General features: G+C 35.5%; 4 protein-coding genes, 4 long non-coding RNA genes and 2 pseudogenes across 9 annotated transcripts; 4 read left to right on the plus strand and 6 right to left on the minus strand.

Moving 5' to 3' along the window:
* Positions 1-4,101: 4,101 nt before the first annotated feature.
* Positions 4,102-6,483, minus strand: LOC141701396 (transmembrane E3 ubiquitin-protein ligase FLY1-like; annotated as a pseudogene).
* Positions 6,484-9,135: 2,652 nt separating this feature from the next.
* LOC141701397 (uncharacterized) lies at positions 9,136-9,597 on the minus strand. The gene has a single exon (XM_074505057.1). It carries the CDS (start codon positions 9,595-9,597, stop codon positions 9,136-9,138), a length of 462 nt encoding a protein of 153 aa, XP_074361158.1.
* A 6,330-nt stretch (positions 9,598-15,927) lies between these two features.
* Positions 15,928-17,598, minus strand: LOC141701408 (uncharacterized). Its single transcript, XR_012566777.1, has 3 exons — positions 16,959-17,598; positions 16,334-16,770; positions 15,928-16,219 (listed from the first exon to the last, which is right to left on the minus strand). It is a non-coding gene; the product is annotated as an uncharacterized LOC141701408 (long non-coding RNA).
* A 1,502-nt stretch (positions 17,599-19,100) lies between these two features.
* Positions 19,101-19,562, minus strand: LOC141701398 (uncharacterized). The gene has a single exon (XM_074505059.1). The coding sequence runs from the start codon at positions 19,560-19,562 to the stop codon at positions 19,101-19,103; it is 462 nt and encodes a 153-aa protein (XP_074361160.1).
* A 14,110-nt stretch (positions 19,563-33,672) lies between these two features.
* LOC141701406 (uncharacterized) lies at positions 33,673-34,582 on the plus strand. Its single transcript, XR_012566775.1, has 3 exons — positions 33,673-33,850; positions 33,949-34,026; positions 34,332-34,582. It is a non-coding gene; the product is annotated as an uncharacterized LOC141701406 (long non-coding RNA).
* Positions 34,583-39,448: 4,866 nt separating this feature from the next.
* LOC141701405 (uncharacterized) lies at positions 39,449-41,605 on the plus strand. Of its 2 annotated transcripts, none has more exons than XR_012566773.1 (4): positions 39,449-39,657; positions 39,743-40,459; positions 40,700-40,899; positions 41,093-41,605. It is a non-coding gene; the product is annotated as an uncharacterized LOC141701405 (long non-coding RNA). The 2 variants fall into 2 exon arrangements; XR_012566774.1 differs by having other exon boundaries at positions 40,715-40,899.
* Positions 41,606-58,525: 16,920 nt separating this feature from the next.
* LOC141701404 (uncharacterized) lies at positions 58,526-60,246 on the plus strand. The gene is made up of 7 exons (XM_074505063.1): positions 58,526-58,844; positions 58,912-58,993; positions 59,072-59,180; positions 59,270-59,424; positions 59,511-59,622; positions 59,713-59,919; positions 59,996-60,246. Exons 1-7 carry the CDS (start codon positions 58,679-58,681, stop codon positions 60,116-60,118), a joined length of 954 nt encoding a protein of 317 aa, XP_074361164.1. The 5' UTR covers positions 58,526-58,678; the 3' UTR covers positions 60,119-60,246.
* Positions 60,247-62,203: 1,957 nt separating this feature from the next.
* Positions 62,204-63,406, plus strand: LOC141701399 (uncharacterized). The gene is made up of 5 exons (XM_074505060.1): positions 62,204-62,347; positions 62,442-62,721; positions 62,812-62,875; positions 63,007-63,216; positions 63,265-63,406. The coding sequence occupies exons 1-5, from the start codon at positions 62,204-62,206 to the stop codon at positions 63,404-63,406; spliced, it is 840 nt and encodes a 279-aa protein (XP_074361161.1).
* A 1,097-nt stretch (positions 63,407-64,503) lies between these two features.
* LOC141701407 (uncharacterized) lies at positions 64,504-65,747 on the minus strand. Its single transcript, XR_012566776.1, has 5 exons — positions 65,626-65,747; positions 65,121-65,192; positions 64,983-65,041; positions 64,833-64,906; positions 64,504-64,761 (listed from the first exon to the last, which is right to left on the minus strand). It is a non-coding gene; the product is annotated as an uncharacterized LOC141701407 (long non-coding RNA).
* Positions 65,748-65,752: 5 nt separating this feature from the next.
* Positions 65,753-71,422, minus strand: LOC141701400 (transmembrane E3 ubiquitin-protein ligase FLY1-like; annotated as a pseudogene).
* Positions 71,423-72,089: the final 667 nt, after the last annotated feature.

Here is a 72,089-nt window from a genome sequence, read left to right on the forward strand (position 1 = left end):
CAAGTTACACATGGACGGATTTAAGGTGGGCATGGGTGGCCATAGTCCCCTCAAAACCTCTTCATGAGCTTACAATGTTCCAAATTATGTATAAAAATTGATTAGATAGTGTATTTCGTCCTCCCATAAATTTATGATCCCCATATAAATTCACAAATCTTGGAGCATCTCCAACAATGGATTGCCAAAATAGTTGTTAACCTTGTCAAATCATCATGGATATTAATATTTTATTTTCACTCAATTTCATATTAACTTGGCAACATTGTACTCCAATAGTTAGTAACATTTGTAGTCCCTAAATTAAATTATAAATAACTCAAAAACTAAAAAAAGTATTATTAATATACACATTTTATACTTATATATATAGGATCTTACTCCACTGAGAACCTGTTTTATTGTGAAATATGAGATTCAATCATAACCACTGATTCTTATATATTATTTAATACTTTACCACACATTAATTTTTTAATATTTAAATATTTTATCACCCTATTCTTTCAAATTCCACCACCTGCCGCCTCCAACCACCGCCGACCTCCATTTTAGGCGACCAACATTTCCGGCGACCACCAATAATCATCACCGTCAAATATAATATCACTTACGACCAGAGAATGAAAAATCACCAAAATAAGAAATCACCATCATAATAGCAGAAATCACTCTATCTGACCACCGGTAAACAGAAAATTACCGTCGGAGAAAAAAATCACCACAATTGATCACTTCCTCTACCCACCAGATCCGGCCACTAACTCCATCATTAACTCCAATTACCAATATCATTACCAAAACCACCAAATTTAATTAAAGAACACCACATTTAAAAAAAAAATTTTCACAATATCACTACCACGAGCATATATACAAACCACCAATTACATAAGAATCACCAAATACAAGCCAAAATCACCACAATTAAATTAAAATGACTAATACACAACAAAGAAAATGCAATTTTGTGATAAATTATATCCGTACATGATAAAAGGCTAGTGGAATTTTTGTGATCAAAAATATAAATCGGAGGCTATGTATATCTTTGTAGTCGTTAATTTTTAAGTGAAAGACGTCGGCGGCGATGAGGATGGAGCTGGAGGTAGGGGATGAAGATGGAGAGAGAGAGAGGGGGGAGGGGGAAGGTGAGAGAGAGAGATGAAAGTCCGAAAATGAGTGATGGAGCGGCGACGGCATCGGGTGGAGGAGGTGGAGAGAGAGAGAGAGCAAAGGTTGGGGTTGTGTTGATGAGAGGGACTGATAAAGAAATTTTTGGGTTGGAACAATAATTGTGTGGTGGGGATTAAAAGAAATTTATAAAAAATTTAAAATAGAGGGCTGAGATAGTTCTCATATCTCACGTTTCTCATTTGACCAACTCCCTATATATATATATATAGGGAATTGCTCAAATGAGAACCTCTATTTTGGTGAGATATGAGATCTAATCTCGGCCCTTAATTTTTATTAATTTTTTATAATCTAAACCACACATTTCTTATCCCTTCTTCCTTCCTGCCAATTTCATCTCCTCCGTTTCTCTCACCTCTCACCTGCCACAAATCATTCACACACACTTATATACATACATAATATATCCACCTTCTACACTCTCCTCTCTCCACCGCCCCCACCCTCCGCCACCCGCCGTCGCAGCCGCCTCATCAAACTTCCACCATTTCTTTTCACCTCCGCCACCACCATCCACCATTGCCGCCTGACCTCCTCTACATCTTTTACAATACACATCACATACCTCTTTTTAAACTCCAACTCATCAACTCTCTACACTGCTTGTTTTCTTTCCCACCGGAACATTCACCGTCGATGCCGGAATCTCAATCCTTAACAACCACTTCAGTTTCAAAATCACTGATGACGGAGATTTACATGGCATCCTCTATACCCCCATTGTAAAAAATTCGTTCAACCTGTACATATTTAATTTATCACAACTTTTGTTTTTGTGTTATGCAACATCTCTGTAGTTTTAATTAGTTAATTAGAGTTTATGATGATTGTTGGGAATGATTGAGGTCGTCTAATGATTTTTCGGTTGTGTGATTCGATTTTGGTGCTTATAGTTTATTCGTTGGTGATTTAAATTTAAATATGGTGGTCGGAGTTTATGAAAGGAGCTGGTAGCCGGATCTGGTGGACATAAATAGTTGTCAGATGTGGTAATTTTAGGTTGTCGAAGGCGATTTTTTATATTCTGGATTTGATTTTTCAATTTTTAGGTGGTGATTTTTTATTTTCCGGAGGTGATTTTTGATTTGACAGTGGTGATTTTGTATTTGACGATGGTGATTTTCCGGTGGCTGCCGGTGGTGGTGGTGGCGGTGGCGGTCGGCGACGTTGGTGGCCGAAAATGGTGGTTGGAGGTAGTGGTAAGCAGAAAGAAGATATGGAAGAGGTGATAGTTAGAGATGATGAAATATAAAAGGAGGTGATAATTAGATCTAGTAATTTTTGTGATGATATTGGTGATCATAGTCGATGAACGGAGTTGGTGGCCGGATCTGGTGGATAAAAGTGGTGACCAGTTGTGATGATTTTTTTTCTCCGATGTTGATTTGTTGTTTACAGGTGCCCGGAGGGGTGATTTTTATGTTTCCGACGGTGATCTCTTATTTTGACAGCGGTGATTATATGTTTGACAGTGGTGATTTTCTGGAGGTCGCCGGAGGTAGTAATTGCCGGAAATGGTGATGTCCGACGATTGGAGGCGGCGGTGGTTGGCTGGTTTAGAAAGAAGATGGGGGAGGTGATAGTTGGTGAAGATGATGTTGAGATTTAAAATGAGTGGTGTAGATTAAAAGTAGTTTTAAATTTTGTGTGGTGTAAATTAGATCTCATATCTCATTTTAAAATGAGTTCTCATTTGAGTAAGACCCTATATATATATATATATAATTGGAACAATGTAAGCTCGTGGGGAGGTTTTGAGGGGACCATGGCCACCCCATTCCCCCCTAAAATCCGTCCCTGTGTAGTTTGATACAATAGAGACAATGATCAATTCGGGAACTGTGAAGGATGCTGAGTACAGCCTAGCTGAGCTAACTTGCCCATGTTTATATAATTGAATGGATGTAAAAAAATGTTTGTATTGGATACTTAAAATACAGAAGAACTGAAGATGTAGAATGTTAAAAAATAGTAAAATTACAAGTAAAATTTGAACTCAAGTAATTTTATACATTGGAGGGCTTTTTGATGGATAACTCACCCAAATGCATGTAAACTTTTTATATTTTTACGGTTAAGAATTTTCACTTGGTAAACGCAATTGAGCTAAAGTATACTGTACTCATCAATCAAAATTTTCAAAACGACCAACTTAAAAAAAATATTTCGTCAAATATTAATAAAGTATTTAGTATTTACTGATCAGAAGTCCATGTCAGCTACATTCTCCACATCATCCACTCACCATTCTCCTGGATCACTCCTCCATCCTCTTGTCTTGCCTTTGGACCGATTAGGACCACCTTCATTTCTGGTATCCTTATAATTTTTGTTTTATCCTTGTTGTTGGAAAATTTCTGTCTTGGTGCTTATCGTAAACTTTGTTCAACCTATTGAGACATGAATGAAATGTTAATAGAGATGTGCTTGTTTTTGTTCAACACTTGTGGTCTTGTCCGCATTTCTTAGATTTTGTCTATTAATCATCATGGTAAAAGAGCTACTAATGCAGCACATTTCCTAAGTTTCTTTTGAGTTTTTTTAGTGCACTTTTTGCTTCTTTTTCATTCCTTGAAAGTATGAAGATGGAGAGAGAGAGGAGGGGGAAGGAGAGAGATATAAAAGTCCGGCGATGAGTGATGGAGCGGCAGCGGCGTCAGGTGGTGGTGGTGGTGGAGGTGGAGGTGGAGAGAGAGTGCACGGGTTGGTGTGGTGTCGATGAGAGGGAGGGATAAAAAACTGTTGGATTGGAGCAATAATTGTGTGGTAAGGATTAAAAAAAATTATAAAAAAATTAAAATAAAGGACTGAGATTAGATCTCATATCTCAATATAATTAGGCATCTCATTTGAGTAACTATATATATATATATAGATTAGATAATTTGATGTGCCTCGGATATATTCACAAACCTTACACATTTTGAGGTTTTATACACATAAATTCACAGTATGGTTCTTGCGAATCCATAATGTCTCAAAAAATTTTGGCTTCAAAAGTCATGTTCTATATTTTGGCCTTCCAAAAAAAATTTCTGGTTCCGGCCCTTAGCTACACTGGTGGAAGTCGCCGCCTGCAGGTTGGGCAATCCATCTTTATATCCATCCACTTAAGTAAGCAATGTGAATGGAAGACATGTTCACATGGCGTTACCTGCACATATAGGTTCGGACAACGTTAGTTACATAGCCTTAAACTTCAAGCTGAAAGCTGTCCAAAAGTACCATGCAAAAATCTGGATGTTGAGTGAAATCAATGGGCGTCATGCAAATGACACAGTCACTGGCATGATTTACATCCTGATCCGGCCGTTATGGTAATTATATTTTAGTGGAAACATCTGCATGAGGATCTATGAAAGAAAAAGATCAAAGTTAGGATATGATTTTCATAATTTGATGAAAAAAATTGTGAAGCCAAGGTTTACAGAAGACAAAAGTTGCAAGCAACAATGAAAAAAAGCATTATACAGATAGGACTCATGAATAAAGCAATTGATCTTTTCTGGAAACTGCTATTTATAATGATCAAGTGAACCAGCAACTAAATTGACACAATACTACACTCTAAAAAACATATCACGATTCCCTGCCTAAATGTTGGACAACATATTACGATTTACATCAAGGTTTTTTGAAAAACACAAGCGATTTAGAGTGATATTTGATCACATCTATGTGAGAAATCCTAAGTATGAAACTGATTGTGCGGTTCCTCATTTATTTAAGAATCCTTTAAGCATTACAATTATTGCAGCTCCTCAGAATATTGGTTGGCACTCTCTTTACAACAATATACAGGGATTAGGCATTCTCTACCTTGATTTTATATAAAAATAACAGGGAAGAGTTACATAAACTAATTAACAAAATAGAGAAGGGTTGCATGAACTAATATATTGTGAAAAGTTACATCAAACATGCCAAAAAATGAAGAATCGACATCCAAGATAGTGCTGCAGTAAAAGAATATTTGCTTGCAACCCAGCAAAACCCACCAAATAGAGGCACCAACTCCTTTCAGGCTTAATGTGCATGAAGTTGCGGGGACATCCAAAGATATATAAAGGAATTGCAAGCCGAGTTACACTCATTCCAATAATTTAACTAGGCTGTAGTGGCTTTCTTGGGTCACGAAAAACATTTGTGGCAATCTGAGGTATCCAGTAGGAGTGCACAACCAGAGTAATAACTGGAAGGAATTTAGGGAACTCGTACGTGATCAGAATACCTCCCAGAAGGATACCACCTGAAAATGTAAACCATAAAGATGTGTGAGTGTGAAGTAGCACTACTTCCCTACTAAGAATAAATATCCATAACTTTTAGGTTAATATAATTGATACTAATGCTAATAAGTTGAAACATTTATTCCATAAAAAAGTTATACGCCATCAAATGTTTTTATCAGAAATCTTATTTTACAAGTACACAAATGCTTTTCTTTCAAATACAGAAGAAGAGGATAGCTTAGGATTGCAACTGTTCTGGAGCAGAACTGGCAACTGTATATATCCTCTCAAAAGATTCATGATTATGTTTTCTGGTATACTATTATCTTCTGTTACTAGAATGAACCTTACATATACTGCCAAACACTACAACAGCACAACGTTGCACAAGCTCATGCAATAAAATGATCATAATCTTAGCATTTCATGTAGGAATGTCAGAACAGGTAATCCAAGTAACAAAGATACATGTTAAATTGGGGAAGCAATTCAAAATTTAAAATTAAAAAAAGGTATCATCCTATACAGAGTGGCCCGAGATTCAGGTATAAGTGCATTCATAGTGATAAATGTTCAATGTGAATCTCAAGTTATGAATTTCAAAGGTATGCATACAGGACAGAAATTCATTACAAACAGCTAAGCAAAAGTTTTACTCACAGAAATAAATACAAAGAACTGAAAGTTCACGCCTCGCTTCCACACTCTGTATGTAATTTGTAGGCCTATTTGCCTTCCATATATGGAGAAAAAATCTCAACTCACAAAAAGAGAAGACAACAAACTTGAAGAATGCGGCAGTGGCAAATGCGTTATACAATTGTTCTGCATACATGAAGAAGTGACAATTATGGAGAACACAAGTAGTGAGAAATAGTTTTTTAAAATAATAAAATTTGGTCAATGCCAAAGACAGAGAATAAGTTTTATTCTAATTACCAACTGTGATTCCTGCAGTCAGATGTAAAAGACAAAGGTATGCATCCATGATAGGCTGTTGTCCAATTGTGAAACTTGAAACTTTGACAGCTCCCTGACAGTAGGATGGAATATCCGTCAGCTAGTATATAACAAAACTGCAGATATCCATAAAATAAGAACGGTACAAGTGTCTCAAAACAACAAAACTGTAGTAGCTGATCACTGGCACAAATTGAGAATCCTGCAGAAGCAATAAATAGGATCAAGATGGAACCCTTACAGATTGCGTGTTGCTATGTTTCCTTTGGTGAATTAACAGGAGAACTTGAAGGAGAGAGATCTAATATATGGCAGACGGTTAAGGAAAATCAACCATTCTCAATCTATCAATACATAATGTTTTCCAGATCTCATTGATATAGTCCCAAGTTCTACAGCTTATCACGGTCCTGCTGCTGCATATGATATGCCAGTGTGCCACAAGTAACAGGGTAAATTACGTGAGAAGGAACCATACAATGGCAAATAACATTACTATTAATTTGTGATAACAATTACTGATATGAGATACTTTAATCAACAATTTACTATCAAGTATCATATGGCCAAAACAACATTCAATTTAAATTGTTATGATAATTACCGAGTAATATGGATTGGAGATATTGTAATCATCTTTGTATCCAGATTCTCCAGATTTTTCTCTGCAGTATAATTATACATATATCAGTACTGAACACACTATAAGATTTAAAACTGGAGTCACGGGTGCAAATCATATCAGTACGGGTAGGCTACTGCTCGAAGTAATCATAAGGGCCATATATAATCCCCTTCTATTTTGATTGTTGCACCGCACACTTTATGTTCATCTTCAAACACCTTATAGAATATAACCATCCCCTACCAATCAAAAAATGGAAACTAAATATGAGTTCTTTTTAAGGAGAAAAATGACAAAAACGAGCCACATCAAGATTAAATCAACAATAGCATAATACAAACATCCTAATTAGGCTAAACATGCAAGATGATAATGTAAACTGAAGTAAACAAGTATGTTGCCTACCCCATAGAAGAACACTATAAAACATTAAACAATTACAGATGAAATCACTAGGAAAAAACTTCAGCCACAAAAATCAAGCGAGGGAATAAGGACGAAAATCATAACAAGAAAAGCTTGACATCTAATCCAGTAAACAAAACACACAAAGTTTGTCAAACTGAATCACAAGGTATAGGAGTTGATGCAGGCTTTTACGGAAACTCAACATAAAGAGCCAAACAGCAGAGCAGTAATTAATAGTGATCAGAACACAAGAAGAAAAAAGGAAAGGCTCTTATATTTTCACTTAACAGGTGAGGCCCAAGTAAGGATCTAAATATTCTAACTTAAAGAACCTAAAGTTTTGTGCAATATATTCAAATCATAGTAGTCCTCGGTTCTGCCTTCCAATCAGCAGAAACCAATCCACTAGGCGATCTAGCCAATCATATTCAAAGCAACGTAGATTTGTTGAAGGTTTTCAGAAGTAACAATCCTTGTTGAAAGTGGTAGCTTGGTTTGCAAAGGTCAATAAGTCTGCTTCTCTATGGCAGATTCCTCCTAAAGGTTAAGAATGGAGTCATGGACGTTGAAATGCAAAACCATCTCTATCTTATAACACCATAAACCTGGCTTGATCTTGTAAAGAGAAACAGCAGGCTATTAACCGGGATCTCATATCAACCCCTTTTCGTTAAGAATAATTTTTATAGTCTGAAAGTTGACATTTTTCATTCTCACAATTCAAATAACTTAACTATTGATAATACTTCTTCAAGTGAATAGCATTCCAAGCATTTTTGATGGGTGTACCATCGAGCATAGACAGTCGGTAGGTTCCTGGCGTGACGAGCCCTGTTACTTGATAAGGTCCTTCCCATGGGGCTTTGAACTTTCTCGTGATGGTGGGTTGTGAAGCCGCCGACTCTCGAAGGACTAGATCCCCAACCAAAAACTGTTTAACTTTTACTTTCTTGTTGAAATAAGCTATTGTGCGCGCTTGCTATTGGAGTACTGTCTTCGATGCCTCATCCCTAACTTCTTCCATAAGAACATTGTGAAGTTGGATTCCTTCTGGTGAGGCTTCAACATCAAAATACTCGACCCTTGATGAGTTAAGAAACATTTCGACGGGTAAAATTGCTTCCAAGCCAAAAGCCATCTTAAAAGGGGATATGTCCGTCGCACTTCTAGGGGTCATTTTGTAAGACCAGGGCACATTCGGCAACTCATAGACCCACGGTCTTGGTAATTCATCGACCCTTTTCTTAAGTCCTTGTAAGATTATGCGTTAGACACTTCAACTTGTCTGTTAGCCTGGGGTTATGCCACCGAGGATTTGATGTGTTTAATCTTGATTTGTGAAAGTGTTTTGGTGAACTTTTCTCCTACAAATTGAGTTCCATTGTCAGTTACCACAATTCTTGAGACCCCAAAACTGAATATAATGAACTCCATTAGAAACTCGATCATCTCCTTCTCTCGGATTTTGGCTAATGGTCTTGCCTCGATCCATTTTGTTACGAAGTCAACAGCCACTAAGATGTATTGTGCCTGGTTTTTGGACTTCGGGAAGGGACCCACGATGTCTATACCTCATTGGTAGAAGAGATATGGGTTGACAACCTGGATCATTTCCACCGAGGGCTGATGAGATACCGCTCCATATATTTGACATGATTTACATTTTCGCAAGAAATCATTACAGTCACTTCGCATTGTGGGCCAAAACAAACCTTACCTCATTATTTTAAGGGCTAAATTCTTTCCACCCAAATGATCCCCGCAAATTCCTGTATGGACTTCGATTATCGAGGTGTGAGACTCTTCTGGTCCCAAGCATCGGAGTAGTGGCTCCACGAGCCCTCGTCGATATAATTTGTTTTCTAGCACATAATAGTTTCTTGCCATGTATGAAATGGCTCTGGCTTCACCCTTATCTTGTGGCAATTTGTTCTGCAAGATGTACTTCAAAATAGGTTGACGCCAATCTGCAATAGAGGAGATTTCATTAACCTTCAGCATGTCGACGGATGGAGTATCCATATCAATAGAGGAAGCATTTCTTTCTTCGACATAAATTCCCTCTGATGTTGCAGCGACGGATGATGCTAATTTAGACAAGGCGTCAGCCCATTGGTTGTCTTCCCTGCAAATGTTCTTGATTGTCCATGACGAAACTTTCCCCAGCAAGGACATGACTAGATTCAAATATGTCGATATTCGAACATCATGTGCCTTAAACTCGCCTTACAGTTGTTTGGTAACAAGCTGGGAATCACCAAATATTTCTAAAACTTTCACTTCCAGCTCAATCGCTAGGCGTATTCCTGTTAACAATGCTTCGTATTCGGCTACATCGTTTGTTACCGGGAATGAGCATTTTTATGTTAAGATTTTAGCGACACCAATGATTTAACCAATGTAAAAGTTTTACTTAATTCATTTCAGTTAATACTTTTTTCAGTTGGTAGTTCTACTCAAAATTTTGTTGTAATACAACCTCTATTTTTTTATATAACGCTTTAATTTTTGCACATATTTCAATCCGCTTATTTAGAAATATAATTTTTTAAATTGTTTTTGTGAATTAAAATACTTATCTATTTTTATTCACAGAAAGAAAATTGTGCAAATAAACTTTATCTGCCTAGTTAAAAAACATTGAAATGTGTGTAAAAGTTAAAGCGTCATATAAAAAGGGCGTAATGATTTAGCTCAATGCCAGTTATCATGTGAAAATTCCTTAGTATAAAAAACTAATAAGTTTACATAAGTTCATAAAGAGTTTTTTACAGTTAAGCATCGTGCGTGCATGAGTTCGTCACTATGTGAGTTATCATCAAGAAGCACTTAAATTTTACTTTATTGTATTTGACTGGTTAACTACATATCACAACCGGCGTTTCTTCAACACTTTACATCCTCCGCTCTTCTATTTTTTAAGTATGCAATACAACATTTTACATTCATTCAATCAATTATACAAACATGAGCAAGTTAGCTAGGCTACAGCTAATTTGTAATCCGCATCCTTCAGAGTTTCTGGATTGATTGTTTTCTCTATTGTATCAAGTTACACATGGACGGATTTAAGGTGGGCATGGGTGGCCATAGTCCCCTCAAAACCTCTTCATGAGCTTACAATGTTCCAAATTATGTATAAAAATTGATTAGATAGTGTATTTCGTCCTCCCATAAATTTATGATCCCCATATAAATTCACAAATCTTGGAGCATCTCCAACAATGGATTGCCAAAATAGTTGTTAACCTTGTCAAATCATCATGGATATTAATATTTTATTTTCACTCAATTTCATATTAACTTGGCAACATTGTACTCCAATAGTTAGTAACATTTGTAGTCCCTAAATTAAATTATAAATAACTCAAAAACTAAAAAAAGTATTATTAATATACACATTTTATACTTATATATATAGGATCTTACTCCACTGAGAACCTGTTTTATTGTGAAATATGAGATTCAATCATAACCACTGATTCTTATATATTATTTAATACTTTACCACACATTAATTTTTTAATATTTAAATATTTTATCACCCTATTCTTTCAAATTCCACCACCTGCCGCCTCCAACCACCGCCGACCTCCATTTTAGGCGACCAACATTTCCGGCGACCACCAATAATCATCACCGTCAAATATAATATCACTTACGACCAGAGAATGAAAAATCACCAAAATAAGAAATCACCATCATAATAGCAGAAATCACTCTATCTGACCACCGGTAAACAGAAAATTACCGTCGGAGAAAAAAATCACCACAATTGATCACTTCCTCTACCCACCAGATCCGGCCACTAACTCCATCATTAACTCCAATCACCAATATCATTACCAAAACCACCAAATTTAATTAAAGAACACCACATTTAAAAAAAAAATTATCACAATATCAGTACCACGAGCATATATACAAACCACCAATTACATAAGAATCGCCAAATACAAGCCAAAATCACCACAATTAAATTAAAATGACTAATACACAACAAAGAAAATGCAATTTTGTGATAAATTATATCCGTACATGATAAAAGGCTAGTGGAATTTTTGTGATCAAAAATATAAATCGGAGGCTATGTATATCTTTGTAGTCGTTAATTTTTAAGTGAAAGACGTCGGCGGCGATGAGGATGGAGCTGGAGGTAGGGGATGAAGATGGAGAGAGAGAGAGGGGGGAGGGGGAAGGTGAGAGAGAGAGATGAAAGTCCGAAAATGAGTGATGGAGCGGCGACGGCATCGGGTGGTGGAGGTGGAGAGAGAGAGAGAGCAAAGGTTGGGGTTGTGTTAATGAGAGGGACTGATAAAGAAATTTTTGGGTTGGAACAATAATTGTGTGGTGGGGATTAAAAGAAATTTATAAAAAATTTAAAATAGAGGGCTGAGATAGTTCTCATATCTCACGTTTCTCATTTGACCAACTCCCTATATATATATATATAGGGAATTGCTCAAATGAGAACCTCTATTTTGGTGAGATATGAGATCTAATCTCGGCCCTTAATTTTTATTAATTTTTTATAATCTAAACCACACATTTCTTATCCCTTCTTCCTTCCTGCCAATTTCATCTCCTCCGTTTCTCTCACCTCTCACCTGCCACAAATCATTCACACACACTTATATACATACATAATATATCCACCTTCTACACTCTCCTCTCTCCACCGCCCCCACCCTTCGCCACCCGCCGTCGCAGCCGCCTCATCAAACTTCCACCATTTCTTTTCACCTCCGCCACCACCATCCACCATTTCCGCCTGACCTCCTCTACATCTTTTACAATACACATCACATACCTCTTTTTAAACTCCAACTCATCAACTCTCTACACTGCTTGTTTTCTTTCCCACCGGAACATTCACCGTCGATGCCGGAATCTCAATCCTTAACAACCACTTCAGTTTCAAAATCACTGATGACGGAGATTTACATGGCATCCTCTATACCCCCATTGTAAAAAATTCGTTCAACCTGTACATATTTAATTTATCACAACTTTTGTTTTTGTGTTATGCAACATCTCTGTAGTTTTAATTAGTTAATTAGAGTTTGTGATGATTGTTGGGATTGATTGAGGTCGTCTAATGATTTTTCGGTTGTGTGATTCGATTTTGGTGCTTATAGTTTATTCGTTGGTGATTTAAATTTAAATATGGTGGTCGGAGTTTATGAAAGGAGCTGGTAGCCGGATCTGGTGGACATAAATAGTTGTCAGATGTGGTAATTTTAGGTTGTCGAAGGCGATTTTTTATATTCTGGATTTGATTTTTCAATTTTTAGGTGGTGATTTTTTATTTTCCGGAGGTGATTTTTGATTTGACAGTGGTGATTTTGTATTTGACGATGGTGATTTTCCGGTGGCTGCCGGTGGTGGTGGTGGCGGTGGCGGTCGGCGACGGTGGTGGCCGAAAATGGTGGTTGGAGGTAGTGGTAAGCAGAAAGAAGATATGGAAGAGGTGATAGTTAGAGATGATGAAATATAAAAGGAGGTGATAATTAGATCTAGTAATTTTTGTGATGATATTGGTGATCATAGTCGATGAACGGAGTTGGTGGCCGGATCTGGTGGATAAAAGTGGTGACCAGTTGTGATGATTTTTTTTCTCCAATGTTGATTTGTTGTTTACAGGTGCCCGGAGGGGTGATTTTTATGTTTCCGACGGTGATCTCTTATTTTGACAGCGGTGATTATATGTTTGACAGTGGTGATTTTCTGGAGGTCGCCGGAGGTAGTGGTTGCCGGAAATGGTGATGTCCGACGATTGGAGGCGGCGGTGGTTGGCTGGTTTAGAAAGAAGATGGGGGAGGTGATAGTTGGTGAAGATGATGTTGAGATTTAAAATGAGTGGTGTAGATTAAAAGTAGTTTTAAATTTTGTGTGGTGTAAATTAGATCTCATATCTCATTTTAAAATGAGTTCTCATTTGAGTAAGACCCTATATATATATATATAATTGGAACAATGTAAGCTCGTGGGGAGGTTTTGAGGGGACCATGGCCACCCCATTCCCCCCTAAAATCCGTCCCTGTGTAGTTTGATACAATAGAGACAATGATCAATTCGGGAACTGTGAAGGATGCTGAGTACAGCCTAGCTGAGCTAACTTGCCCATGTTTATATAATTGAATGGATGTAAAAAAATGTTTGTATTGGATACTTAAAATGCAGAAGAACTGAAGATGTAGAATGTTAAAAAATAGTAAAATTGCAAGTAAAATTTGAACTCAAGTAATTTTATACATTGGAGGGCTTTTTGATGGATAACTCACCCAAATGCATGTAAACTTTTTATATTTTTACGGTTAAGAATTTTCACTTGGTAAACGCAATTGAGCTAAAGTATACTGTACTCATCAATCAAAATTTTCAAAACGACCAACTTAAAAAAAATATTTCATCAAATATTAATAAAGTATTTAGTATTTACTGATCAGAAGTCCATGTCAGCTACATTCTCCACATCATCCACTCACCATTCTCCTGGATCACTCCTCCATCCTCTTGTCTTGCCTTTGGACCGATTAGGACCACCTTCATTTCTGGTATCCTTATAATTTTTGTTTTATCCTTGTTGTTGGAAAATTTCTGTCTTGGTGCTTATCATAAACTTTGTTCAACCTATTGAGACATGAATGAAATGTTAATAGAGATGTGCTTATTTTTGTTCAACACTTGTGGTCTTGTCCGCATTTCTTAGATTTTGTCTATTAATCATCATGGTAAAAGAGCTACTAATGCAGCACATTTCCTAAGTTTCTTTTGAGTTTTTTTAGTGCACTTTTTGCTTCTTTTTCATTCCTTGAAAGTATGAAGATGGAGAGAGAGAGGAGGGGGAAGGAGAGAGATATAAAAGTCCGGCGATGAGTGATGGAGCGGCAGCGGCGTCAGGTGGTGGTGGTGGTGGAGGTGGAGGTGGAGAGAGAGTGCACGGGTTGGGGTGGTGTCGATGAGAGGGAGGGATAAAAAACTGTTGGATTGGAGCAATAATTGTGTGGTAAGGATTAAAAAAAATTATAAAAAAATTAAAATAAAGGACTGAGATTAGATCTCATATCTCAATATAATTAGGCATCTCATTTGAGTAACTATATATATATAGATTAGATAATTTGATGTGCCCCGGATATATTCACAAACCTTACACATTTTGAGGTTTTATACACATAAATTCACAGTATGGTTCTTGCGAATCCATAATGTCTCAAAAAATTTTGGCTTCAAAAGTCATGTTCTATATTTTGGCCTTCCAAAAAAAATTTCTGGTTCCGTCCCTTAGCTACACTGGTGGAAGTCGCCACCTGCAGGTTGGGCAATCCATCTTTATATCCATCCACTTAAGTAAGCAATGTGAATGGAAGACATGGTCACATGGCGTTACCTGCACATATAGGTTCGGACAACGTTAGTTACATAGCCTTAAACTTCAAGCTGAAAGCTGTCCAAAAGTACCATGCAAAAATCTGGATGTTGAGTGAAATCAATGGGCGTCATGCAAATGACACAGTCACTGGCATGATTTACATCCTGATCCGGCCGTTATGGTAGTTATATTTTAGTGGAAACATCTGCATGAGGATCTATGAAAGAAAAAGATCAAAGTTAGGATATGATTTTCATAATTTGATGAAAAAAATTGTGAAGCCAAGGTTTACAGAAGACAAAAGTTGCAAGCAACAATGAAAAAAAGCATTATACAGACAGGACTCATGAATAAAGCAATTGATCTTTTCTGGAAACTGGTATTTATAATGATCAAGTGAACCAGCAACTAAATTGACACAATACTACACTCTAAAAAACATATCACCATTCCCTGCCTAAATGTTGGACAACATATTACGATTTACATCAAGGTTTTTTGAAAAACACAAGCGATTTAGAGTGATGTTTGATCACATCTATGTGAGAAATCCTAAGTATGAAATTGATTGTGCGGTTCCTCATTTATTTAAGAATCCTTTAAGCATTACAATTATTGCAGCTCCTCAGAATATTGGTTGGCACTCTCTTTACAACAATATACAGGGATTAGGCATTCTCTACCTTGATTTTATATAAAAATAACAGGGAAGAGTTACATAAACTAATTAACAAAATAGAGAAGGGTTGCATGAACTAATATATTGTGAAAAGTTACATCAAACATGCCAAAAAATGAAGAATCGACATCCAAGATAGTGTTGCAGTAAAAGAATATTTGCTTGCAACCCAGCAAAACCCACCAAATAGAGGCACCAACTCCTCTCAAAAGATTCATGATTATGTTTTCTGGTATACTATTATCTTCTGTTACTAGAATGAACCTTACATATACTGCCAAACACTACAACAGCACAACGTTGCACAAGCTCATGCAATAAAATGATCATAATCTTAGCATTTCATGTAGGAATGTCAGAACAGGTAATCCAAGTAACAAAGATACATGTTAAATTGGGGAAGCAATTCAAAATTTAAAATTAAAAAAAGGTATCATCCTATACAGAGTGGCCCGAGATTCAGGTATAAGTGCATTCATAGTGATAAATGTTCAATGTGAATCTCAAGTTATGAATTTCAAAGGTATGCATACAGGACAGAAATTCATTACAAACAGCTAAGCAAAAGTTTTACTCACAGAAATAAATACAAAGAACTGAAAGTTCACGCCTCGCTTCCACACTCTGTATGTAATTTGTAGGCCTATTTGCCTTCCATATATGGAGAAAAAATCTCAACTCACAAAAAGAGAAGACAACAAACTTGAAGAATGCGGCAGTGGCAAATGCGTTATACAATTGTTCTGCATACATGAAGAAGTGACAATTATGGAGAACACAAGTAGTGAGAAATAGTTTTTTAAAATAATAAAATTTGGTCAATGCCAAAGACAGAGAATAAGTTTTATTCTAATTACCAACTGTGATTCCTGCAGTCAGATGTAAAAGACAAAGGTATGCATCCATGATAGGCTGTTGTCCGATTGTGAAACTTGAAACTTTGACAGCTCCCTGACAGTAGGATGGAATATCCGTCAGCTAGTATATAACAAAACTGCAGATATCCATAAAATAAGAACGGTACAAGTGTCTCAAAACAACAAAACTGTAGTAGCTGATCACTGGCACAAATTGAGAATCCTGCAGAAGCAATAAATAGGATCAAGATGGAACCCTTATAGATTGCGTGTTGCTATGTTTCCTTTGCTGAATTAACAGGAGAACTTGAAGGAGAGAGATCTAATATATGGCAGACGGTTAAGGAAAATCAACCATTCTCAATCTATCAATACATAATGTTTTCCAGATCTCATTGATATAGTCCCAAGTTCTACAGCTTATCACGGTCCTGCTGCTGCATATGATATGCCAGTGTGCCACAAGTAACAGGGTAAATTACGTGAGAAGGAACCATACAATGGCAAATAACATTACTATTAATTTGTGATAACAATTACTGATATGAGATACTTTAATCAACAATTTACTATCAAGTATCATATGGCCAAAACAACATTCAATTCAAATTGTTATGATAATTACCGAGTAATATGGATTGGAGATATTGTAATCATCTTTGTATCCAGATTCTCCAGATTTTTCTCTGCAGTATAATTATACATATATCAGTACTGAACACACTATAAGATTTAAAACTGGAGTCACGGGTGCAAATCATATCAGTACGGGTAGGCTACTGCTCGAAGTAATCATAAGGGCCATATATAATCCCCTTCTATTTTGATTGTTGCACCCCACACTTTATGTTCATCTTCAAACACCTTATAGAATATAACCATCCCCTACCGATCGAAAAATGGAAACTAAATATGAGTTCTTTTTAAGGAGAAAAATGACAAAAACGAGCCACATCAAGATTAAATCAACAATAGCATAATACAAACATCCTAATTAGGCTAAACATGCAAGATGATAATGTAAACTGAAGTAAACAAGTATGTTGCCTACCCCATAGAAGAACACTATAAAACATTAAACAATTACAGATGAAATCACTAGGCAAAAACTTCAGCCACAAAAATCAAGCGAGGGAATAAGGACGAAAATCATAACAAGAAAAGCTTGACATCTAATCCAGTAAACAAAACACACAAAGTTTGTCAAACTGAATCACAAGGTATAGGAGTTGATGCAGGCTTTTACGGAAACTCAACATAAAGAGCCAAACAGCAGAGCAGTAATTAATAGTGATCAGAACACAAGAAGAAAAAATGAAAGGCTCTTATATTTTCACTTAACAGGTGAGGCCCAAGTAAGGATCTAAATATTCTAACTTAAAGAACCTAAAGTTTTGTGCAATATATTCAAATCATAGTAGTCCTCGGTTCTGCCTTCCAATCAGCAGAAACCAATCCACTAGGCGATCTAGCCAATCATATTCAAAGCAACGTAGATTTGTTGAAGGTTTTCAGAAGTAACAATCCTTGTTGAAAGTGGTAGCTTGGTTTGCAAAGGTCAATAAGTCTGCTTCTCTATGGCAGATTCCTCCTAAAGGTTAAGAATGGAGTCATGGACGTTGAAATGCAAAACCATCTCTATCTTATAACACCATAAACCTGGCTTGATCTTGTAAAGAGAAACAGCAGGCTATTAACCGGGATCTCATATCAACCCCTTTTCGTTAAGAATAATTTTTATAGTCTGAAAGTTGACATTTTTCATTCTCACAATTCAAATAACTTAACTATTGATAATACTTCTTCAAGTGAATAGCATTCCGAGCATTTTTGATGGGTGTACCATCGAGCATAGACAGTCGGTAGGTTCCTGGCGCGATGAGCCCTGTTACTTGATAAGGTCCTTCCCATGGGGCTTTGAACTTTCTCGTGATGGTGGGTTGTGAAGCCGCCGACTCTCGAAGGACTAGATCCCCAACCAAAAACTGTTTAACTTTTACTTTCTTGTTGAAATAAGCTATTGTGCGCGCTTGCTATTGGAGTACTGTCTTCGATGCCTCATCCCTAACTTCTTCCATAAGAACATTGTGAAGTTGGATTCCTTCTGGTGAGGCTTCAACATCAAAATACTCGACCCTTGATGAGTTAAGAAACATTTCGACGGGTAAAATTGCTTCCAAGCCAAAAGCCATCTTAAAAGGGGATATGTCCGTCGCACTTCTAGGGGTCATTTTGTAAGACCAGGGCACATTCGGCAACTCATAGACCCACGGTCTTGGTAATTCATCGACCCTTTTCTTAAGTCCTTGTAAGATTATGCGTTAGACACTTCAACTTGTCTGTTAGCCTGGGGTTATGCCACCGAGGATTTGATGTGTTTAATCTTGATTTGTGAAAGTGTTTTGGTGAACTTTTCTCCTACAAATTGAGTTCCATTGTCAGTTACCACAATTCTTGAGACCCCAAACCTGAATATAATGAACTCCATTAGAAACTCGATCATCTCCTTCTCTCGGATTTTGGCTAATGGTCTTGCCTCGATCCATTTTGTTATGTAGTCAACAGCCACTAAGATGTATTGTGCCTGGTTTTTGGACTTCGGGAAGGGACCCACGATGTCTATACCTCATTGGTAGAAGAGATATGGGTTGACAACCTGGATCATTTCCACCGAGGGCTGATGAGATACCGCTCCATATATTTGACATGATTTACATTTTCGCAAGAAATCTTCACAGTCACTTCGCATTGTGGGCCAAAACAAACCTTACCTCATTATTTTAAGGGCTAAATTCTTTCCACCCAAATGATCCCCGCAAATTCCTGTATGGACTTCGATTATCGAGGTGTGAGACTCTTCTGGTCCCAAGCATCGGAGTAGTGGCTCCACGAGCCCTCGTCGATATAATTTGTTTTCTAGCACATAATAGTTTCTTGCCATGTATGAAATGGCTCTGGCTTCACCCTTATCTTGTGGCAATTTGTTCTGCAAGATGTACTTCAAAATAGGTTGACGCCAATCTGCAATAGAGGAGATTTCATTAACCTTCAGCATGTCGACGGATGGAGTATCCATATCAATAGAGGAAGCATTTCTTTCTTCGACATAAATTCCCTCTGATGTTGCAGCGACGGATGATGCTAATTTAGACAAGGCGTCAGCCCATTGGTTGTCTTCCCTGCAAATGTTCTTGATTGTCCATGACGAAACTTTCCCCAGCAAGGACATGACTAGATTCAAATATGTCGATATTCGAACATCATGTGCCTTAAACTCGCCTTACAGTTGTTTGGTAACAAGCTGGGAATCACCAAATATTTCTAAAACTTTCACTTCCAGCTCAATCGCTAGGCGTATTCCTGTTAACAATGCTTCGTATTCGGCTACATCGTTTGTTACCGGGAATGAGAATTTCAAAGTTTGTTATATTTTGAAGCCCTCTGGACTGATCAAGATCACACCTGCACCCCCTGATGATGTTGTTAAGGATCCGTCGACATAAAGAGTACAGGCCTTCTGTGGGAACAGCGTTTTTTCAGTTGTAGATGTGTCAAAATTGCATTCTACAACAAAGACTGATAGGATTTGGGATTTTATTGCACTATGGGATAGGTACTCGATGTGAAATTGGCTAAGTTTGACCGTCCAAGCAGCTAGACGCCCTGTCATATCCGGTCTGTGCAAGATGCGCTTCAGGGGTTGATTAGTCATGACTTTTATAGGACGCCCTTGAAAGCAGTGACGGAGATTTCTGCTTGTTATGGCGAGAGCATAAACTAGTTTCTCCACATGTGGGTAGCGAGTTTCTGCATCTTTTAGAGTATGGCTAACATAGTAAACTGGGGCTTCACGTCCCTCCACGTCTTTGACTAGAACGGAGGCTACCGACCCATTAGAGGCTGAGATGTACACTTCCAAAGCTTCACGAGACAATGCTCTTGCTAAAATTGGTGGGCTTGTCAGGAAAGTTTTCAATACTTCAAAGCTTTCTTTACATTGATCATCCCACATCAACTTATTGTTCTTTGAAGCCTCTTTGATAACCTTGAAAAAAAGGACAGCATTGTTTAGAGGCTTGTGGTATGAAACGACGAAGGGCCGCTATCCATCTAGTGAGGCGTTGAACCTCTTTTATGGTCGAAGGGTCCTTCATTTCAAATATAGCTATTATTTGGGAGGGGTCAGCCTCAATCCCTCATTGGGAGAAAAGAAATCCCAACAATTTTCCAGATTTTAGATCAAAAGAACATTTTAACGGATTTAATCACATTATTACGACGAACATTCTCAAAGGTTTCTCGAAGGTCTAGGGTATGACCGCTTGAAAATTTTGACTTTGTTATCATATCGTCGACATACACCTCGAGGTTTCGACCCAACTGATTTTTAAATATTTCATCCATCATACGCTGAAATGTCGCACCGGCATTGATCAACCCAAAAAGCATGTTTTGATATGCGAAGATACCTCGATGTGTGATAAATGCCGTTTGTTCCCAATCTTGATCATCCATCCTGATTTGATTATAGCCTGAGAAAGCGTCCATGAAAGATAGCATTTCATGACCCGCCATTGTGTTGATAAGTTAATCTATATTTGGCAAAGGATAATAATCCTTAGGGCATGCTCTGTTGAGGTCAGAGTAATCAACACACATTCTCCATTTTCCATTAGTTTTCTTAACCAGGATAGCATTAGCAATTCATGTAGGAAATTTCACCGGTTCGATAAATCGAGCCTCTAAAAGTCGATCAAGCTCTTCGTCGATAGCTCGACGCTTTTCATCTGAGAAAGTCCGCCTCTTTTGTCTGACAGGATTCTTTTGACGGTCGACATGCAGAGAGTGTCTTGCAACGTCAGTTGGAATTCCAGACATGTCAGATGGTGGCCATGCAAATATGTCCGAGAACTCCCGAAGCAACCTCGTTAATTCATCTTTTATTTGAGGATTTAAATCTTTTCCAATTTTAACCGATTTGCTGGGGGAATTTTTATCAATCGCAATCTCGATCGTTTCACCGACAGGTGAGAACGAGGGATCCCTTGGAATGTCGAAAATTCTACCGGCATCTATCTAAATGACTTCATTAATAGATTGAGTGTCATTATCTTGCTTCTTATGCACAACAGTAGTGAAGTAGCATTGTCTTGACACGGCTGGGTCGCCACACATCTCTCCCACTCCAAACTCAGTCGGGAATTTCATTTTTAAGTGAGGGATCGACGTAATGGCTTCTAATACCGAGATTGTCGTTCTCCCTAGTATGGCATTGTGACTTGAGGTTGCACTTATTACGTGGAACTTAGCTATCTTCCATACTTGGCAAGGCATCGTGCCGAAAAGCACTGGCAGGTCAATTATCCCGACCACTTTCACCTCATTACCTGTGAAGCCATAAAGAGGTGAATGGGTATTTTCTAGCTTTCTATCTCCTGTATTCATTCACGCTAAAGCATGATGATAAAGGATGTCGACAGAACTACCGTTATCGACAAGGATCTTTTTTACTATGTTAGTGCTGATTTTGGCGGTGATAACCAGCGCATCTTGATGGCCTCGTATGATATTTAGGGCATAGCTCTAATCCAGAAGGATATGACGAGAGATGGAGAAGGCTTGTTTCTTTTGGGACACTGAGGATTAACATTATACACTTCTCGAGCGTACGACTTACGAGAGTTGTTTGACATGCCTCCGGCGGCGTAACCCCCGAAAATTACGTCGACTATTATGTCATCTTGTCTCTGATGAGTTTGGCCTTGTCCTTAGATATAATGGATGAAATGGCCTTTTCTAATTTTGGATTCAATGTGATTGCTTAATTGGTAGCACTGTTCTATAATGTGTCCAATATGTTCATGATAGTCGTAAACTGTGAGTTTGGTAAACTCTTTATCTTTTCTGTCACAGGCCTGTTCGCGGTTCGATATTCTTCCATTCTATTATCTCTTCTTGCTGCTGAACGTCGAGGGTATTTGGAATTATATCCTCATGATCTCGGAGTCCGGGGACTATGAGCTCTTGACCTGTCATATTTGTAACTAGAGCCTCTCAAAGATCTTATACTACCCACTGCCTCTTCGAGTGTCATAAGGTGTTTAACAATTTGGAATGTTGCATGAAGGTGTTGAGGATGTTTTTCTATGAGTTCTTCTAGTAAAATACCATATCGGTTTCCATCAATGCCTGCTGCTAAATAATTCACCGCCAAAGGCTCCTCTAGGTCTGTTATCTCAGATATAGCTTGACGAAAGCGACCTAAATAGCTTCTCAGAGATTCGCTAGGCCGTTGTCTCATCATAATCAAAGATTCCGTAATTTTGCCCCCTTTCAAGTTGCTTGAAAATCTTGTTTGAAATTTAATCTTCAACATAGTCCAAGAGTCGATTGACCTAGATGGGAGATTGTTATACCAACGTAGGGTTGTGCCTTATAAGCATGTAGAGAAGAATTTGCAACGGGTGACTTTTGAGTGTTCGTAAAACACCATTCGACCGTCAAAGGTGTTATGGAAACCCGATGGGTCAGAGGATCCATCAAATTGATCAAGTGCCAGAGTTTTTAAAGTCCTGTCTATTTTTGCTTTCTCGATGCTTCGAGAGAGAGGGCTTTCCACCGGGGCTTCGAACCTCGATTGAGTGCGAACTAGATCTCGCAACTGGTCCATATCTTCCTATATTTCTAAGAACTCCTCCTGTAAGATTGAGTCTGTTGACACTGACCCTTGCGAAGTTCCCCCTGAAGACACTGTCTTAGGATGTCGGGGTCTTGAATATATAGACTCAGTAGAAACCTCATCTTCATCATAATAGTAATCATCATCATCCTCTGAAAGCTTTACATAATCAAGTTCCTCATCACCACCTTCCTTAATCAACGCTTATTTCAACTCTTGCTGCAAACGATGAATCTCTCTTATTTTTTCCAATTTCGCCTCTAGTCTTTGAGTTTCAGCTTCTAACATCTTGAGCTCTTCATCTGAGCCTTCTACACCGTCTATCTCTTGTTCTCGTAAGAGTTTCTTCTACTACAACTTTTGTAAATGCAACCTAGCATCACTGGAGAGCACCTGCTTCCCCTTTTCTGTTAAAATACGAGAGTGAGTATCCTTAATCATTTTCCTCTTGCGTTTGACTGGTTGTCTCTGCGCCTGAGATCCTTCAGGTGGGGGGTTTTCCTCCACCGGAAACAACCGTCTTGGTTTAAGGGTCGACGATATTTTATCATTTTCTGCATGAGCAACATGTTCTGATTTTTGAATAGTTTAGATCTCTGTCGTGTTCCCACATTTCTTTGGATCTGTTTCTTCAATGATCATGTTGGAGTATCAAATTTAAGAGCTCCTTCTAGCGTCAAATGATGACCCTAAGTTTGAGCCATGTTTATATGAGGAACTATACTCTTTATTGATACTTATTTTTCCAACTTTTTACAAGTAGGGCAATTAGAGCGGGGCCGTATCTTGCTGGGTAAGTGAAATCAATGGCTGTCATGTAGATGACAGATTCACTGGCTCGGTTTATATCCTGATCCAACTTTTATCGTAATTATACTTTATTGGAAACATCTACATGAGGATCTATGAAAGAAAAAGATCAAAGTTAGGATATGATTTTCATAATTTGATGAAAAAAATTACGAAGCCAAGGGTTACGGAGGACAAAAGTTGCAACCAACAAAGAAAAAAAGCATTATACAGACAGGACTCATGAATAAAGCAACTGATCTTTCCTGGAAACTGTTGTTTATAATGATCAAGTGAACCAGCAACTAAATTGACACAATACTACACTCTAAAAAATATATCACGATTCCCGGCCTAAATGTTGGACAACATATTATAATTTACATTAAGGTTTTTTGAAAAACACAAGCAATTTAGAGTGATGTTTGATCACATCTATGTGAGAAATCCTAAGTATGAAATTGATTACAAATTTTAGATTTTCTTTCCTCATTTGTGCTATGTGATTTGTATATTTAGTATATAATTATTTGATAACTACTTGGATTAAAAATATGAATAGTGTGTAGCCTTACTTGTAGACTGCAAATTTGTTGTATGGATGCATTAGAGGACATTTTACACATTAAATTATAGGTAGGTAGCTAACTAATAGATGTGATGGAAGTTCATATACAATGCCGACCTTTTTATAAATAATTTTAATTCAAATAAAAAATTAAAATTTTACCTCCTAATAAATGTAGACCTCACTTCTTTTGGGAGCACTTTCTTCATTGTTTCCTGTAATATAAATATTGAATATTTTAAAATTAAAAAATGAAAATGATTCATGACTTCTGTTAAACCTTGTATATGGATCAATTTTTTTCTTAAGGAAAAAAATTCATGTTAACAATTTTAGGCTATATCTTAATAAAAAAATCTAAAATCGAACTTAATGTAATTTGATTTACCGTAATATAATAAATAAACATAGATGTGTACATATAAGCATGTAACACTTAATCATGGTTTGAATCAAGTTCTTCTTCTGGTATGGTTACACTAAATATAAAATAATTTTTTTTTTGTTTAAGAAAATCTGAACACAAAAAATCAAGATGATTTAAAATGTAATCATAATAAAGTATACATTCATTACTTTATAAAATGACCCATTTCCGAGCACAAATACACACACACATATATATATATATATATTAAAAATTGATTCAGATGACGGGGTAAGTCGATTCATATTAAAATTAAGATGGTTAGCATTTTATAATTATAACTGGTTATAATTGGGAAAAGTTGGAAAAATTTACCAATATAGGAAAAATTTTAATTGTATTATTCTTGTTTTTGATGATTTTATTGAGTTATAACTCAAAAATAGTATACTACTAGAACAATTAATTCAATTTTGGTATAATAGGAATGATAGGATAGCAAATATATTTTAAAATTTTGAGATTATATTGTTCAATGATTTTATTGAGTTACAGTTCAAAAATAGTTAGAGTATTAGAACCGTGATTTAAATTTTTTAAAATTTATTTGGAAAGAGACATAGATCAGAAGGATGGATGATGTGTAAAGTGTCAAGGCTAGATATAGATAAGGGATGGATGTAAGGGTAGATATAGATATGCGATGGATGATGTAAAGTAAGGGTAGATATAGATAAAGGATGGATGGATGATGCACAAGGTAGATATAGATAAAGGATGGATGGATGATGCAAAGTGGTCACACGAGGACGTGGGAGTGACTTTCAGCACATAAACATAATCGAAAAAAAATTAACACAAAAATACTAAAATTCATGAAAAATACTTAATTCAAACGCTCATATTAATCTTAATAATTGATTAGAGTGGGTAATGAAAGATGCATGAATCCCAATACAATCTACTCGCACAATTTTTCTCTCTTGCTATGTCCAATTAAGGTACCGATGAATGATGAAAAATGGTTTGATGAGGAAGATGTGGGATTTGAGCATATAAACACAAACAAAATATTAAAAAACCTAAAATCTTAACTTCAAGGATTCATGAAAAAATTGTTAATTCAGAGGCTCGGAATCTTACGAGTTGATTGAAGTAGATACCGAAAGATCTACGGATCTGAACATATTCCACTTGCACAATTTATGTTTCTTTCTATATCCAAGCAATTGGTTGAGAATCGTCCAACAATCTACAACAAGAACGATTGACCGTGAATTGTCCAACGATATGGAACAAGAACGATTATACAAATGTGTGCTCTCTCAGTGTTTCTCTCACTTGTGGGCGGCTAAGTATTTCACTGTATATGATATGAGTAATATTATTTTGAGAAGGAAATACATTTTGTGTGTATATAAAGGCAAGAGGAAAATCATATTTCCCTAAAGTGTTCAATAAAATTACTATTCCAACCCTCTATATCATATTTACAATTTTGTAATTAATTTATATAATTTTATCTAGTTAAATGTGAAATAATGTTATATTCGTAACTAGTATTTTTACAAGCCATTTAGTACAATATATTTAACCAACTTGAAAGGCATGAAGAAATTTAGAAAATGTAATATTTACTTTCTACTCTTTTTTGGATAACAACCTTGTAACTAATTTTTTGACATTAACTTAAACACGGTATATTAATATACATATTAAAAAAATTACGATGAGTAATGAGAAGAACTCCCTTCATCCAGTTTTTCCTTTTCATTAATCAGAATTCATATTTTATTCAATCAAACAAAAAAGGGTGATAATTGTGCTAATATAAAATTGAGACAATGATATTCACGCTCTATTTATCATAATTATTGGATCGGACAAATCATTTGGGATAAGAAAAAAATAGTAGAAATGGACAACAAGACTAAAATGGACGGAGTATATAACATTACAAAAAAAAGTATAGTTCGGTGTAACATGTAAAATGGTCTAATATATGAAATTTACCAAATTCGATTCTCTAAGACATTAGACTTCTTTTACTTAGATTATATTCAAGAGTATTGAATATCCTAGAGTTATATCACTATCTTCAATGGAAGATCAAGAACATAGGTATTCTACATAGTACTCATATTAATATACGACGTTCTTTTGCTTTTTCCAAACTTTCTAATATTCTTTTAAATTGTAAGGATGATAACTACAATTCTATAAACTTGCAGGAACTTTGTGGAATCATGATTTAAAGAAAAGTCTACAGAACATAAGATTTCATGTTCAATTGTTAGGTTCAAATCACATATATTTGAGAGGTGAAGTTGTCTCTTGGTGAAGAAAAAAATGGTCAAAGGTAAAGAATAATGATTTTAGATTTGCCTTATTTAGTTTGAAAGAGTATCGACAAGACTTGTTTTTTATCCTAAATTTCTAACAACTATTGTGTTCCTCTCATGTTAAGTTGTTCACTCATGGGTGTAAATTTATTAATGTGTTCTATTATGTTAGAATTAGGTGTGTAGATCTATTAAAGTATTTTGTTGTTCGTTTATGAAGATGTTATTGGTATTTCATGTTCGTCAAGAGCATGGGTGTAGATTGATCATCAAGGTACTCTGTTAACGAGAATGTCCTATTGTTGAGGCTCTTTAAGCATATATATTTCTATTTACTACTAAGAAGCAGGCACCCAAAAATAATCTTCTAGCCTCTCCAATGTATTTGTAAATATCCATCTACAAGTCTAGTAAAAAAGTAATGTGTAGAATTAGAAGTGAAATTGGAAAATGAGGAGAACTTATCCAGAAAAGACCCCGCATGGGGATGGACAGACGGAGGATGATATCTATGCATCCAAAATTTGAAGAACTGCCATTGAGATGGACTGGACTCCTCTAGTCTTGTTTAAAATATTTTGTAACACAGTAGTCTATCGCATGGTTTTCAACTATTTCATGTCATTCTAGTGTTGTATGTTTAGTACACATTGTTACGTATTAATCATTAGTAAACGACTACCTACAAAATTTTTAATATTTCATCTTTATATAATAGTATAGATATATCAAAATAAATATTTTATTTTATTTTGAAATTCTTCGAGGTGATTTTTAAGTTCTAAAAATATTCAAAATACTACCCTGCTACTCTAAACAAACAAAATAAAGATATGTTTACACAAAATCCGAACCACAAGATCAAAATCAAATCAACCGTAATCAGTAGGACTCTCTAGTTCTCTCACTAAGCAGGGATTTCTTTTGAAATTCCTACAATGTATATGTATGTATTATATGAGTAAAATTCTATGAAGACCATGTTTTTCTTGGAGACCACGGAGACCACTTATATTTTGCAACTAAAATCTTGCATAAACATTATAAAATGTAATATTTTACGAATTATGTTCTACAAAGATCATTATTTTATTCAAAATATTGAATATCATACATGTACTTGCATGTAGAACATTACAAAATGTTTTATCCTACGAAACATGTTTAGTTTGCAAAAAAAATTGTTTAGATTACAGAATATACACATTATACTTATTAAACTTAAATGATATTCAATAATTTTAATAAATTAGTGATATTCATAAACATACTTAATAATATATTTTATAGGGTTTTGATTGCAGAACATAGGAGGTCTCCGTGGTCTACAACAAAAATGTGGTGACTCATATATATATATGCATTTTTTCAAATAGAAATAATCCTTAAAATGAAAACTAGAAAATAACTTTTAAAATTTGTATTAAGCTTTCTTTATTTTTAACACTAACATTTTACTAGTTCACACAATAACTTTCCTAATTTTAAAATTTAGCCCTTGAGGACCCACCACTACCAGAAATAGTGCCTACGACATCACCCTTTTAACATCGGTTAGAAATTTCACCGATGTTAAAAGCAGTTTTAACATCGATCGCTTCAAAACCGATGTTAAAGGTATTGTCAGACATCGGTATCTTAACTAACCGATGTTTATAATCGTTTTAAAAAAAAAAAAGGTCCGTTTATTTCTTTCCCCCATTAATACACCAAAAAATTCCCCGCTTAACCAAAAATTTTATTCTCAGTTTTTCCGGTTCTCCCTTCTCTCTCATTCTCTTTTCTCTTTTCTCTCTTCTCTCTCACTGTCTCATCTCTCTTCTCTCAGTCTCTCTTCAGAGTGCAGCACGTGTGTGTTGGGTTTTAATCTAAACTTAACTAGTTTATTTACCTGATTTAGTTGTTTGTTAATAATGGCATTTGTTAGGCATGTTTTTAGTAAAAAGACTGAGTCTTACGTGGGTTCAGTTTCTTTAGGAGAGTCAAGGTGAGTTTAGGAGTGTTTTATGTAAACGTTGCTGATTTGTAGGAATTTGTTTTTAGCTAGTTTGTTTTATATTTCCATTGCCTGTAACCAGTTCAGTGAGCTGTGATAATAATATATTAAGTTTTGCTTTCTCCAGTTTCAAAGTGTAAACAGGTGTGTGTGTTTCTTATATCAGGTTTAAAACTCTACATTCTGGTATCAGAGCCTCGTAGTGTATGCCAAAGTATATGCCTAAACAGAGAACTATGGACGTGTCAAAGTCGAAGGAGGGATCACTGGGGCTCAACTATCCTATGCTGTCAAAGAATAACTATACGACATGGTCGTTAAAGATGAAAGTTAATATGGAGGCACAAGGCGTGTGGGAGGCAATTGAGTCCGATGGTAAAAAGTCACAGGTTGAGGTTCGTACAGACAAAATGGCGTTGGCAATAATTTACCAGAGTATTCCAGAGGAGATTTTACTGTCCGTAGCGGAGAAGAAGTCGGCACAGGAGGCTTGGGAGGCTATAAAAACCATGTGTGTAGGTGCTGATAGAGTGAAGAAGGCGAAGGTGCAGACCTTGAGAGCCGAACTAGAGTCTCTAACCATGAAAGAAACCGAGCAGATTGACGATTTCTGTATGAGGCTGTGTGGTATCGTAACAAACATACGTGTTTTGGGTGAGATAATGGAGGAATCATATGTTGTCAAGAAACTTCTCAGGGCAGTGCCAGCCAAGTATCTTCAAATTGCCTCTACGATAGAACAGTTTGGCAATCTTGAAGAAATGACAGTTGAAGAAACCTTGGGACGACTCAAAGCTCATGAAGAACGAATTCGTGGGACTACGGAGACCTCGGGTAATCAGCTGTTATTGACAGAGGAGGAGTGGATGAAAAAGGAAGCTCAGAATGGACAGTTGTTGCTTACTAGGGAGGAGTGGCTGAAGAAAATGTCACAAAATCAGAAGGGTAAGCGGGATGCTGAATCTAGAAACAAGGAAGGAAACCGAGGATACCGAGACAAGAGCAAGGTGAGATGCTTCAATTGCAGCATCTTGGAACATTATGCTTCTGAATGTCGTAAACCAAAACGAGAGAAGGAATCAAGACAAGAGGCAAATTTGACTCAAATTGAAGATGATGAACCTGCCTTGCTTTTAACGGAGTGTGATGAAAAACAAGAAAAAATGTTTTTGTTAGATGAAAGGAACGTGATGCCAAAATTAAAGCAAGAACCTGAAGCAAATTTGGAGTCAAATTTATGGTACCTTGATAATGGAGCTAGTAACCACATGACGGGAGTGCGTTCGAAATTTACTAAGCTTGATGAAAGTGTGACTGGTGAAGTATGTTTTGGCGATGGATCCACTGTCACAATAAAGGGAAAAGGTTCAGTGGTTTTGAGGTGTCAAACTGGTGAGGAACATGTGTTAAGTGAGGTATATTTTATTCCCTCTCTTTGCAACAATATTATTAGTTTGGGTCAACTAGCAGAAGAAGGTTGCAAAGTGGTACTTCATGGAGATTTGTTGTGGGTCAACGACAAAGATGGAAGATTATTGGTAAAAGTTAAAAGTTCAAGAAACAGATTGTATAAAATAATCATTGAAGGAAGCAAACCTGCATGTCTGATGTCAAAGGCAGAAGAGGATTCTTGGTTGTGGCATTGTAGGCTCGGACATGTGAACTTCAAAGCTATGAATCTTATGTATGACAAAGAGATGGCTCGAGGCTTACCAAAATTTGTTCAGCCAAACGAAATATGCAGAGGGTGTTTAATGTCAAAGCAAGTAAGGTCTTCATTTCCTCAACGAACTTCTTTTAATGCCTCGAAAATCCTGGACCTTGTGCACGGAGACATCTGTGGTCCTATATCGCCTTCAACACCTGGTGGAAAGAGGTATTTCTTTTTGTTGGTAGACGATTATAGTAGACTAATGTGGGTGTATTTTCTAACTACAAAAGATGAGGCATTCGAGTACTTTAAGAAATTCAGAGCATTAGTGGAAGATCGACCTGAACGAAAGATAAATGTGTTCAGAACAGACCGAGGTGGGGAATTCTGTTCGAGTAAATTTACTGAATATTGTGAGAATGCTGGAATTCAACGACATTATACAACACCGTATTCTCCACAGCAGAATGGCGTGGTTGAGAGGAGAAATAGGACGGTTGTAGCAATGGCAAGAAGCTTCCTAAAGGAGAAAAACATGCCACACAAGTTCTGGGCAGAAGCAGTAAGACACTCAATTTATGTGCTGAATCGGTTACCAACTAAGGTTGTTGTTGGGAAGACACCATACGAAGCATGGTCAGGTAAGATTCCAAATCTCGAATATTTAAAGATTTTTGGTTGCATTGCACATGTAAAAATTCCTAGTGTCAAAGTAACTAAATTGGATGATAGAAGTAAAGTTTTGGTATATTTGGGAAAAGAGCCCGGTACAAAGGGCTGCAGGTTGTATGATCCTAAAACTAACTCCCTCCAAGTTAGTCGAGATATTGTTTTTGAAGAAAACAAAAGCTGGCCATGGGAACAGGGCTTCGACGACAACAATTCTCAAAGTTCATTTGTCATAGTAAACGGAAAAACGGTTGAAGAAGCAGATGGTGAAACAACAGATTATGTAAGTGATTTTTCTGATATTGCTACACCAACACAAAGTCGTGTGAATAACACCATTCAATCGTCTGATGAAGAAAGTGAGCCCAGGCGTTTCAGGCAACTTTCTGATATTTACAATGATACTGAAGAGGTGGAATTACATGATGAGTTGATGCTGATGGGGATTGAGGAACCTGTATGCTACAGTCAGGCAATAAAAGAAAAACCATGGGAAAAGGCCATGACAGACGAAATCGAAGCCATAGAGAAAAACGGGACTTGGAAGTTGGTCGAGTTACCAACTGGGCACAAACCCATTGGACTGAAATGGGTGTATAAAATAAAAAGGGACACGGAAGGGAGGATTTTAAAGTACAAAGCGCGGCTTGTAGCAAAAGGGTATGTTCAAAAATACGGTGTGGATTATGAGGAGGTTTTTGCTCCAGTAACTAGGTTGGAAACAGTCCGTTTACTCCTTGCACTTGCTGCTAAATATAGCTGGGAAGTGCATCATCTTGATGTAAAGTCGGCATTTTTAAATGGTGAGTTAAGTGAGGATGTGTATGTGTGTCAGCCAGAAGGGTTTGTGGTGAAGGGAAAGGAGAATCTTGTGTATAAACTAGCTAAGGCCTTGTATGGATTAAAACAGGCCCCAAGGGCCTGGTATGCAAAGCTTAACTGGTGCTTGAAGAATCTGGGTTTTATCAAATGTCCTTATGAACCAGCTGTATACACTAAACGAATCGGTAATGAAGTCTTGCTGGTGGGAGTCTATGTTGATGATTTACTAGTCACAGGGACTAGTGTTGAAAGCATTAATTTTTTCAAGAAGCAGATGACAGAATCTTTTGAAATGAGTGATCTCGGAAAGCTCTCTCACTATCTGGGAATAGAAGTGAAGCAAAGTGCTGATGGCATCGAGTTGAAACAGAGTGCATATGCGAAGAAAGTGCTGCTGAAGGCTGGTTTGTTTGAATGCAATCCAGTAAAGTATCCAATGGAAGAAAAATTGCAGATACATAAAGATGAAACCGGGAAGCCTATAGATCCAACTCAGTTTAAAAGCATTGTGGGGGGTCTTCGATATCTAGTTCATACTCGTCCTGACATAGCTTTCGCTATAGGGATTGTTAGCCGCTATATGGAGAGACCCACAGAACTCCACTATAGTGCAGTGAAACGTATTTTACGCTATGTAAAAGGCACTTTGGATTATGGTCTGCATTATGCAAGAGGAACAGGTAACTACATATTATCGGGGTTTTCTGACAGTGATTTGGCAGGAAATATTGAAGATAGGAAGAGCACAGGAGGCATGGTGTTCTATCTAAATGACAGCTTGATAACTTGGGTCTCTCAGAAGCAGAGGTGTGTTGCTCTTTCTTCTTGCGAAGCTGAATTCATGGCTGCTACGGCAGCAGCATGCCAGGGTGTATGGTTGCAGAAATTGCTAAGTCAAATCGTCAATGTCAAGCTAGGTCCTGTGGTAATGTATCTGGATAATAAGTCAGCTATAGACTTGGCAAAGAATCCAACGTTTCATGGTCGAAACAAGCATATAGACATTCGTTATCACTTTATTAGAGAATGTGTTGAGAGAGGAGAAATTGAACTCAAGCATGTTAGCACTAACAAACAGAAGGCAGATGTTTTGACAAAGGCCCTGGGAGCAGTCAAGTTCGAGCGTATGCGTGATTTGCTTGGGATGAAGAAGTTGTCTGCATAAGTTTAGATTAAGGGAGTGTTTTGTTGGGTTTTAATCTAAACTTAACTAGTTTATTTACCTGATTTAGTTGTTTGTTAATAATGGCATTTGTTAGGCATGTTTTTAGTAAAAAGACTGAGTCTTACGTGGGTTTAGTTTCTTTAGGAAAGTCATGGTGAGTTTAGGAGTGTTTTATGTAAACGTTGCTGATTTGTAGGAATTTGTTTTTAGCTAGTTTGTTTTATATTTCCATTGCCTGTAACCAGTTCAGTGAGCTGTGATAATAATATATTAAGTTTTGCTTTCTCCAGTTTCAAAGTGTAAACAGGTGTGTGTGTTTCTTATATCAGGTTTAAAACTCTACAGTGTGTTGGTTCCTGCTGAATTTGGGGATCATGGGATTAAAGGAATGATACTGGCTGCTAATTATGTTCCATATCTTGGGATCTTCTTAGGAATGCAGATTTCTGTTATTGATTTTGCTCGATCTGTAAGTTAGAGTTTAATTTATAGATTTATTTATGTAGAACGTTCACTGAAAGATAATATACACTTAAGATTAACTGCATTGCTTCATGCATATTGTAGGTGTTGGGTCTATAAAAGTTAAACAGTTCGAAATTTGATGCTCAGACACTAAATCATGTTGTAATTTTTATGCCAGAGGTACATGGCCGTTCATGATAATACTTAACGGTTATGACATCAACAGATGCCTTTTACATTCCTGAGCTCTAAATGCATCACTGCAAAGCTATATGTTATTAGTCGCGGTTAATTAGTGACATAGGATATCTTGCATGTTCCAACTAATTAAATGTATAAGAATGTTACAACTAAAAAGTTGATTGATGCTGGTCTGGATTGCAGAGCATGCCCATATTAGTAAGTATATAAGACTGGACAAGAGAAATAATGCTTGTCCAGGTATTGGATGGTTCTGACGATATGTTGGTTCGACATCTTATCAGGGAAGAAGTGCTAAAATGGCAGCGCAAGGGTTTGAACATTTTGTAGGAATCAACTTACTTTAAGGTAACCTTGCACGTGTTATATTCACAGAGTCTATTTACTCATCAAGAATCATGTATTATCAGGAAACCAGCCGGACAGACCAGTTCACTTGGGAGTACTGCAAGAATGGTTTGGCATCCACTGGGGAAACACTCGAGCTTTCGCTCTTTTGTTCACTCTAATATTCATTTCACTACCACTAGTTTTGTTCCGTCGAGTAGGTCAGTACAAATAATCAATGTAGACCTCTCTCGTACATACATTAGCTATGTTCCAGTTTATGTTGAAATTAATCTCAAAGTATTTATTATTGCATTGTTCTATTTAGTTATTTGAATTAGTATTTGTTGATGGCATATTTTTAGGAGAAAGAATAAGTCATGAGATGTTAGAGTTTGTTTAGGAAACCACTTTGTACGTGGGCTAATTTTTAGCATGTTAGTTTTTCTGCACTTTCTATATATTGCTGTAACTCTCTGGGAAATAAATAAGTCGAAGCATTCCTTCAGCAAACACATTACTTGTTTACACAGTTATACTTATATATATATTGTTAGTAGCAAGAAGTGGTATCAGAGCTAGAAGGCTTTGACTGACGATCTCACCAGCGATGGAGGGGAACAAAACGAAAGGAGGTTCGTACGGTTTGAGTTATCCAACGCTTGCCAGAAACAACTATACGGCTTGGGCCCTTAAAATGAAGGTGGTGATGCAAGCACAGGGGGTATGGCGCGCTATCGAACCCATCGATCCCAAGGTGGCAGTAGAAGAGAAAGCTGACAACGTAGCGTTGGCAATGATATATCAGGGACTCCCTGAAGACGTGTTGCTAACGATCGCCAGCAAGAAAACGGCGAAAGATGCTTGGGACACGATAAAAGTATTATGTCAAGGTGCAGACAAAGCAAAAAGGGCACGGATACAAAATCTGAAGTCAGAGTTTGAAATGCTGCATATGAATGAGACTGAACAAATTGAAGATTTTCAGATGAGGATGATTGGGCTCGTAACCAATATACGAGCATTGGGCGAAACGATGGACGAGTCCTACGTCGTAAAGAAGCTGTTACGTGCCGTCCCAACCAGATTCCTGCAAATAACCTCCACACTTGAACAGTTTGGAGATTTGGAGAACATGTCTGTCGAGGAGGCTGTGGGAGCTCTCAAAGCACACGAAGAACGTGTAAAGGGTAAGACAGAAACTAAGGAGAACCAGCTAATGTTGACCGAGGAAGAGTGGGCAAAACGTGATGGAGAAGAGAAGAAACTCCTACTGACACGCGAGGAGTGGCTGAAAAGGACTAATGAAAGAAACCCAAGTCAAAGGGGTCGAGGCAGGTTTGACAAGAGTAATATTAAGTGTTTTAATTGTAACATTTACGGTCATTTTGCTTCAGATTGTAAGAAACCCAGGAGAAACAGAGGAACGACCGATGCAGAGGCAAACATGGCCGTAATGGACGATGAACCTGCCCTCCTTTTGGCAAAGCATGACAAAACTGATCCACAACTGTTAGTAAATGCAGAAAAACCAGCATCACTACAACTGATCAGGGATGGGGAGCAAGTAAGCGAGTCCAATATTTGGTATCTCGACAACGGGGCAAGCAACCATATGACGGGATTCAGAGGTAAATTCACTGAGTTGGATGAAAATATTACTGGACAAGTTCGATTTGGTGATGGTTCTACTGTCGAGATCCGAGGCAAAGGTTCAGTTCGATTCATGTGCAAAAACGGAGAAGAAAAATAGTTCTCTGAGGTATACTACATTCCTAGTTTACGAAACTATATTATCTCATTGGGGCAGATGTCCGAAGAAGGCTACAAGGTGGAACTAAAAGGGGATTTTTTGAGAGTATATGACGCACAAGAACAACTATTGATGAAGGTAAAGCGATCCCCAAACCGTCTTTATAAAATTTTGATAGAAACTAACAAACAGGAATGCTTAATGAGCAAAACGGAGGAACTCTCAAAACTATGGCACGCCCGACTTGGCCACGTTAATTATCAAGCCATGGCTCTCATGTCAAAACAACGAATGGTGGAAGGAATGCCCAGGATAACCCAGCAACGTGCAGTTTGTGATGGTTGTCTGATGGGAAAGCAAATCAGGAGACCTTTTCCTGGTAAAGCCAAATACAGTGCAAAGAAGGTGCTTGAATTAATTCACGGTGATTTATGCGGACCAATTCAGCCAACCACAACCTCAGGATACAGGTATTTCTTTCTCTTGGTCGATGACTGTAGCAGGTACATGTGGGTATATTTTCTTAAAACCAAGAGTGAAGCTCTACAAACATTCAAAAATTTTCGAGCGTTGGTTGAAGATGGACCTGAGAGAAGGATCAAAGTGCTCAGAACGGACAGAGGTGGCGAATTCAACTCTAATGAATTCAGGGAGTACTGTGAAGGGGCCGGAATTAAAAGAAACTTCACGACGCCTTACACCCCTCAACAAAATGGGGTAGTAGAGCGTCGCAACAGGACTATAGTGGAAATGACGAGAACCAGCTTGAAAGAGATGCAGTTGCCAGCAAAGTTGTGGGCTGAAGCTGTTCGAAATGCGGTCTATCTACTAAACAGATTACCCACAAGGGCGTTGACACAACAAACACCATATGAAGCCTGGTCAAACAAAAAGCCAGACATCAGTCATGTTCGTGTCTTTGGGTGTATGGCCCATATGAAAACTCCAAGCATTCACAACACAAAGCTCGATGATCGTAGCAAAAGGGTAGTAAATCTGGGTAGAGAGCCTGGCACAAAAGGATACAGGTTGTACGATCCCAACGAAAATCGAGTACATATAAGCCGGGATGTAGTGTTTGAAGAAGCAAAGCAATGGCCGTGGAACGAGGAAAATGGAGACGAGAATACACCAGAATATTTCACAGTACCAGACATGGAGAACATCGAAGAAGAGGACAGAACTGATGATGCAAATTCAGATAACGGAGATAACTCACAGGAGACCACACCAAGGTCGCAAGAATCTGGGAACAACTATGATACTGACAGCGACGGATCTCAGGTAAGAACTCCAAGCTGTCAGAGCTCTGTATCAAGAATTAATTCTGATAATTATGATGACAGTACGACACCCAAAAGATTTAAGCTAGTTAGTGAAGTCTATGCTGCTACTGAAAATATGGAAGATGATGAAGAACTCCTTCTCATGGGTGTGGACGAACCAGCCAACTATGCACAAGCAGTAAAAGATGTGAACTGGCAGAGGGCCATGAAGCTAGAAATGGACTCAATCGAGGCGAATAAAATGTGGAGATTGATGAGGTTGCCACCTGGAGAAAAAGTGATAGGCCTAAAGTGGATCTACAAACTCAAAAGGGATGCAAACGGAAGAATGGTGAAGCACAAAGCACGCCTCGTGGCCAAAGGATATGTACAAGAGCACGGCATTGATTTCGATGAAGTTTATGCACCTTTCACTCGACTGGAAACGGTGAGATTATTACTAGCTCTGGCAGCCAAAGAGAAGTGGGAGGTTCATCACCTCGACGTAAAGACAGCTTTTTTAAATGGGGACATCAAGGAAGACGTATATGTGGCCCAGCCTCAAGGTTTTGAGAAGAAGGGACAAGAAAAGTTGGTGTACAAGTTAATGAAAGCACTATATGGCCTCCGTCAAGCACCTCGTGCATGGTATGCTAAGCTAAACTCTTGTCTTTTAAGTCTTGGATTTACCCGTTGTCCCTACGAGCATGCAGTTTATACAAGGAGAAAGGGAGATGAAAGCCTAGTTATAGCAGTTTACGTGGATGATTTATTGGTAACCGGAACAAGTGTCACAGCCATTGAAGCATTCAAGAAACAAATGCAGCTGCAGTTTGAAATGAGTGACATGGGCAAACTAAGTTACTACTTAGGACTCGAAGTCGCTCAAGGAGAAGGATGCATCGAGCTCAAACAGGCAGGATATGCTCGGAAAATTCTGGACAAAGCTGGCATGGCAAACTGCAACCCAACCAAGTATCCAATGGACCCAAAGGAACAGCTCAGCCGTGACGAAATGGGAAAATTGGTCGATGCTACAGAATATAAAAGTGTGGTGGGTGGACTTAGATATCTAGTTCACACACGGCCGGATATTGCATACTCTGTAGGTGTGGTAAGTAGATATATGGAGAAACCCACCAAGAAACACATGGATGCTGTAAAACGTATCCTAAGGTACATCAAAGGAACGATTCATCATGGCTTAGTATACTCGAAGGACAGTGGAAATCATGTGTTGACAGGATACAGTGACAGCGATTTGGGTGGACAACTGGATGACCGGAAGAGCACTGGAGGAATGGTGTTTTACCTAAACGAAAGTATCATAACCTGGGTCTCTCAAAAACAGAAATGCGTTGCTCTCTCAAGCTGTGAAGCTGAATTCATGGCGGCCACTGCCGCAGCCTGTCAGGGAATTTGGCTTCGAAACATCCTGGTGCAAATCACCTCGAAGACTATTGGACCAGTGGTGCTGTGTATAGACAACCGGTCTGCAATCGACTTGGCGAAGAACCCAATGTTCCACGGTAGGAGTAAACACATTGATATACGGTTTCACTTTATTAGAGAGTGCGTTGAAAGAGGAGAAGTCGTCTTGAGGCATGTTTGCAGCAATAGTCAGAGAGCAGACATTCTAACAAAGGGGTTGGCCACTGTCAAGTTTGAGAACATGAGGAAGCTATTGGGAGTCAAGGATCTGAACGAAGGACTTTGAGATTAAGGGGGAGATTGTTCAAATTAATCTCAAAGTATTTATTATTGCATTGTTCTATTTAGTTATTTGAATTAGTATTTGTTGATGGCATATTTTTAGGAGAAAGAATAAGTCATGAGATGTTAGAGTTTGTTTAGGAAACCACTTTGTACGTGGGCTAATTTTTAGCATGTTAGTTTTTCTGCACTTTCTATATATTGCTGTAACTCTCTGGGAAATAAATAAGTCGAAGCATTCCTTCAGCAAACACATTACTTGTTTACACAGTTATACTTATATATATATTGTTAGTAGCAAGAGTTTAGTGATCCCTGTATCCGTGTTCTTTGTTTTTTGTTTTAAAGAATCATTAAGGTTTAGTTCAGCAGTATCAGTTCTGTTAGCATTGGTGTTTGTGGGGATATGCTCAGGAATGGCAATCTCAGCACTCTTAGAAGGCAAAACAAATACACCAAAGCTCATACCTCAGTTGGACAATCGAGCCTCCTTATTTAACCTCTTCGCTGCATCTCCAGTCACCGTCACTGCATTCACTTTTCACTTCAATGGTTAGTTACAACTAATAGAAACAAGTACTCTTAAATGACACTAATTTTCTGAGGAAATTACTTACGAAAATGTTTTTAATTTCAGTTCATATTATTAGAGGGGCGCTTAGGGAAGCATCAGATATGACCTCAGTTGTTCGAATTTCTCTAGTACTTTGTTCAGGAATCTACTTTACCATTGGGATCTTCGGATACCTGTTGTTTGGGGATTCCATTATGGCAGACATACTTGTAAATTTTGATCAGGGTTGCCAGAAGTTAAAGCTACCCTTGTGATATGTCCTCTTGTTGTTGTGATTCAATGGGTAAATGAGATTGATCGATTTAACTTAAGAGGTAGCAACAAGGTGCTAGTGTGTCATGGAGGCAACAGAGGCAAAACCCTTCATGAATTCTCAGATTATGATTTTGTTATTACTACATATTCTATTGTTGAAGCTGAGTACAGGAAAAATGTTATGCCAGCTAAATATAAATGCATTTGGTGTGGAAAGTTATTATTTTATGAACATAAGATATCTATTCACCTGAAATATTTTGGCGGTCCAAATGCTATTAGAACTAATAAGCAGTCGAAACAGAAGAAGGGTAAGAATCCTCAACTAAACAGATCCTCAAACAGATCAGAGAAAGGCAAGGGTGTTGAGTCGGTGGATGAAGGAAAGGAGGAGTCTTCAAAGAAAGGGAAGCATTACAACAAGGATAAGACTTTTGGAGCTGGTTCTTCTACCAACAAGTCGGAAGGAGTTGAATATGGATCTTGTAACACTCGATGAAATGGGATCGTATTATACTGGAAGAGGTGAGTAGGTGGTTACTGTTAGAAATTATTTCATACTTGGCTGGTCTGATTTCTTATCTCATGTGTGTGGATATGTACATATTTAATTCATCTTTCTCACGGTTACTCTTTTTTGCATCTCTTTGAATCCAGATGATGTAGAATAAATTAGGAGCTGCTCTAATCATTTTTTTTGTCCAAATTTAAGCTTATAAGTGTATTTTTTCTGGTCAAGAGTGTCACCAAATTTCTTACTTACAGCTGCTACTACAGCAGGAAGCATCATTGGGATGACTTTTGTTCGGATGGGGTTTTTCACAACAAATTGTATGTTTGATAAATTCCTGAATTGGCTACTGGTGATACCCCTTTCTACTCTAGCAGGACTATCCAGAAGTGTTATTGATTATTTGTTAGGAGCCACATTCCAAATTACCGGATTTTTTAGTGTTCATAATAAGGTAAGTTTCATATATTGCTTCGCTACACTATTATTTATATATTTTTGTAATTGATATGAAAGGCTCTACAAACATATTCTGATGTGACACGACCCTAGCTAATTTGGTAAAGTTGTTTTAGATAGATTCTCTTCTTCTCACTCTAGCAGCGACAACCAAGCCTTAATCAGTGGTTTTTTTCTTATCTTGACAGCTCTTTGAATTACCCTATTTCGAATTATTGATTTAGTTGAGCTGAGAGCAATGGTTCCTAATCAAGGTCCAGGACACCCTACTTTAGTCATTATCCGAGCTGTTGAGCAAATTATGAGAGAGAATTTATTCAACTGTAAAAGTTTTAAAGCAATAGCGGCTAGAGATAACTTTTTAATTTCAGCTTTGTGCTAAATATTCGGTTGTATTGCTTTTAGACTGATTATTAACTCATATTGCTGTGCGACTAGGGAACACAAAGGTAAGATCTATGAAGTCATTGACGAAGCTAGAGCTTTTATGGAAGTTTTATGTGATGCTACCAACTTTGCTTCAGCTGATACTATTTATGGTTTCGCAGCATATCCATCTGGGGAGAATTGCTTGGGGAATGCGACTTTAGTGAGTTAGATAGGTTAGGAATGTAATTGTAAGTAGATAGTTTTTGATGTTGATGTAGATGTAGATATAGAAATATGTTGGTTGAATGCTGATATATAAGTTTTTTGGTATATATTTGTTCTCTTTTAGGATTATTTTTTATTGATATAGCTTTTAATTATTAAATGGGTTATTCTAATTGAGAGCTTTGTTTCTGTATTCAATGGGTTGTCCTTATTGAGAAACTTTGGAGGTAATTCTCCAATTTAAAGTTGTATGCTTGGAATCACTTACCTTGTAGTCTGGTGGATCAATCACTACAAGAATCTGGTCAATAGACATCGGTTTCTGGCCGATGTCTATGTTGTTTCATAACCGATGTTGATGTCGGTGATGTCTATTCTAGACATCGGCCATACACCGATGTCTTTTACCCCATTAGACATCGGTTTTTTCCAGAAAAGATGATATCTATCCGGCCAATTAGACATCGAATTTAATACAAAAAAAGTGATGTTTGTGTTCCTCTTAGACATGCATATTTGATTCTTTTACATCGATTTTCCATAATAAAGTGATGTATATTCAATTTTTTATATCAGTTTCCTACGTGCACCAAATTACTTTTTGCGCGAAAAAACCAAAAATGAATTTATTATTAACAACAAAAATCCAATATTCTCATTCTCACATGAGTGAGTACAACAAACATAAATTGCATAAGCCTATTCTATCGAACTCAAATTGTCAATATGTTGATCCGCAGTAGAGCTCGTTTCCTGAAGTCAATCAGAGTAACCTTGCTATCAGCTTTTTCTTATTTGTGTCATGTTGGTAGGGAATTCACTATTCCGGTAGAGCTGCAGTCTTACGTGATGTGGCTTTCTCCTGCACAATTGATCAGACATTTAATAGAGGTGATTCGCTTGGTAGGTTTGGATTGAACTAGCTCAGAACTTATAGGAAGCAATAATCTAATCCCATATACATTTGCCTTACTATTTTGTCAAGGTTTGAGCTATATATGCAATTTACAGATGGAAGTAGGATACTAAAACCATAGGCTATCACAAAAATAAACAGAACACATTCAGACCTAATATGATGCTAAAACCACATATCATCCTAAAACTAAACAAATCAAACACAGTTTTAAGGTCCACACTCATGAGTAAACTATGTTGAGTATGTTTATTTGGTTTAGCACGGTATAGAGGTACTAGCCTTGCAATTCATGGTAAAGATAAACTAGCTAGCACCAACACATTTTATTGTCACCAACACAAGACCAAGATATGTAAACCTTTCTGAGATGCATTATACTCTACTCTATTCTGCTCTATATCAACACAAAATAGGCCTATAGCTCTACTCTAGCTATATAGTCTAAGATCCCACTTCTGAATTTTAAAGTCAGTAGTGAAGCCTTGACAGGTGAGATTTGATGTTGTGATGACGCTTCTAACAACACACAGTAGTAGCGGATCTAGCTAAATGTTATGACTCACGAGGTAGATACCATTCTAAGTAACCAACTCGAAACCTTTGGTGTGAAGAGGACTATACTGGATCATTTTATATCTTTATCAAGTCTATATTACCAAAGAGAAGAACTTCGGTAGCCCAAAAGTGGAACGTGTGGCTAGCATATAGAATTAGTCACTTGACCATACCTGGATATCCTCATCATTTCCCCATCTCATATAGTTTCCAATTGTTCGAAGGACAGAAGTAACTACAAAATATTCTCGATGTCAACAACACATGTAAACAGGATAAATAAAAATTGGTACCAAATTTGACGAAAGAGACAATAGAAAAAATCTACTGACTTAATCAGCTTGAGAAGACGGATGACTGAAGTTCCAGTTTCCACCAATCCCTGGTCAGAGAGAATCAAAAGTGCTAGAGATACATTCACTATTACCGACCAGGATCGTTGATACTCAATGGCGGTGCTAATAGTACTAATAACTTTTGGCATCTGTCAAGATAATTTAAGATGATTAGACCAAGCATGTCAATATTATATTTAGATTTAAAGGAAAAAACTGACTAGTTGATAAGGTACCTTATCAGAGAGTAGATTTGGTGAAATCTGAAAAAAGACTGCCAAAAGCCCACAAGCATATTCTAACAATTCAAAGTGGTTGCTTTATTTTATATCATAGCATTGCAAGTTTCGGGATACGCTTTGGCTATGTTAATCAATGTATACAGAGCCTACACATAAGAACATCTGTTGTAACAATATATCATTTGGTTTAACAGTGAAGTAAAATATTTTAAGGACAGGAGGGGGAGGTTACCTGCGTCTGTACTGACAAATTCGGAGAAGAAATAAGGTTCACAAGATATGGAACTTATGTATCTTTAAACTCACTGCCAAATTTCGATGATACGGTATGTTCTAGCTAGAATAGAGCTATAGGGCTAGTGTAGAATAGAGCTATGACAAAGTGAGATATACCCCCAATTCATAATTGATAAGGCCCAAAGGGTGAACTATATCATCACAAAATATTATACTCTCCGTTTCTGCATCCCAATCTCTACCAAGTACCTCATCATAAACTAATTATAAACCTTAAAATTTCAAATCTACAACTTTACTAAAAAATGCAAGCTCATAAACTCATACTAACTAAAAGGAGAAGGTAGAACCTGTAAATAATTAGCCATAGTTTCAACAGTAGCAGTCTTGTTAATTCCAACTTCATAACACCTCAAAAATTTCTCCTTATAGAACATACAATAGTACTTCCCAAATTAAGCAATAAGTATCAAGCCTGATTATACGGTAAAATAAAGATTTCACTACAACAAAATAGAAGGACACAGTACCGTGCTCAGTCCCACTACAACATTTAAATACTAACAACTGTGAGCCTCATCTCCTTCGTTCCCACCATAGAAACCAGATCCTCAATCGAGTCAAACAAATATCCAACTAAAAGTAAGAAAAACATATTAAAGAAATTAGGGTTTTCAGTTTAAAAAATCCCCAATTTAAAACTTAATTGAACTAATAATCCAAGTTTACACATAAATTTTTTATCTTACCCACATACCGATTCAAACAAATTGAATTGAGTATCTACTCGAACGAATCGAATGAGTGAGAGTCGAGTTTCGACAAATCGAATAGAGTTGAACATGGCGGAGGGGAGTGGAACAAAAGTGAGTGCAGGTTGTAGTAAGTAGAGCAGAGGTGAGTGGTTGTGCAAGTGATTTATAGTAGTGAGAGATGAGAGGGAGAGATGAAGAGTTTCAGATGGGATGGAAGTGAGAGACGAGAGAGAGATTTATGAGAGACGAGAGAGAGATGAGAGTTAATTTAGTTTCTATGAAGAAGAGTGGGAAAATAATTGGTATCAAAGAGGGAAAATTTTAACAATTTTGATTAAGGGGGAAATAAACTGAAGTGGGCGCGAGTTGAATTTTTTTAGTCAATTTTAAACATCGGTTATTAAATAATCGATGTCTTCAAACAACAAAGACATCAGATTAACGCGGGGTGATGTTATTATATATTTTAACATCAGTGGAGTTAGTAACTGATGTCTAATGTGTGATGTCTATTTAACTTTTTCTTGTAGTGAATTATCATGTAATGCGATGGATTATCGTCCTTGGTGGATAAGAGGGTAAGCCAAGGCTATACCTAAACCTAAATTCAAGTGAGACATGTAATAATCGGAAATACCTAAAATCCCAAAAACATATGTAGGCCTTGGTTCATTGTGACTAGGCCTTATCGTTCGGCATTTTCAGACCGAGTTGGAGTCATAGTTAGATTTGGAGTCGATTCGGGAGTTTTTGTATTAAACTTGGATTAAATAAAATTAAATTAAAAATATGATATTTTTATAACCATACAAATTAATGAGCATGTTCAATTTTTAATTATATTAATTTAATATCTAAATAATTAAAACAATAAAATTAGTTGTTGACCTCTAATTGAAGATGAAACAAAATTGAGTAATGAATTCATTGCTAAACTCTATTTCAATACGTCATTTTTACGTTAAGATTTTAGCGACACCAATGATTTAACCAATGTAAAAGTTTTACTTAATTCATTTCAGTTAATACTTTTTTAAGTTGGTAGTTCTACTCAAAATTTTGTTGTAATACAACCTCTATTTTTTTATATAACGCTTTAATTTTTGCACATATTTCAATCCGCTTATTTAGAAATATAATTTTTTAAATTGTTTTTGTGAATTAAAATACTTAGCTATTTTTATTCATAGAAAGAAAATTGTGCAAATAAACTTTATCTACCTAGTTAAAGAACATTGAAATATGTGTAAAAGTTAAAGCGTCATATAAAAAGGGCGTAATGATTTAGCTCAATGCTAGTTATCATGTGAAAATTCCTTAGTATAAAAAACTAATAAGTTTACCTAAGTTCATAAAGAGTTTTTTACATTAAGCATCGTGCGTGCATGAGTTCGTCACTATGTGAGTTATCATCAAGAAGCACTTGAATGTATAATTTTACTTTATTGTATTTGACTGGTTAACTACATATCATAACCGGCGTTTCTTGAACACTTTACATCCTCCGCTCTTCTATTTTTTAAGTATGCAATACAACATTTTACATTCATTCAATCAATTATACAAACATGAGCAAGTTAGCTAATTTGTAATCCGCATCCTTCAGAGTTTCTGGATTGATTGTTTTCTCTATTGTATCAAGTTACACATGGACGGATTTAAGGTGGGCATGGGTGGCCATAGTCCCCTCAAAACCTCTTCATGAGCTTACAATGTTCCAAATTATGTATAAAAATTGATTAGATAGTGTATTTTATCCTCCCATAAATTGATGATCCCCATATAAATTCACAAATCTTGGAGCATCTCCAACAATGGATTGCCAAAATAGTTGTTAACCTTGTCAAATCATCATGGATATTAATATTTTATTTTCACTCAATTTCATATTAACTTGGCAATATTGTACTCCAATAGTTAGTAACATTTGTAGTCCCTAAATTAAATTATAAATAACTCAAAAACTAAAAAAAGTATTATTAATATACACATTTTATGCTTATATATATAGGATCTTACTCCAGTGAGAACCTGTTTTATTGTGAGATATGAGATTCAATCATAACGACTGATTCTTATACATTATTTAATACTTTACCACACATTAATTTTTTAATATTTAAATATTTTATCACCCTATTCTTTCTAATTCCACCACTTGCCGCCTCCAACCACCGCCGACCTCCATTTCAGGCGACCAACATTTCCGGCGACCACCAATAATCATCACCGCCAAATATAATATCACTTACCACCAGAGAATGAAAAATCACCACAATAAGAAATCACCACCATAATAGCAAAAATCACTCTATCTAACCACCGGTAAACAGAAAATCACCTTCGCAGAAAAAAATCACCACAATTGATCACTTCCTCTACCCACCAGATCCGGCCACTAACTCCATCATTACCTCCAATCACCAATATCATTACCAAAACCACCAAATTTAATTAAAGAACACCACATTTAAAAAAAAATCATCACAATATCACTACACCGAGCATATATACAAACCACCAATTACATAAGAATCGCCAAATACAAGCCAAAATCACCACAATTAAATTAAAAAGACTAATACACAACAAAGAAAATGCAATTTTGTAATAAATTAGATTCGTACATGATAAAAGGCTTGTGGAATTTTTGTGATCAAAAATATAAATCGGAGGCTATGTATATCTTTGTAGTCGTTAATTTTCAAGTGAAAGACGTCGGCGGCGATGAGGATGGTGCTGGAGGTAGGGGATGAAGATGGGGAGAGATAGAGGGAAGGGGGAAGGAGAGAGAGAGAGAGAGAGAGAGAGAGAGAGAGAGTGAGAGAGAGAGAGAGAGAGAGAGATGAAAGTCCGAAAATGAGTGATGGAGCGGCGACGGCATCGGGTGGTGGAGGTGGAGAGAGAGAGCACAGGTTAGGGTTGTATTGATGAGAGGGACTGATGAGAGGGACTGATAAAGAAATTTTGGGTTGGAACAATAATTGTGTGGTGGGGATTAAAAGAAATTTATAAAAAATTTAAAATAGAGGGCTGAGATAGTTCTCATATCTCACGGTTCTCATTTGAGCAACTCCCTATATATATATATAATTGGAACAATGTAAGCTCGTGGGGAGGTTTTGAGGGGACCATGGCCACCCCATTCCCCCTAAAATCCGTCCCTGTGTAGTTTGATACAATAGAGACAATGATCAATTCGGGAACTGTAAAGGATTCTGAGTACAGGCTAGCTGAGCTAACTTGCCCATGTTTATATAATTGAATGGATGTAAAAAAATGTTTATATTGGATACTTAAAATGCTGAAGAACTGAGGATGTAGAATGTTAAAAATAGTAAAATCGCACTCAAGTAAAATTTGAACTCAGGTAATTATATACATTGGAGGGCTTTTTGATGGATAACTCACCCAAATGCATGTAAACTTTTTATATTTTTACGGTTAAGAGTAAACGCAATTGAGCTAAAGTATACTGTACTCATCAATCAAAATTTCAAAACGACCAACTTAAAAAAAATCGTCAAATATTAATAAAGTATTTAGTATTTACTGATCAGAAGTCCATGTCAGCTACATTCTCCACATCATCCACTCACCGTTCTCCTGGATCACTCCTCCGTCCTCTTGTCTTGCCTTTGGACCGATTAGGACCACCTTCATTTCTGGTATCCTTATAATTTTTGTTTTATCCTTGTTGTTGGAAAATTTCTGTCTTGGTGCTTATCATAAACTTTGTTCAACCTATTGAGACATGAATGAAATGTTAATAGAGATGTGCTTGTTTTTGTTCAACACTTGTGGTCTTGTTCGCATTTCTTAGATTTTGTCTATTAATCATCATGGTAAAAGAGCTACTAATGCAGCACATTTCCTAAGTTTCTTTTGAGTTTTTTTAGTGCACTTTTTGCTTCTTTTTCATTCCTTGAAAGTATGAAGATGGAGAGAGAGAGAGAGAGGATGGGGAAGGAGAGAGATATAAAAGCCCGACGATGAGTGATGGAGCGGCAGCGGCGTCAGGTGGTGGTGGTGGAGGTGGAGGGAGAGTGCACGGGTTGGGGTGATGTCGATGAGAGGGAGGGATAAAAAACTGTTGGATTGGACCAATAATTGTGTGGTAAGGATTAAAAAAAATTATAAAAAAATAAAATAAAGGGCTGAGATTAGATCTCATATCTCAATATAATTGGGGATCTCATTTGAGTAACTCCATATATATATATATATATATATTAGATAATTTGATGTGCCCCAGATATATTCACAAACCTTACACATTTTGAGGTTTTATACACATAAATTCACAGTATGGTTCTTGCAAATCCATAATGTCTCAAAAAAATTTGGCTTCAAAAGTCATGTTCTATATTTTGGCCTTCCAAAAAAAATTTCTGGTTCCATCCCTATAGCTATACTGGTGGAAGTTTCTGATTTATGTTGATACTTACGTTGTTGTTAAATATCAAAGGTGGTATTAGTATAGATGATTGATGTTGACTTCAGTATGGGTGTTCCAAAAAAATTCAGTTTCTGATTTATGCTGATACTTACGTTGTTGTTAAATATCAAAGGTGGTATTAGTATAGATGATTGATGTTGACTTCAGTGTGGGTGTTATGAGCATCAAAGTTCGTATTGATATCTAATTTGATATGACAACAAAGTAAGTATTGATTTCAAGAGTTCGGTTTGAGTAAACTTTATGATTTATTCCATGATCATTGTTTCATGTTATTGTGGTTTACGATATTTCCGTAAACACTGTTTTATGAGTTTTATTCTCGTCAAGATTCAAAGTATTGCTGAAGCATTTCCCTCAAAAATATCAAAATGGTTTTCAATATAATTAAGGAATTAAATCTGGGATTCCTCAACTAAAATTTTATGATTCAGCAACTATTATTCTAAATGTTCTGCTCTAACGCAGATGTCAGTTTTATATCAAAACGACCCTATATATGTTATAATTATCTTGCTGAGCATTTCTTTCGCTCATACTTGCTTGTTTTCAAATCTAACCTCCAGTGAGGATTAGCTTGCGCTGTTTAGCTGCGTAATTCGAGGAAGCAAAGAAGAAGCTTTTGGGAAGGTGGTTGGTCCAGGGTTTGCGGACTAGGGTAAGTTTTATTGTATAAAGTTGTTTATATTATATTATATTATAGTTGTGTATTTTATTTGGGCCTAGTATACTTCATTTCGAAGTTATACTAGCGGGTTAAGTTTGGAGATTGAGAATTATTGAAAAGAGTTTTAAAAGGAAGAGAAAAAAATTTATTTGTGGAATTTGGATATCTTGTTTCTAGAACTGTAACCTTAAAAGATCTTGGATTAGTTTATGGTCATAGATGATAAATATCTTCCGCTGCCATTTGTTTATTGATTAAACAGGTTAATTTGGATTGAGGTTTCATAGTGACGACCAAATCCTCTGACCCCGGATTTGGGGGCGTTACAGGTTGGTATTAGAGCTGAGGTTATAGTAAACTAGAAACGAGAGTGTGTAGGAGTGTATATAGCTATGTGAGGACGTTTGAACTCATATCGAGTTCCTGTTGAACTATCGGATATAGTACCAACGAGTAAGTTAAGATAGGCGTATTCGTTTGAGATGGTTGTGATGAGCTGGATGGAACTCCGGGAAGCTACAAACTTCTATTATGGAACCTTTCGAGGATACTATGATTTGACGACGATGAAGATTATCGATATCCCTATAATATGAAGAAGTGTCGAGAATCGGATGACGAGTCAACAGAAGAATTCAAACAGAAGATAAGCATTAAGACTTTGGCAATACCTTCTCTTTCTATAATTTCTTTTGGCCTCTCTCAAAAGAAGTAATTGTTAGAGGATATATTCCCTAACACTCATTTTCAATCATAATTGTGTTTTAAATGTGCCAGAGCCTGTCATGAAGCCTATTTTTTAGGTTTTGATAGCTCTGTCAAGTTATGATAATTAATTCCACTTTTCTTATTTGGTGGATAGTTTCTTGATGATGTGACACCATTTGCTCATTTGGTGCCATAATTTTGTTCTCTGGATTTCATTTCCTTCAGAAATATCAGCTTTGAAATCTTGTCAGCTTTATTCATTTGATTTTCAATTTCTTTCATATTCTTTTATTCTGAATGAGATGAATAACCCTAACTATAGGGGACACAAGGTATCCCTGTCTGTGCGATAGGAGTTGAATGGGACGCCATCACTTGTGTGTGTTGTGAATACATGAAGGTTAACAATCTTTTGTAATGTCTTAATTTGGACACGCAATACCAAGTTCATTTGATCATATTGATCTCTCAGTTATTCTTTTATTTCAATAATACTTTTTCTCAAATTCAGATTTTGGTTCCGTTATGGTATCAAATTCTTTTCTCTTTGAAATTCTATATTTCATCATCTCAAATATTCGAAGGTATGCCAATCAAGTTAAGCTAAGTTGTCCTGGTCAAGTCAAAGCAGGGTTATGTGATAGGATTACCAAGAGCAACAGTGGACTGCGATGCGGTTAGAATATCAGTGGCGTATAACGAAGTCAATCTGTTTCTTTATTTCTCTCTCTATCTTTCTTTCTTTTCTTCTCTCTATCTTTCTCTCTATTCTTCTTTCTCGCGATCAGTAAAAGTGATTCTATTGAGGAATTGGTCAAAGGACGTGGATGGAACAATGTTGCAAGGTGAAGCTTCAGTGGTAACTGTGTGGTATAAAGAATTGCAGTGTTATTGGAAATTCTAAGAAAAGTTGCATGTGCAAGATTGGGAAGTTGTTAGGAAACCCTTAGTGCTCTCTTCTGCTGATTCCGAGGACGGAATCCTTATAAGGGGTAGATTGTAATATCCCATATATTCAAATATTATTATTATTATTATTTGGAATTATTAATTTGACTTTTATGTGAATTTTGGTGAATTATCTGATAAGTGGAATTGATGTTTGGGTGTTTAGATGTGACATTATTTGAATATTTGAATTTTTATATGTACACAATAAAATATAGATAATTGTGATATTTTTCTGGTAATTTTTGGACTGTTAGATGATTTTATATTGATTTATGAATTATTAATTATTTTCTGAATAATTACCAAAATTATTTTATAAAGCCGGGAATCGTCCGACTTCAACTGTTTTTGCGTTTTTACAACCCGAAACTCTTCCGAAAACTCCTTCCTAACCTAATCTGGTAATTCCGGACATTTTCCGTGTTTTGACTTTTTCAATCGGGATTACGGTTTGACTCGTGCACGGCCCGGCGCAAGATTTTCGATACGATAGTTATTTCGGTAATCAATAAAACCCGTATTCTCGAGAGACGGGATATTTTTACGTTATTTTCGTATATAGTGTTTTATAAAAAGCCCGGTTTTTATAATTATCCAATTCTGGTATTGAATTGTATCCTTTTTATAGTTACTTAGCGGCTAAGCAACTAATTTAACGATCCAAACGATCCAGAACGATCCAATATTCCATAAATATAAATAGTCTATTTCTTATTTCGTTTATTCTATTTATTCATTTGCAACCAGTTAAAATACCGTAAATACAGAGAAAAACCCGAGAAACAGAAACGTTTCCGAGAATCAATAACACGAATGAAGGCGTTATCAAACTCTGATTCGGGCGTGCAGCATATCAAAACGAAGCTCTCGAAATCCTCTTTCTGAATCAATCATCAGTTTCTTCCCAGAAATTATGGTAATTTTCTTATTTATTTATTTATATTCGAATTATTTAGTAATTAAATTATGAAAATTTGTTCTTGATGTTGTTGATATGATTTGATGCTTCCATGTTGTAGAGCATGTTTTTCTGGTCGATTTGGTATATTATACTTCAAAATAGAGTTCAATATCATATAGAAATTAAGGTTTGATTTTCTAAAAATTTCTTGAATATGTGTTCTTGGTGTTCTTGGAGAATTCTGAAAATCAAAGTTAATTTTGAAGGTGTTATTGAACAGCAAATCACAAGTATGAATATCCATTGTGAACCTCTCAATCTGTTCTATCTGATTTGAGCATCAAAATCAATTGAGGTTTGGTAATTTTCAAATTCGTAATTTTTGGGTTTATACCCGAATTTGGGGTTTTTATTTCTGCTAAACCTGGGTTGGATTAAATGATTTCAGTATATTACTCGTGACCTGAGCTTTGTTTTGAGATATATTTCATTAAATTTGGTGTTAGTTTGTGTAAAATCGGTGTTTGGCCGGAAAATCGGGCTTCAACGGCGGCGAGTTTTCCGTTGGCTTTCCAGTCGATTCGTCAATGGTTTGAATGATTAGTTGTAGCAGATGAATTCCTGCAGGGTTGTAGAAGATTTTCCCGTGTTTTTGACTGGGTTTGGTTCACTATTAGGCTTGCCGGAAAGCTTGGTGGCCGCCGTTAATGGCGGCCGGCCCCCGGAGCAGAACTGGGGAAGACGATGGCAAACTTCAGTTTAGCCATCGTTCTTTCGTCCTTTTTACAAACCAGCCCCTGGCTTTTTCAGAAGATTTAAAAATTGGATTTCTGTTTTTATTATTTACAAAAATTGTATTATCTTTTTATAATTACTTTCAGAAAATGTTTGTATTTATTTTAAATTCCAAAAATCAATATTTTTAATTCTGAAAATAATTTTTTTATTTAAAAATAAATCTTAATTATTTAGTTAATTAATTTTAGTTGATAATTAATTATTTAATTAGTCCAATTAATTTAAATATTAATTGATTAATTAATTTAATTAGTTATTAATTAATTTTAATTGATTATTTAATTAGATTTATTTATTTAAAATTGATTTAAAAATTCTGAAAATAGTTCGAGCTTTAAAATATTATTTTGAATTATTTTCAGGCTCAATAATTCTTATAAAATTATTTTTCGGGTGTTCGAGCCCTATTATTTAATTATTAAATGATTCGGAGATTGTTTTTATTCCGAAAAATGTTCAAAATTGATAATAAATCAACCGTTCGTCCGTTTAATACAAAACGAACGCGTATAGACTCAGAAAAATATTCTGCTTTCAATAAAAATACTTTCGAGACCCAAATCCTTTTGTTTTGAAAGGTCGCTTGTTTTACGAATCATTCTGAGTCGATTATTGATCGAAAAATCATATTTTTGACCCGATTTCTGTTTTAAATGTACTGAGTCGACCCTTTTGATGAACCGAGTCTTATGTGATATAAATTATGTGATCTATGAATTATGTGCTTATGTGTTATGTGAATTATGTGCATATGTGGATCAAGAGTCCTGTGATTGTCTGTTATAATTATGTGTGGGCTATCGTATGGGTAGATGATAGGATTTTGACGCGTAGTTCATCGAGTGATTATCATTTAGGTGATTAAAGTGTATCTTTTAATTATAGATGCGGATCGTTCGAGTTGATCAGGACAAGACGTTGGATAAAGAATGAGATGGAATGGAATTGGATATCTGGCTTCTAGCAATCGCAGGAGCAACATATTGATGGAGTGTTAAAAAGAAAGATGGTGATGTTTTGAGACAGAATGTCAGAATAGATGCGTCTTTACGAGTGTGACTAACCACTAAAACCCAAAGGCAAGTATCTCTATCATCACTTATTGTTCAAGTGATATTTATTTTAAATCTTTTGATGCAAGTATTGTTTTCCCTATTCTCAGTTTAGAATCGATAAATGTTTTACATATCGTTGAATTAAATAATTCTGTTTATGAAAGTATTCTTCCGCTATTCTATGTTGAGAGTAGCTAAGTGATTTTACTTATCCAATTATCGGATTTACAATGTTTTGGATTTTGAGAAAAGTGATTTGGTTGTGAGTATTCCTGCCCAAGTGAATGGGAGAATAAAATTATTTAGGATGTCGAAGGATTCGGCTCCTTTTTCAATAAAAAGGTTTTAAGATTGGAATGGTTACTGGTTATTGGTTACAGCGTAGGTGATCGAGATATTGGTCCAGCTGTAATATCTTTCAAGGCTAGTTATGCCTTTTATGACGCCCTATAGGTACCGTATGTCTTCGGGATACGGGTAGTACCTATATTTACGGTATGGCTGCGGGATACCGGTGCTGTTTCGTGACTGATCATCAGGAACAACATAGTGCATAATTGGTTCCAATCTAAATAGATATCTAAAATTCTTTATTGTTTTGATAATCATAGCATAAATAATTTATCAACTGTTTCTGTTTTGGAATAATGGTGAAATGCAGTTTTGATTTAGATTCTGATTTATGCTGATACTTACGTTGTTGTTAAATATCAAAGGTGGTATTAGTATAGATGATTGATGTTGACTTCAGTATGGGTGTTGTGAGCATCAAAGTTCGTATTGATATCTAATTTGATATGACAATAAAGTAAGTATTAATTTCAAGAGTTCGGTTGAGTAAAGTTTATGATTCATTCCATGATCATTGTTTCATGTTATTGTGGTTACAATATTTCCGTAAACACTGTTTTACGAGTTTTATTCTCGTCAAGATTCAAAGTATTGCTGAAGCATTTCGCTCAAAAATATCAAAATGGTTTTCAATATAATTAAGGAATTAAATCTGGGATTCCTCAACTAAAATTTTATGATTCAGCAACTATGATTCTAAATGTTCTGCTCTAATGCAGATGTCGGTTTATATCAAAACGACCCTATATATGTTATAATGATCTTGCTGAGCATTTCTTTCGCTCATACTTGCCTGTTTTCAAATCTAACCTCCAGTGAGGATTAGCTTGCGCTGTTTAGCTGCGTAATTCGAGGAAGCAAAGAAGAAGCTCTTGGGAAGGTGGTTGGTCCAGGGTTTGCGGACTAGTATAAGTTTTATTGTATAAAGTTATTTATATTATATTATATTATAGTTGTATATTTTATTTGGGCCTAGTATACTTCATTTCGAAGTTATACTAGCGGGTTAAGTTTGGAGATTGAGAATTATTGAAAGAGTTCAAAAGGAAGTGAAAAAATTTATTTGTGGAATTTGGATATCTTGTTTGTAGAACTGTAACCTTAAAAGATCTTGGATTAGTTTGGGGTCATAGATGATAAATATCTTCCGCTGCCATTTGTTTATTGATTAAACAGGTTAATTTGGATTGAGGTTTCATAGTGACGACCAAATCCTCTGACCCCGGATTTGGGGGCGTTACAAGCTATGTGAGGAAAGTGACATTTTTGACAAGTTTGTCCGAACGGGTGGATGCTGAATTGAATGCTCAATCTGATGATTCTTTTGTAGTTATTATAGCAAGTGCTAAAGTTAATAAGTACGAAGGTACATTCTGGGAACTCTATCAAACCTTAATCTTAAAATTATAATTCATTGTTGTACCTGAGAATGAACTTCTAATTTCATTTTGTACTTTGATATTTAGGTGAACTTTATCTCACGAACTACCCGGCAACGAGATTCTATATTAACATCAACAACTATAGTGTAAAGGATTTGCAGAAAAAGTAATTACAATTGTAGTATAATAATATTTGATTATACATTAGGATTGCTTCATTTATACCATATTATGAATATGTTAATTTAGTACTTCTAATATTAGTTCTGATATTAAAAACAGAATGATGGATCCTACTTTCCGAAGAACTCCAGATGATGTTGATGAAAATGACATTGTTCTCTTAAAGAATGTAGAACAGATTTGTAAGCTTGACGAAAATTTCAAAGGGGTAATTTGTTTAAAGATATTATTTCATGAAGCATTACTGAAATATTGTTATTAGAAGCGCACTATCAAATTTCCATCCTATAACAAATTATGTTTTGTAGTGTATTGTCAATTGCCACCCTTACCTTAAAAAAGGTAGAATATGAATCAAACTGGTTTGTTTACGTATGTTGGAAATGTGATCTTGATTTGGTCTTGGAAGATAAAAGATATACATGTCCTAATGTTGGCATGCATGAGATATTACCCATACCCTGAGAAAAGGTATCTGCTGAGTATACTCTGAAGCAATTGACTTTTCATTTTATTTGAAACTTAAAATTTACTGAACTAATCGTGAACATTTAATATTAAATCAGGTTTAGAATTTGTGGGTTATTCTCCGATTCAACTGGAGTACTTCCTGTTGTACTCAAAGATGCTGAGTTGAAGAAGTTGACCGGCAAAACTGTCTTCGAAGTAATGTTGGATGAAGCAGAAGTACGTTCAATTTCCAGCTATTTGTTATTTGCATGAGCATTTCTTATTTTAACATTGGAATCCACTGTGTTTATTATTTGGGAGTTCCACAATTTTTATAATTTTTTAATTAACTGACGAACATGTTTTGTTTACCTTTTAAGGATGATTGTTCTATATCAAAGTTACCTCCATGTATAAAACTGCTTGAGGGAAAAGACTACACTGTCACGTTATGCATTAAGGAAGAAAATCTGAAAGGTGCTAGCAAACTGTATGAGGCATGTTCTATTTTTGAAGGTTTTGAAATGGTTGATGAGAACAATAATAATGTTGATCCAAAGGCTTATACTGAAGAGAATGTGAATTAAGTGTAAGAAACTTTACAGAATATGACAATAATTGTGCCCAACTAATGTTAAATTGCAGAAATCTTTATTTAAAATAACATAGATTATTTTTCAGGAAATGGATTGTTTTGTGGTGGAACATGTTCCTAAGAATCAGAAGAAAATGTACATGACCGGGAAAGAAATCTAAAGTGCGCAAGAAGCCTCATACATTATCTCTTATTGATGATGAAAATGTTCCTTTGACAAAGTATAGGAGCATTAAGCTGGAGAAGGTATATACCATGGTACAAAAATTCTTTTTCATAAATGAAGACAAATTTTTTTGTATTCTGAATTAGGCTCATGTGTTTAATTTGCAGTAATGATGTTGTTGCGTTTTGGTGAAATCGATGTTATGGAGATATATTTTTATATTTTTGTTAAAATCATTCTCGATGAAGGACGCTTTTGAAATATTGAAGGCCATAGTTTGTAATATGTAATATGTTTATTTTCGGTACTATGAGAAATTTTATTTTGCTATTTTGCTATCTCTGAAAAACTTTGATTTAATCATCGTGTCGAAATTGTTGTGTTTTTTAAATCTTTATTGCAGTTTCATAGTTAATTCATAGAAAGTAAAGTTTATTATATTTATGATCGTTGAAATCGCTTTATTAAAATATTTCTGTAATTCTATAGAGTATATCGTACTTTACAGGTTTTAGTTTTTTAATAAAAATGTTAAATGGAATCAAGTGTATTATAAAAAGACACTGCATGAACATTAACTTTGTCCAACAACCAGTTGTTCAATTCTTAAATATGAAATACTTATGTTCCATTCTACTATAAATGTCAAAGTAGTACTAGCCTATCCATACTCATCAGCTGTAATACATATTTTGCGCCAACAATGTCTATTATATTTCATGATTTGAGAATTGTTTCTCCTGGAAGTTACAAATGGAAAATTAAAGTCCGAGTTATAAGATTTTGCATGGAGTATCTTGAAAGGAGAAATTTTTAAAGGCTTCAACTTGCGGTTACTTGATGATAAGGTTGTTATTTATCGAGCATGTAGTCATCTATCAATTACATGTAATGGATATTGTGAATCATACGTAATTAAATTTTGTTATGCAGAATTATAGGATGCATGCTTTTGTTCCCGGAAGTATTTCTGATGAAAACTGGAAGAAATTGTCATAGGAAGAATTTATATCATATCTAACTTCACTGTCAAATAATATAGACCTGCTGATAAGTTTAGATGCATCCGTGCGGATAAACAAATCATTTTACTGCTTATACCAAAATTGAAGAAATTGCTGAGAATCAGACTTTAATACAGGAGAACGTATTTGATTCTTTGATCTTGGCGATTTAGGACAGGTGGCAAAGCAAAATGTTTATCTTACAGGTACAATCTATTACAAAATCTATTGCAGCCTATTTTCCATGTATGACGATTCAACTGATTTTATTGTAAATTGTATTCAACAGACATTGTTGGATTGGTTAAAAAGATCTCCCTTTGAAACACCTTATTAACTGCAATGGAGAAGCCCAGGTTCAACAAAAGTTTCGATTAACCGATGGAAGGTTGAAAACATGTTGATTAATAAACTTTCAAATGAAAACTGAAATTAGGTAATAAATGGTATTGTATGAACACTAAAAAATGGTTGATAAATATATGATTTATTATGTAGATCCACTATTGATGTTATATTTTGGGACAAGTTTGCTGAGGAGTTGGATGAGAACTTACAGGACGATCTTACAGGATGATCTAGAGGAACCTATAATCATGATAATTGCTAGCGCAAAGATATATCTTTATGAAGGTACATGTGAACATAGCATATATTTTAATCCTTGACTTTTGATTAACAAACATTCGATCTATTTTAGAAAAAGTCCAGGTTGGACATGTATGGTCTACAAAGTTTTTCCTCAATTATCATCACCACAGTGTTGCTCAACTTCGTCAAAGGTACTTCAATAGTACTTGCATTAGTTTCATCTTAATTTTTTATGTTCAAAACATATGATTAATAGAAATGATCATCAGGTACAATAGTGGTGATTTTTCTGAAGAAGATTTTTCAAGTGTTAAGGTAGAGAAAGTCCGACAATTTAACTTGGAAGAAATATTGAATCTTGGTCCTGAATTTACAAAGGCAAGATTCATACTATAGAAAGTTGCAGAATTATGTTGATATATGATGCTCAGTAACTGATGTGTTATAAAATATGACAACATTTGTAGAAAGAGGTTATCTGTAATGTCAAAATCTGGAAAGTAGCAACAGGAATGGGATGGTTCTTTCGTACGTGTACATCATGCTACCGTGAAAATGAAAATGTGGATGAGTTGTTCAAATGTGTTATGTGTAACTCTGACATTCCACATCCCCTGAAAAAGTAACTTCAATAATTATTAATTTTAATTATATTTTAAACATTTTATTTGCACCCTAGACTCTTTCTAATTGAAGTTGTTAATGCAGATTCAGGATATATGCGGAGACATTGGATTCCACTAGTGAAATTGGCATAATACTGGAAGATCGGGAAGTTCGTTCATTGATAGGAAAAACTGTTTATGACTTTATTGATGAGGTGCCATTCTAATTTAAAAGTAGACCTTTTATTCCTTTAAATTTAATCATGTATTAAATCCGATTGAATGCCAAATACTTGATAATATAGGAATGTAATGAGAAGATATTTCCGGAGATGTTAAAACAAATTGCAGACAAGGAATATAGTGTGAAGCTATTGATTAAACAGGCTAACATTGAAAAATCATGCAAGTCTTACCTAGCTACAGATATTTATGAAATGAGCCTATTATGTGAATCTGAAGAGATCAATCTTAGTTGTGAAATTGACAAATATCAAGACTCTCCACTTGAGGTAATTTTTAACATGTATCTGTTTGATTTAATTTTATTTCTTATTGTTACAAAGATTATAATTATCCTTATTGTAGCCATCTACATCAAAGTATCATTTGGATAGTTTGTCGCAACTCAAGTTCAAGACCCCCGAAACGTCAACAAAGAGCAAAAGGACTTCGGAAAAAATTTCAAAGACTAAGAAGTATATTAATTAATTTTCTTTTTTTATGCTATGTATTTGGGATGGTGAATGAACATCCAGAGTTCAAATTATTATTACCTTAAATTGTAGAATCTTCTACGTAGGTGTGTTCTACATTGGACTGCTAATTTATATGCTTCATGTTGGACTTATGTTATTAATGTATTTTGATATATTTTTTATTAAAAAAATATGAATGAACTAGGTAATTCAATGATGTTGAAAAGTGTGATAGTCCAATATATTAAAAAAAAATTGTTACGATGGAAGAATATTAAGCTATGGAAAATATAATATCAGCCCAGAAATTGAATTTTTTGAACAGTTGAACTTTGCAGTGTAGTTTTCACAATTCGTCAATGAGAGAGTTATGTTTTCTTCAATTTCTTGGCATGACCTAATGCTAAATGATATTTGTAATTCTTCAAATGTTATAGGTTGTAAAAATTTAAAAACTCACATTGTTACACATATAAGTAGAATATTAAATAAGAATTTTCTGTTCTCTGGATGACGAAAATGTATTGTTTAGAATGTTACACCATTTCCAATTATAATTGACCCTTTCTACAATACATGATTAAAATAATTATAAAGCTTGAAGAATTTTTAAAATAATTATAAATTATTTATTAGTTTAACTGTCATCTAGAGTTTGGCGCAATTTAAAGTTGTAACTCCATCAACAGATCTAAAGTACCAAATTAATGTAAAATTACAATTGCTTTTCTACTTCCTCGAAGGAAATAATATAGTAATAATTTTTTGTATCAATTTTACAATATTTCTATATTATATTATAGTATGTTATGAACACATATTGATAAGACGTTGACTTGCGAGATAAATTATGGCTTCTTACAATATTTTTTGGACAGTCATAATCTTTAGAAAAAATGGTAGAAGTAAAATTTTGTCTTTAAATAAAGACAGTACTTACTACAAATTAAAGTTGAAAATTTATAACTTTAGGGACGAGAAAATCTCTAATTATCAGAATAGTTGCAACGACGAAAAAGTGATTAGCATCGTTTACTGGAAAAAATAAATAAATAAAGTGTAAAGTATCAGTATTTATTTAGAACTGTTTTCTCTAAATAATGTTGTTAAAACAATCGCATTAATATATAATTTCCAATAAAGGATAATCAGATTAACCTTATAATAATTAGGAGTCTAGGTATACCGGATATATGAAGAATTGGCCAAATTCTATCCCAGTATTGAATTTTTGTGACACGGCTAATAAATATTAAATTATTAAAAAAATTATACCGGATATAGCTCGAAGTCTTGACATTGAGCGTATTGTATATATATGTATATAGTATTGTCGATAGTAATGTTGCTTTACTTATATTTTCTCAGTCATTCTAATTAGGGAAAATGAAGTGGTAGAAAATATGTAGTACATTGTGGGTAAAATATTTATAATAAAGCAAACCATTTTTTAAGTAATTTTGTTGAAAAAGAAAAGATAATAAACTTCCAAAGAGTTTGAATACATAAAAAATTTAAAAAAAATATAAAGTTAAATTTAGTGCAATAATTTGAACTGCACCAGTAGTTGTCGAAATATGCATCAACTAATTGGTTCCGGAAAACTGTAATATCATTATACAAGTAAAGAACTTAAAGAAATTTCAAATATCTGCAGTAGTTAAGCATATAAAATACATAGTAGTAGGTAAGACCTGCGGCAAAACTATGATTACTTTATGGAAAAAGCTATGTCATTCTCATATTAAGAACTACATCACACACGTTAGCCTCAGAAGAGAAGCAAACGTCAAGTTGATTGTTGAATAAAGTTGGAAGAAGAATACTTTTAACAAATCTTCAAAATATCATTTCTTCTTACCAGCAATAACATTACTATTTACCAGCCGTTTTATGATAGACAGTTATACATCAACTCAAAACTTGACAGTAGAAGTTAACTTTGACATTAAATAATGTAAAGTGGTTGATGCATGTATGGTTCTTCAGTTGACTTCATTTATTGTACAATATTAATTTTAATATGCCTATATAAGCTCAACTTTCAATACTTCTAACTGATTGTTATTTGTAAAAGTAAACTACTTAATTGTACAAAATGGCAACCCATGTTATAGGGGATCTAAGGCCAAAGCGAACATCCAATTGGAGAATCAGAGTACGAGTTTCAAGTAAGTGGTGTGATAGGAATTTTTCCACCGGACATCGCAATGCATTAAACCTGATCCTGGTGGATGAAGAAGTAAGTTCAATTATTTAAAAAAATTATAAATCTTTACTTTGATAATTTTCCACATTGTTCATTTTAATGCATCTACATTCGTTTTTTTGAGCAGCATAATCGAATTCGTGCATTCGTTGGTGAGACAGTGTTGCATTATTTTGATAAAAAATTCATTGAAGGCCATGCGTATGAGATTAGAAATTTTGTTGTCAAATATTATGAACCAACAGAGGCAGCAAGATGTTTCAAGGATGACAAGTTTATACTACAGTCTAACTTAACAAAAGCTACAGCGTTGCACAATGTACATGCAAATATTCCAACTAATGTCTGGCAATTTACGGAACTCGCGGCGATTAGTGAATTCCAGGAAAATGTTCTTCATTGCATTGGTATAACTATTACACGTATCTCTTTAAATAATTTTTTAAGATTAAAAATTTAATTTAGTTAATTAAGAATGTTACGTAAATAATTTGTAGATGTTGTTGGAATTGTTTACTCGGTTGAACCCGCAGAGAAACAGCAATTCCAGGAAAAACTAATGTTTCGCGAATAAACTTCTGTATAACTGATTCAATGTAAGCATAATTTGCTCTACTATTTCTCATTTATCCTCCTAACATTGACACATATGCTTATATTTCATTATAGAACTGGATTATGCTTCTTGGCAGCACAAAAGTAAATGTTACATTCAAGGGTAAATTGGCTCCATTACTTGATGTTGCACTAATTGAAGCAACAGAACAACCCGTTGTACTTGCAATGACTAGCTGCAAAATTATGTTTGCCAAACAATTGAACGAAATATTTATGTGCAACACTCAAGCTACAAGGATTAACACAAATCCAAATACAGAAATTGCAGCTACACTAAGGAGAATGTATTTTACTTTCTTAAGATAGTAATTCTTTAGTTCTTCAATAAGCAGTATTGCAATATTAAACAAGTACTGTTTGTTTGTACAAGATTTTGGGAATTGCATGGAGGATGAGCAATCAAATAATGTTGGAGATGCCAATATTTGTTGGCAGGCTACTCCTGTATTTTGTTGGCATGTAATGAAGAAATAGGTATAATTATGTAATACTTATCCCATAAGTGGAACATTTTGTTTAATCGCTCTACTATCATGGTTTACAAATGATGTAATGAGAAATTTATCAAAATCATGCTTTGTGAAACATGTTTAATCAGTCTACTAATATTTTTATGAATTTATAGTTACTTAGACCAATATTATTTTATCAAAGTTGAGAATTTGATTACCACAAACATAAAACTGTAAGTAGAATGATAACTTCAAACAGGTGACTTAAATAATAATCAACATCCGTTACAATTTCAAATTCTTAGAAATATATCAATTTTACTGGAAAATATGAAGAAATCGAAAGATGTCTCTTCGTTGCATTCAGATAGAAACTAGACATGTAATCAAATGCATGCTTTGAAATTACTCTAAACAAATACTACGAAGGTGAAATTGCCAATATACTGAAAGGTTAGAATCTGACCAACAGTGAGATTGTTATCCCTTGTGAATTTATCCCAGCCCTTTGCAAACCTGCAACATTTCTTCATTTTCCGAACATCAACATTCCAAAGTGTTTCACCTACGGATAAGAAAACTGTAGTACGTCTACCCCATTTTGCATAAAAAGTTCTCATCCACCTTGGAATATACTGCATAAATGGAAAAATTCGATTTGAGTAAATAGATAAGATTTGGTATTTAAAAATTTTATATGATATAAAGTATACCACTCCATGACCACGCTGATCAACAAGAGAAAGTAACAATCGAACTCTGAAAGTATTGTCTTGATCAGGAACTAAGGCATCATGGTCTGAAATTTAAGATTGTTAGGTAATTGTTAAAATAATTTGAAGAAGACAGAGTATCATTTTATTGAGAAACTGCAGAACTGATGGTACAACTTTTATACTAACCTTCTTCTACATCATCTCCTTCCGCTTGAATCATCATTTCCATTTCATTGTTTTCTGAAGAACAGATGCACTATGTAAAATTAAACGAATCAGGAAACATAGATTATGCTATATGTTCCAAAGTAAAAGTATATATACCTTGAAGAATATTTTCATCATCTGATATGATAATAACAACATCATTTACAGGAGGATACATGAAATCCTCAAAGCGGAAATATTTTTCTATGTCGCGGAAGTGGTTCATGCACTGGTAATCAAATACTGTGATGGCAAATGTAGAGTTTCCCAAGTACTTAAAGAAAATTACAAAGTTCTCATCGATATCATACTTCCCAAAGAATCGACGAAGCCCATAAATTTTACAGGTTCTAGGACAGTACTTGAATTTTGAACGATATCCACCTCCAAGTTCAATGTTTATAACATCACTAATGGTATCACCGTGAACATCTGAGAACATTTTCGGAAGTTCCTGAATGAGTAAAAAATGCAATTAACATATAATCATTCATATATCTCATTGGTAAATGTACAAGGTATTACCAATTCAGCTTCTTCAAGGACATAATGGCTGATAAATTTGAAAAAAATTGATCTTGAGTTCTGTAAAGACACATCTGTTGTATACGAAATTTCAGAACTCAAACATTTTGGTAATTGGAAGAAAGTTAAATGCAATTAAGGTCAATATACCTAAACTTGATCCTGTTGCACCTAAAGTTGCTTTATCAATAAAATGGTAGAGGAAGTTCCTACATAATAAATTACAAAAAATCATAATACCTCAGTGAACAACACATGCAGACATTTTTTTGCAATAATTTTACTTACAAGTTTGCCTTGCTCGAAGTGTGATGGATAATTGAGACATATGAAGTTTATTTCCCTATCTTGACTTTCCATCTGCAAAGAACAAATTGGAACAATAAGTCTGTGCCTGAAACCCTAGATATGTTATAAGTTGAAACAATTGTGCTACAAGCATTGTAACTATAATATGAGAAAAGGAATCGAGAAAAAGGAACACAAATTCGATTAAGACACATAATTTAAGATCTGTGTATAAGAAGATTGGAGTATGAAGGTTGAATGAGAGTAATAAACCGTGAGTTTAGATTATATCTCAGTTGAAATTTTGAGTAATTAATTAGGTGGTTGTGGAATTAGAAAATGCAAAATAAGTAACATCTTTAATTTACATAAATGAATTAGTTGGGGTTACAAAACCGAGTTAATTAACAACATTAAGGTAATGAATTTAAAGTTAAAAATAATATATAATTTAATGTCAAATAAACAATTCGAAACAAAATAAAGGTTCAAAGAATATATTTACTCCTGGATAGTATTAATGTTATAAACGCCGCAGCAATGCGGGCAAAAATCCTAATGTTCTATATTTTGGCCTTCCAAAAAAAATTTCTGGTTCCCCTATAACTACACTGGTGGAAGTCGCCGCTGCAGGTTGGGCAATCCATCTTTATATCCATCCACTTAAGTAAGCAATGTGAATGGAAGACATGTTCACATGGCGTTACCTGCACATATAGGTTCGGACAACGTTAGTTACACAGGGAGTGCCTAGCTACCTTTTAGCCTTAAACATTTTTAATTCGCTAAATTTTACATAGCCTTAAACTTCAAGCTGAAAGCTGTCCAAAAGTACCATGCAAAAATCTGGATGTTGAGTGAAATCAATGGGCGTCATGCAAATGACACAGTCACTGGCATGATTTACATCCTGATCCGGCCGTTTATGGTAATTATATTTTAGTGGAAACATCTGCATGAGGATCTATGAAAGAAAAAGATCAAAGTTAGGATATGATTTTCATAATTTGATGAAAAAAATTACGAAGCCATGGTTTACAGAAGACAAAAGTTGCAAGCAACAATGAAAAAGAGCATTATACAGACAGGACTCATGAATAAATTGACACACATACACTCTAAAAAACATATCACGATTCCCTGCCTAAATGTTAAACAACATATTATAATTTACATCAAGGTTTTTTGAAAAACACAAGCGATTTAGAGTGATGTCTTATCACATCGATATGAGAAATCCTAAGTATGAAATTGATTGTGGTTCCTCATTTATTTAAGAATCCTTAAGCATTATAGTTATTGCAGCTCCTCAGAATATTGGTTGGCACTCTCTTTACAACAATATACAGGGATTAGGCATTCTCTACCTTGATTTTATATAAAAATAACAGGGAAGAGTTACATAAACTAATTAACAAAATAGAGAAGGGTTGCACGAACTAATATATGGTGAAAAGTTACATCAAACCTGCCAAAAAATGAAGAATCGACATCCAAGATAGTGCTGCAGAAGAAGAATGTTTGCTTGCAACCCAGCAAAACCCACCAAATAGATGCACCAACTCCTGTCAGGCTTAATGTGCATGAAGTTGCGGGGACATCCAAAGATATATAAAGGAATTGCAAGCCGAGTTACACTCATTCCAATAATGTAACTAGGCTGTAGTGGCTTTCTTGGGTCACGAAAAATTTGTGGCGATCTGAGGTATCCAGTAGGAGTGCACAACCAGAGTAATAACTGGAAGGAATTTAGGGAACTCATACGTGCACAGAATAACTCCCAAAAGGATACCACCTGCAAAACGTAAACCATAAAGATGTGTGAGTGTGAAGTAGCACTACTTCCCTACTAAGAATAAATATCCATAACTTTTATTCCACAAAAAAGTTATACGCCATCAAATGTTTTTATCAGAAATCTTATTTTACAAGTACACAAATGCTTTTCTTTCAAATGCAGAAGAAGAGTATAGCTTAGGATTGCAACTGTTCTGGAGCAGAACTGGCAACCGTATATATCCTCTCAAAAGAATCATGATTATGTTTTCTGGTATAATAATATCTTCTGTTACTAGAATGAACCTTACATATACTGCCAAACACTACAACAGCACAACGTTGCACAAGCTCATTCAATAAAATGATCATAATCTTAGCATTGCATGTACGAATATCAGAACACGTAATCCAAGTAACAGAGATACATGTTAGATTGGGGAAGCAATTCAAAATTTAAAATTGAAAAAGGTATCTTCCTATGCAGAGTGGCCCGAGATTCAGGTATAAGTGCATTCATAGTGATAAATGTTCAATGTGAATCTCAAGTTATGAATTTCAAAGGTATGCATACAGAACAGAAATTCATTACAAACAGCTAAGCAAAATTTTTACTCACAGAAATAAATACAAAGAACTGAAAGTTCACGCCTCGCTTCCACACTCTGTATGTAATTTGTAGACCTATTTGCCTTCCATATATGGAGAAAAAATCTCAACTCACAAAAAGAGAAGACAACAAACTTGAAGAATGCAGCAGTGGCAAATGCGTTATACAATTGTTCTGCATACATGAAGAAGTGACGATTATGGAGAACACAATTAGTGAGAAATAGTTTTTTAAAATAATATAATTTGGTCAATGCCAAAACAGAGAATAAGTTTTATTCTAATTACCAACTGTGATTCCTGCAGTCAGATGTAAAAGACAAAGGTATGCATCCATGATAGCCTGTTGTCCAATTGTGAAACTTGAAACTTTGACAGCTCCCTGACAGTAGGATGGAATATCCGTCAGCTAGTATATAACAAAACTGCAGATATCCAAAAAATAAGAACGGTACAAGTGTCTCAAAACAACAAAACTGCAGTAGCTGATCACTAGCACAAATTGAGAATCCTACAGAAGCAACAAATAGGATCGAGATGGAACCCTTACAGATTGCGTGTTGCTATGTTTCCTTTGTTGAATTAACAGGAGAACTTGAAGGAGAGAGATCTAATATATGTCAGACGGTTAAGGAAAATCAACCATTCTCAATCTATAAATACATAATGTTGGATCAAGTAATGTTAGAGAAGGATACAAAAGTGACCATCAGGTTGTAATTAAATGCTTTGTCAAAGAACATCTCAGTGTTTACAGAAGTTGCATTCAATTGCATGGGCGGCAGACAATCTCCATTGTCATCCATCAAAAATCTTACCAATGCGGCTTCTATATGGTAACTACTCCCATCTTCATCTAAACAAAGTAAAAGCACAATATAAATATATAACACTGCAGTCCACTACAGCCAGCTGAAAATTATTTTCACAAATTTTGAGCAATTGTGCCTAAATATAAGTTACCATTGGGGCACAGCGCAATGGAAGGCATAATACTTTGCATTATTTATATTATAATTTCTGAAACTGAAAAAATAAATAACATTGAGAGTTTACGCTCCATGGAAAAGGACGTACTACTTTGCATGGACGGAACACGTGATATCCGAGCCCTTACTGTGATGTTACAATGTTTCTCCATGTCGATCACAGGTGCTACAACAAGAATGAACAAGTTAGTAATTAGTATGGACTCTAGCCAATACAGAGTTAGAAAAAAAATTGCAAATAATGAAGTAGATATCACACAGAGTTTTCTGTTCCAAATCTTGACCCATTGAAACTCTTGAAAATCCTGGGATGTGAGAAGTCCAAACTGTTTCAAGGAATAGCACGTGATGTAAGTTAAAAATTTCAAAACTCCAGTCAAACACATGCATTAAAGTTAGTTTTTAGAGAAATTTAACAATTGATATTTGTCAGGGAGAAACTTCACAGAAAAAGTGAATATTAGAGAAAACACCCCCCCCCCGAAACACCCTCAAAATCACAGAATTTAGTGCTTTCGCACAACAGGCACCAAAGTCTTGTTGATCCTCGAGAACGTGATATGGAAGAATATGTATAATGGGTGAGTTAAGTACATGGAAATATTTAAGGTTTAAATTTTTGCAATCTCATGTCTATATAAAGAGCCAGTTGAAATTTAATTGGGAATTGTTCTTAGGAATAGGCACTGTTGCAACTACATCTTCTGATTACCATATAATAAACACATATTGCTAACTAATTAAGCACATGCTGAACTTGGTCAACTGAAACACACGCCGGGTATTAGATGACTAGTTTAACTAAAAGAAAGGTTAACAATGAGTAACTGAAGTCCCGTAGTTGCTAAATCTCATTGATATAGTCCAAGTTCTACAGCTTATCACGTCCTGCTGCTGCATATGATATGCCAGTGTGCCACAAGTAACAGGGTAAATTACGTGATAAGGAACTATACAATGGCAAATAACATTACTATTAATTTGTGATAACAATTAGTGATGTGAGATACTTTAATCACAATTTACTATCAAGTATCATATGGCCAAAAACAACATTCAATTCAAATTGTTATGATAATTACCGAGTAATGTGGATTGGAGATATTGTAATCATCTTTGTATCCAGATTCTCCTGCTTTTTCTCTGCAATATAATTATACATATATCAGTACTGAGCATGCTATAAGATTTATAACTGGAGTCACGGGTGCAAATCATATCAGTACGTGTAGGCTACTGCTCGAAGTAGTCGTAAGGGCCATATATAATCCCCTTCTATTTTGATTGTTGCACCCCAGACTTTATGTTCATCTTCAAACACCTTATAGAATATAACCATCCCCTGCCGATGGGAAAATGGAAACTAAAAATGAGTTCTTCTTAAGGAGAAAAACGACAAAAGCGAGCCAAATCAAGATTAAATCAACAATAGCATAATGCAAACATCCTAGTTAGGCTAAACATGCAAGATGATAATGTAAACTGAAGTAAACAAGTATGTTGCCTACCCGATAGAAGAACACTATAAAACATTAAACAGTTACAGATGAAATCACTAGGCAAAAACTTCAGCCACAAAAATCAAGCCAGGGAATAAGGACGAATCTCATTTTTTACCAAATCAATCAGACAGTTGTTAGTCCTCAGTCAGTTGGTATCCCCTAAATGGAAGGGCCATAAAATGATAACAAGAAAAGCTTGACATCTAATCCAGTAAACAAAACACACAAAGTTTGACAAACTGAATCACAAGGTATAGGAGTTGATGCGGAATTTTACGGAAACTCAACATTAAGAGGCAAACAGCGGAGCAGGAACTAGTAGTGATCAGAAAACAAGAAGAACAAAGGAGAGGCTCTTATATATTCACTTAACAGGTGAGGCCCAAGTAAGGATCTAAATATTCTAACTTAAAGAACCTAAAGTTTTGTGCAATATATTCAAATCATAGTAGTCCTCGGTTCTGCCTTCCAATCAGCAGAAACCAATCCACTGGGCGATCTAGCCAATTCAAAGCAACGTAGATCTGTTGAAGATTTTCAGAAGTAACAATCCTTGTTGAAAGTGGTAGCTTGGTTTGCAAAGGTCAATAAGTCTGCTCCTCTATTGCAGATTCCTCCTAAAAGTTAAGAATGGAGTCATGGACGTTGAAATGCAAAACCATCTCTATCTTGTAACACCATGAACCTGGCTTGATCTTGTAAAGAGAAACAGCGGCCTATTAATATACTTCCATACAGGGACCAACAGGTTTTTTGCAGCAACTAAGAATGACAAATCTGCAAACAACGTTAACTTAGGATTGAAAGTGGAAAAATGAATCTACAGGCCACAAGCTAACTAGTCTTCTTTTAGCCACCAATACAAGATACCAAGTTTTGAATTGGAACAGAGGTGGTGGAATGCAAGATCTTTCTTTAGGTGGGCTGCATTCACAATGCAGATATTTGGCAAGCAAAAGGAATATCAAAATTCATAATCATGAGCTTAAAAACAAAATTCAGATTTTTTCACCCCCTTCATTCAGTTTAAAGAAGGCTCTAAAATTCAGCACGGTTCGTGCTGAAATTAGTTCAAAGAAAAAATAAAGACGTCATACACAACTCCAAAATACTCCTTATAGGATACTACTGAAACTTAAATTGGACTAATTTCCTAGTTAATTCAGCCGTAGTTGTTTATGTTCAAAGCCCCACGCGGGGTAAAACACGTGGATGCATAATAAATTTAAATTCATGCACAAACTTTTGGACTTCTATTATCGCAACAATTTCTTTTCAGAACGTCACTGATGACGTTGTCAGGGTTCCGTTACTTTCTATTGGATTTCGCATGACATTACTGCATCAGACAACATGCATCCATATTAAGAATCATAAAGATTCGGACGAATCAAACATATTACCTTAACATGATATACCCCTTTACTTGTTGGGGGTACTGATCAATTTGAGGACAGAGTCACCGCTGGACTTTCTTATTATAGGATTGCTTTCCGTGGGATTCATTAAGCGCCAAGATCCTGCATATAAGATGCCATTCAAAACAACTATACATTGAGATCTAAAACCAAAGTTTCCAAAAGAGTTAATATGAACATAAGGTAACTCGAGACCTTGTGTGATGACGTGCAACTACTGTGTGCAGACATGCATAAAACGTATAGACTATAGTAGTATAGCACTTAATACAACACAGAAAGAACTGAAATGCTAAAGACTTGGGGAACATCCTCAAATTTGTGCACTCCAATTCTCTGCTTAACGCCTAATTGACCTAACAAAAAACCACCATTTTTTTTTGTTATTAAGTCCTACAATCTCCACTATTACCACAGTCCTCCACAAATGCAATACAACTACAAAGAAATTACTCAAAAATAAGCACTCAAACACACAAATTGACAAAAAATATCATGAAGTAGCTGTAATAAACCTTCAACTGAACATTCATTTTAAACAGTAGCTGATCAATATATAGTCAGAAAACGATAACTACATAATCCAAAAAAAAACAAGTGCAAAAACCAGCCAACCTGCATACTTTCCGGTAATGTTCCAATCAAAAGGTGATGTTGGTTGCCACTGCAAAAAAA

Source organism: Apium graveolens, unplaced genomic scaffold (genome assembly GCF_009905375.1).
Source record: "Apium graveolens cultivar Ventura unplaced genomic scaffold, ASM990537v1 ctg3792, whole genome shotgun sequence".
Taxonomy (NCBI): domain Eukaryota; kingdom Viridiplantae; phylum Streptophyta; class Magnoliopsida; order Apiales; family Apiaceae; genus Apium; species Apium graveolens.

What these genes read in the sequence shown, in the direction of transcription:
- LOC141701397 (XM_074505057.1), bottom strand. Translation starts at nt 9,597, where the DNA reads ATGTCCTTGCTGGGGAAAGTTTCGTCATGGACAATCAAGAACATTTGC.
- LOC141701398 (XM_074505059.1), bottom strand. Translation starts at nt 19,562, where the DNA reads ATGTCCTTGCTGGGGAAAGTTTCGTCATGGACAATCAAGAACATTTGC.
- LOC141701404 (XM_074505063.1), top strand. Translation starts at nt 58,679, where the DNA reads ATGGTTGATAAATATATGATTTATTATGTAGATCCACTATTGATGTTA. An exon ending in AAAGATATATCTTTATGAAG is followed by an intron (nt 58,845 to 58,911) that starts GTACATGTGAAC and finishes GATCTATTTTAG; the next exon opens with AAAAAGTCCAGGTTGGACAT. An exon ending in TTTATGACTTTATTGATGAG is followed by an intron (nt 59,623 to 59,712) that starts GTGCCATTCTAA and finishes TTGATAATATAG; the next exon opens with GAATGTAATGAGAAGATATT.
- LOC141701399 (XM_074505060.1), top strand. Translation starts at nt 62,204, where the DNA reads ATGGCAACCCATGTTATAGGGGATCTAAGGCCAAAGCGAACATCCAAT. An exon ending in TGATCCTGGTGGATGAAGAA is followed by an intron (nt 62,348 to 62,441) that starts GTAAGTTCAATT and finishes TTTTTTGAGCAG; the next exon opens with CATAATCGAATTCGTGCATT. An exon ending in AAATGTTCTTCATTGCATTG is followed by an intron (nt 62,722 to 62,811) that starts GTATAACTATTA and finishes AATAATTTGTAG; the next exon opens with ATGTTGTTGGAATTGTTTAC.